The sequence below is a fragment of the Pollicipes pollicipes genome, unplaced genomic scaffold (assembly GCF_011947565.3).
Source record: "Pollicipes pollicipes isolate AB1234 unplaced genomic scaffold, Ppol_2.1 Scaffold_4002;HRSCAF=4701_pilon_pilon_pilon, whole genome shotgun sequence".
NCBI classification, from domain to species: Eukaryota; Metazoa; Arthropoda; class Thecostraca; order Pollicipedomorpha; family Pollicipedidae; genus Pollicipes; species Pollicipes pollicipes.
The window spans coordinates 6,011,255-6,083,010 of record NW_023596420.1 but is presented as its reverse complement, the minus strand read 5'-3'; the positions used below and the strand labels follow the sequence as shown (position 1 = coordinate 6,083,010).

The following is a 71,756-nucleotide window of genomic DNA, read 5'->3' as shown; positions in this document are numbered from 1 at the left end:
CTGAGTCCCAGCTGTGAATGGTGGAAGATGCAATGGTTTCCAACACCAAATGACCTTTGATGGGTCTTGCACATTGTCATAACAAGAAGCTGCAATAAGTATGCAAAAATGTGACACCATATGCACCATACACACAAGAAAGTGCTGCTTTTGCAGCCTGTTCTTTGTAAGATCATCGCTTTGATTTTGTAGGTCACCAGTGTTGTGATATAATGGTATTATTTCCATCCAGGAAAGATGAAGAAGCGAGGCGACGGTCCGTATGTCCATGTTTTGTCCGGATGGCTCCACTACACCAATTGGCATGGACAGAAACATCACTAAAGAGCAGCTGGAAGGTCATCCAAGAAAGTTGCTGGTATGTAGTGTGCATTGCTAGTGAATGATCAGTTTGGAAGGAAGTCAGATCACTATTCTTGTATGATTGAAGAGTTAGTCATAAAAATGAAAATATGGTTTGTGAAAGCATCTGTTAGGTATTTGTGTGGATGTTTATTGATCAGAGATGATGGACATGGGCTTACAGTTGTCAGATGGTGACGGTGGTCTGGCTTGTGGCGTGCCGGCATGAAGGCCATTTCGCTGTTATCTCCTTTTATGGACAACTTTGATGTCAACTCTATGGCGTTTCATGTGAAGCAAAGCGATATAAGATTTGTGTTTGCCACTGCTTGCCTTCACAGCCCTTGCTGTCTTATCCGTTCATTACTGTGTTAAATTTTGCCCACCCTGTTGCTGTCCGGGATAGCGCCGCATGACCTGGCGATGAACGCACTGGGCGAGGATTAGCCTGACGTCAGTGGTTTGGGCCGTCAGCTGACCGCTCGCGTTTGACGGCAGAGTTCAACAAGCTGTCGCGGCGGCGGCCGGAGCCGGCGTCGGAGCGCGAGAACGCGCCGCCTTCGCCCCGCCGCCCCGGCCGCCGGCTGTTTCTCGCGTCCGACGCTAGCCGAGATCGGCGAGGCGGCTGACCGCGCTGCCCCTGGCCACGGCCCGGCCGCCGCTCCGGCCGCTGGCCGAGCGACAGCCGTCGGCCTGTGACGAGGGCGCGCTGCTGAGACGGCCAGAGCTGAAGACAGAGCTGAAGACGCGGCCGGAGGAGTCGGTGGTGGAGGAGGAGCTGGCGTTGTTAGGGCGACGAGGTCCGGCGGCGGACACGACGCGCGGTGCTCCCAAGACGGGGCGGAACGGCTGGGACGAACCGTCGAAGACGACACGGCCGCTAGAGGACGGCGTTGAAAGGCCCACGCCTATGACGAAGGTAGCGCCAGTGGAGCTGACATCTCCCTCATCCCAACCAGAGCCGTCTGTGAATGTGCGACTGACCTCGTGTGGCGGCGGCAGTGACACGCCCTCGCCGGGAGCGAGGAACCGACCACTCTCGTCCGACTCGTTCGAGTCCGCCGCCTCGTCACCAGTCGTCACCAAGGCTCGGCTGACCGTCAGCGTGGCCCGGCCGGCCGTCAGCGAGGCCCGGCCGGCCGTCAGCGAGGCCCGGCCGGCCGTCAGCGAGGCCCGGCCGTTTGGCAGCGAGGCCCGACCGTTTTTCAGCGAGACCCGGCCGGCTGTCAGCGAGGCCCGGCCGACTGTCAGCGAGGCCCGGCCGTTTGGCAGCGAGGCCCGGCCGACTGTCAGCGAGGCCCGGCCGACTGTCAGCGAGGCCCGGCCGACTGTCAGCGAGGCCCGGCCGACTGTCAGCGAGGCCCGGCCGACTGTTGGCGAGGCCCAGCCGGCTGTTAGCGAGGCCCGGCCGGCCGTCAGCGAGGCCCGGCCGACTGTTGGCGAGGCCCAGCCGGCTGTTAGCGAGGCCGCGGCCGACTGTCAGCGTGGCCACGGCCGTTTGCTAGCGAGGTCCGGCCGGCTTGCGGTCCAGCCGGACGCCGCCTCCAGCTCGGGCTCTGAGCAGAGCCTGCCGTACTTCACCCCCAGGCGGCTGGTGCGCCGCCGCCCCGCCGCTGCCGTGCTCGAGAGCCTCGGACGAGAGCGGCGTCGCCGACGGTGGCCGCTCGGCGCCGCTGCTGGTTGCGCGCCCTGCGGCGCCGCCCGCCTCCACGTCCACCCCAGCCGTGGGCGCGCCCACCCCAACCGCCGGACGTAGCCGGCCTGCCGTCGCCCGTGCTGGAGGCCGGGCCGCTCGCCGGCGGTCGGCCGGGCGCGGCCTCTGCTCACGGGAGCTGGAGCGGGCCGAGGGCGAGGCGGCCCGCGGCGGAGGCTGCAGCAGTGGAGCGACGCGAGCCCACGGGGCGCCCGCCGCCGGACGCGTCCGTCGCCACCGACCCGGAGAGCGCCTCGCTCGTCCTTGCGGTTGGCGCGCCCGCCGCCCCGTCGGCGGTCGCTGGAGGTGCGGGGAGGAGACGCCGGCCACCGCCCCTGCTGGGAGTCCGCGTGAGTCGTGGCCAGCTCCGGCGGCCGCGTCCCCACCGGCAGCTCCAGCTCCGCCACCAGCATTGGCCGCGCCCCCCCGCTCCGCCGTCGGCTCTGAACGCACCGCCGGCCGACTGCGCTGACGTGGCGCGCTGGGTGGAGGAGAGCCCGTTCTGACGGTGCCCTCGGACGAGTCGGACGTGGTCGTGATCAACTCGGACTCGGAGTGGGACGACTCGGACCTGCTCAGTGTCTCGGAGCGCGCCGCCGTCGCCGGCGTGCCGCCGTCGACCGGCGAGACGCCGGCTCCGCCGCCGCCGCCGTCGCGCCGGCCAGCGCCGGCCAAGCCGCCACGCGGAGCCGGTCACCAGGAGCGTCCGCAGCCGGAGGGGGTCGGCACGGCGGCGGGTGCGCCGCGGCGCGAGCGGCCGCGTCACAACTCGGGGTCCTCCTCCGGAGATGAGCTGGAGAAAATGTGAGTGGCGGTGGCGTCAGCAGCGCCGCCGTGGAGCGGGGAGGTGGAGTGGTGCTGCTCTCTGTTGACGGAAATACGAGTTAGGTTCAATGGTCGGGCCAGCTCACGGCGGGCCAGCTCACGAAACTAGTTTGTTTTACTAAATAACCGATATTTGCAGCACCCGAATGTATCATATTGTGTGGGTCCAGCGTTCCATCCCTCATCATGTTGATTATGCCCATTCGAAGAGTGCGTATTAGCCAAGCTAAGCGTGCACGCCTCTAAGCTGTGCACCTGATTTTCAGTTAACGCCTGTACGTCACGCCCAGACGGAAAGCCCGCGCACTATCCTCAAACGAGCGAAACGAAGACGACTTCATCAACGACGACTCCACGAGCGAGGACGAGCTCATTACCACCGCGCGGTGGCCGGTGCCGCCCGCGCCGCGCAACCCGCGGTGAGCCGCCGCCGGGCGCCAGGGCCGGGGGGAGGGGGGGGGGGGGGGGCGCCACATGCCGGCCTGGAAGGCGCGCCGTCGGTGGATTCAGCCGCTGTGGGAGAGCGGGGCAGGTTTGAGCGTGGAGCGGAGCGGTGGAGGCGCAGGATGGACGCCGAGTTGTAGGCGGTGCGCTGGAACTGTGGCTTACGAAACGCTCGGGGAAAGCTTCATAGCTGGTTCTCGTTTTCTTTTGAGTCACAGGCGACTCCAATCCCTGACTTTCGGTTTGTCATCTTATTTGTCCGGGTTCGGTCCGGGCCGACCGATCCTATCACCGTTTGACGACTGTCTAGTCGCGGTTGTACGTGCCTGCGCTCGTGCCCCAGCTCTGCGTGCGAAGCCGACCGGTCCGCGGCGGCCATGTTGGGTGTTGAGCTGGTGTCTGACGCTAACACTGAAGTGGTATTTGCTACTGACGCTCGACTGCTGTCCGCTGCTGACACTGAGCTGCTGTCCGCCGCTGACGCTGAGCTGGTGTTTGGCCGTGGACTGGTGTCCGCCGCTGACACAGCTGGTGTCTGCCGCTGACGCTGAGCTGGTGTCTGCCGTTGGCTGGTGTCCGCTGCTGACGCTGAGCTGGTGTCTGCCGCTGACGCTGAGCTGATGTCCGCCGCTAACGCTGAGCTGGTGTCCGCCGCTGACGCTGAGCTGATGTCCGCCGCTAACGCTGAGCTGATGTCCGCCGCTAACGCTGAGCTGGTGTCCGCTGCTGACGCTGGGCTGGTGTCCGCCGCTGACACTGAGCTGGTGTCTGCCGCTGACGCTGGGCTGGTGTCCGCTGCTGACGCTGAGCTGGTGTCTGCCGCTGACGCTGAGCTGACGTCCGCTGCTGACACTGAGCTGGTGTCCGCCGCTGACGCTGAGCCGGTGTCCTCTGCTGACGCTGAGCTGACGTCCGCTGCTGACGCTGAGCTGATGTCCGCTGCCGGCAGGCCGGACCCGCTGATCTGTGCCAGCGACGAGTCGCCCGAGGCGACCGGCGTGTCACCGGACGAGCCCGTCTTCAGACCGCCTCGGCCTCAGGTACTCAGCGCTGAGCTGCTGACGTCCGGCGCATGTTTGGCATGACGTCGGGAAAACCATGCCGTCTCCTCTTAGCCCCTGTAGGTCTTCTGTTAACGTTTGTATTGTCTTTGTATAGAACAACGAAAGGTCCCGGGATTTTTCAATCAAAGTTTGAAACACATGGTCGAAGAAGCTTTAACTGCATGCTTTTATTGTCCGTACATGTTTTTCAGAACAATTTACTTTGCTTAGACCATGTCATCAGCGTGTCAGAACAATGCTTGTGGTAATGCCTTTTATATGCTTGCGCATACAATAGCTCTGCTTTGCTTTTCAAACTCGGTATCCGAAAAATATTGCTCCGCTGTGACACGATTGGTTGACACTTGCAATATTTGACTTTTTACTCGGTCCAGACCTGTGACCCGCTGACCCGTCCACATAGCTTGCATGACCAACCGCTGGGCTTCTCACCACTGTGTGGCAACTGGTAGGCATGGGGGTCGGCCACCCAGTAACGCTGATGACTTAATTGGTGGCCGGTCAGGGGCCTGGCACTGAGCGACTTTGTCATAAACAATACGTTACTCAGCGACTGTATCATAACAATACAATCACTCGTTAAAATATTTCGCAACCAAATCCGTTGGCGTAAGACCGCTGTAATCTAGGGGTCTTGGGGTCCTGGATGCACACTAAAATGGGAGCTGTGCCGCATCCAATGCTGCCAACAAAATTCCAAGGCTTAAAAAGTTGATGTTTGTTACGACTGCTGGACCTAATATGCCGCCTTTCCAAGCATTTTCAGGTAGTTTTAGTTTTCCTTGCATTGCTACATTTCGGTACTGGGCTGCGCAGGAGACGGTCAAGTCCCCTTCCTCTCCGACTCAGGCGTGACTCTTGGCCATGGCGGCCAGACGAACCATCGCCCCCCCCCCCCTGCCGACCCTACCTCTCCCCTAGATCAGTCGGTAGAACTTGGCCGTCGGCACATGCCTCCGCCTGCTCCACCCACCACCTAAGGTTGCCGTACTGGCCCCCCTCCCCACGTGCCGCAAGCCCATTTGGCGCCGGCCGGCTGGGGCGGCGGCCGGGCGGTGCCCGCCGCCGGGGCATCTGCGGCCCGTCCGGCCGGCGGCGCCCGGTCCACACGTTTCTTGCTCGCATTGGCCGGCTGGCCGCGGGCGGCGGCGGCACCGGGGCCGGACCGGGTGACCCGGATTGCGCGCGCCCGCGAACGAGCGGCGCTGCCAGACGGACCCGCGGCGAGCGGCGCTGTCAGGCAGGTCCGACGGCGAGCGGCCCTGCCGCGGCCCCCGCTGAGGTCTGGCCGTACCGCGGCCCCGCCGAGGTCTGGCCGTAACCGCGGCCCCGCCGAGGTCTGGCTGTACCGCGGCCCCGCCGAGGTCCAGCTGTACCGCGGCCCTGTCGAGGTCTGGCCGTGCCGCGGCCCGCCGGATGTCCCCGCGGCCCCGCCGAGGTCTGGCCGTACCGCGGCCCCGCCGAGGTCTGGCCGTACCGCGACCCCGCCGAGGTCTGGCCGTACCGCGGCCCCGCCGAGGTCTGGCCGTACGCGGCCCCGCCGAGGTCTGGCTGTACCGCGGCCCCGCCGAGGTCTGGCCGTACCGCGGCCCCGCCGAGGTCTGGCCGTACCGCGGCCCCACCGAGGTCTGGCTGTACCGCGGCCCCGCCGAGGTCCAGCTGTACCGCGGCCCTGTCGAGGTCTGGCCGTGCCGCGGCCCGCGAGGTCTGGCGTACCGCGGCCCGCCGAGGTCTGGCCGTACCGCGGCCCCGCCGAGGTCTGGCTGTACCGCTGCCCCGCCGAGGTCTGGCTGTACCGCGGCCCCGCCGAGGTCTGGCCGTACCGCGGCCCCGCCGAGGTCTGGCCGTACCGCGGTACCGCCGAGGTCTGGCCGTACCGCGGCCCCGCCGAGGCCTGGCCCTGCCGCGGCCCCGCCGAGGTCTGGGCATGCACGCGGCCCCCCCGCCGAAGTCTGGCCGTACACGCGCGGTACACGCCAGAGGTCTGGCTGTACCGCGGCCCCGCCGAGGTCTGGGCCTGCCGCGGCCCCGCCGAAGTCTGGCCGTACCGCGGCCCCGCCGAGGTCTGCCCTTGCCGCGGCCCCGCCGAGGTCTGGGCCTGCCGCGGCCCCGCCGAGGTCTGGCTGTACCGCGGGTCCCGCCGATGTCCTATCCGTACCGCCGCCCCGCCGATGTCTGGCCGTGTGGCGGAGTGGATATGTGGTGACACTGGTCGTGTCTCAGGCGCGAAAGAGCCGCTGGGCTCGGCGGCGCGAGGCCACGCCCGGGCCGCGCAGCACGCCGCGCCAACTCAGCTTCATGTCATCGCTGGCCACCCACCTGGTGGAGGGCGCCGCCGCTGCCCGCAGGCCGCCGCCTTCGTCACCGGCTTTAAGACGAAGAAGCTGGAGCTGGCGCGACCACCTGCTGCGGCTGATTAATGCGGAGGTCTTCGAGGATAAGGTGGGGCGTTTCGTTAGCGGTGCGAAATCGCGTCCTGTTGGCTGGGTGCTCGTTCAGAGCTTCGGCCGGGCGCCAGTATTTCATGAGCTCAAACCCAGTCGGAGGGACCCTTCACGCTTGTTAGCACCAGTACTGGGGTGGGGCACGCCTGCTCCTCCGAACACCTTAAACTTGCCTTGGATTCGAACTGAAGTCAAGTGATGGCAGAGCAGTATTCTTGCTGGTACTGCCCTGTATGACTTTATTCCCATGGCACGGTCAGTTTGAGTTGCCCAATTACAGGTGCCACGTGTCATCCCCACATTTGTCGCCCTTACTGCCGTTCCGCATACACAGTGATTGTATTTCTGTGCTCCTTTTTACGCAATTTATGTGTCTGTGTCTTCTGCATAACACTGCATCTGTGTTTTCTGCATAGCTTCTGTCTCTGCGCGTTACGTTAACGTGGCTTTCTGTGTGTCTGTTGTTATTTTCGCCTCTACTGGGGTCATTTGCTGTGTTATCCTATTGTTTTGCTGTATGCTTTGTCTGTTTATCTTACCGTCCGTACATTTGTATATTCTCTTTGTCATTCCCTTTTGGAAGCAGAGCGGACGAATGCCAAAAGGCCTGTTAAGTTTCGTCGGGACACTTGTCACCTGGCAAATGACGTACAAATCAAATCGAGAAGATGCGGTGCTACAACTGGCTTGCATGCAGTGACTGGAGTCAGATCTAGGAGTTTGTGGCCCCTGTCCGGTCTCCCCTGCCGGTGTTGGCGCTCCCGTGGCCGCCTGACCCCCCCCCCCCCCCCAATCCGGCTCCCCGCCACAGCTGGCCCCCCGACCTGGAGATCAAGTTCAACAAGCGCATGCTGCGTACGGCCGGCTTCTGCTACAGCAAGCAGACCGCCTGCGGCGGTGCGAACGGTGCGCACGGCGCGCATTGAGCTCTCTGAGAAGGTGGTAGACAGTGCTGAGCGGCTGCGCGACACGCTGGTGCACGAGCTGTGCCACGCCGCCGCCTGGGTTGTGTCGGGCGACCGCGGCGGCCACGGGCCCCGTGTGGCGCGGCTGGGCCGGCCGCGTGCAGCGCCGCTTCCCCGAGCTGCCGCCCCGTCTCGCGCTGCCACAGCTATGAGATCCGCTGCAATACACGTACCGATGTACGCGGTGCGGCTACAGCTTCGGTCGGCACTCCAAGTCGCTGGACACGCAGCGCAAGGTGTGCGGCCGGGTGTCACGGCCGGTTCGAGTGCGTGCTGACGGCGGCGCTGGAGCGGCCGGCCGGCGCCGCGCCGGCCACGCCCCGCACGCCCGCCCCGTTCGCCCTCTTCGTCAAGGACAATTATGGCTCGGTGAAGAAGGATTCGGCCGGACTCAAGCACGCCGAGATAATGCGCGTGCTCGGGCAACAGTTCGCCGCTGCCAAGATTACCAAGGAGGGGGGAGAAGGTACGTGCGACTGAGTGGCAGCGACTTTTAGTTGGTGTTTTACGTTCTGTAGGTGTTGACCGAGCACGATCGCCCCTGTTGACCTCTGACCTTCGAAATGGCGCACGTCGCGGTGACCGAACGATTTCTGTTTAAGAGATACGCCCATGACGTGGGGCCGAGTTCTGCGTGGTGACAGCTGGCCGACGACGTTTTATGCATGTTTGACCTAGCTTCACTTGATTTTGACTATTCATGTTTCTTTTTATTGTGAACTTGCTCAGACTCTGTATGTGAACATGCGTATAAAAAGCTTGCCAAACCCGGGAGCTTTGCTGCCCGATTTACGTGTTGATCGTGCTCTATTTTCTATGTATTTATATCTCACATGATACGGCAATCTTTCGGGTGATGTCCTTTAGATGACATATTAATTCCTCTTATGAGACATATGACTATGTAGCAGAAAATAAAGTCTTCAGTACGTGCCATGTATTTTCTACTCAGCGTCATGGGCTGTCGCTGGCGGCGGGGCGTCTGAGTTCATCACCGGCAGCTTCAGCGCCACTGTTCCGGACGCTGGTACGGACGATGAATGACTTGCATGGCCTCAGGCCATCCTGTCTGGTCGGGAAGCAATGCGGACCTTCGATTCGATGCCCGCAGTTGGGCCACGCGTGTGCAATATGCACGCGCTTTGCGACAAGGTGCCTGCGCTCAGTCGGCTCCGAATTGGTGGAGAGCGTCAAAAATATTTAGTCAGCGGCCATTACGCTGCACTTCACCGCTGCTTGAGGTGCGAATGCCGACTGACGATCCGTTAAGCAAATGGAGCGCAATATCAGCAGCGGCAAGGGAGCGGGGTCAGCACCACACTCCACTGACCGTGTCATGCGCGCTTATTACCGCTCTGCAGGCACGTGACCTGGCACTGCGCCAGCTCGGCGCCAGCAGAAAACGGGAGCGCCGTGGCGCGCAGTGACCTTGTCGTTAGTCAACACTGCAGCTGGAGTGAGTGAGGCGAGGGCCGCCGGGCCGAAGGCCGCCCGCGTACAACTGACCGGCCCGGGTATGCGGCGGGCCACGCTCTACTTTTTGCAGAATCCGACCATCTCCATGCTTGAGTAATCGACCCCACGGTTCTTCTGCGGCCGTGCTGGACATTCTTATTTGATGATGGCGGGCAGGAGGCCACCGCGTCGGGGAGGCGACTCTGACTCACGGTGAAAGGACATAATTGTCGAGAGTGCATCCATCCACTTCAGCTCAGGCGCGCATCCAGAGCCTCGGCAAGGGAGGGGGGGCCGGGCAGAGGGTTGACAAAGGGCTCCCTGATAGCAAAATGCCCCTCTCCAACTATAAAAAAAAAAACGCTGGATATGGCACATTTGTTATTAAAGGCATGTTTTTTATATTTTTTCAGTTTGGCCTTCTATAACTAAAAAAGACGCCAGAAACTACCGCGAGATCAGTTCTGCATGCATTTTCAGTTAATAAATTGAAGAAATAATGCGTTAAGCGACTGCATGAAATAAATCGCCGGACCTCTTCATTTTACACCGATTCGAGGCATTTTTTCCGGACAGATTGAGCTAGGAGGCCTTGTCGGACTTTCTATTTGTGTTTTCAGAATAATGAAGGACCCCGGAATGAAGAATGTGCATTGAAATGGGTCAACAAATTGTGTTAACGTAGCCAAGCCTGTTTGTTTGAAAATGTTCAACATCCAGTCTGATTCGATCAGTGACACGCCTTATGTAACGTAGTTCTGAGCATGTACGATTGCAAATTTAAGCAACAAAAACCTCCACGCCAGGCGTTACAGTCTCCATAGGCCGCGCAGCTTGGCCCTGTCGCTAAGACTATGTCGTGGCCGCCGGGTGGTGGAAGGTGACGCGTCTGAAGAAGTACTTTTGAACGCTTTGCTATCAAATCGCACATTTAGAAGGTACTCCGGGCATATACTTCACTTGTGCGATTTTTTATTAATGATAAGAACGGATTAGGCTTAACAGCACCGTGAAGTGGTTCTGGAATTTGGTAGTGGATCTAGCATAGTAAGGGTAGAATCTCTCATTTTCGTTTGCTGTAGCTGTTTGCTGTAGCTGTTCGTGTTGCTGTATCTGTCCAGAGGACAACCTCAAAGCTTGTAAACATTTGCAACCATCATTTGATGACGGCCGTTCTTGCGCACACGATACCCGCCGCCTGCTACTACTTACAGTGGTCGGCACCGTTCGGCTTTACGGACAGCGCAAACCAGGCCATCGCTGTCCGTGATCCCGAGATGGCGGGCGCACGAACTCAAACCTTTTGATGTAATTTGCCCTACGAGTCGGTTCTGCAAAAGGATGGACGCTCTCAGGCAGACATGGGATGGCGTTTTTCGTTTTATAGCTCATTTCGACCCACTCCATTCAACACTGATGATATCTCCTGTTTCTTTCTGGGAGAGGAGCCCCCTTGAGAGCAATACTAGGGGCATACTAAGGTTCCCAGCCAAAGGCAAAAGTGTCATTCCGTCCCACCGCGAAGTGTCTTCCGGCTGCCACTCTGGCGACACGGGTTGGGAATCCCTAGCCGATTTGGAGACCCTTAGAGTGATACACTTCACCCTGGTCCCCTCCTTGACGCGGAAGGCCTTCTGACCCACTCAGCTGACCCCGGATCGACGCAGAAGCCCTCATTGACGAAACAGCATCCCTGACCGCGGCAGGTGATCCGATAATTGGCGCACAGACTCCAGTTCGGCTTAACGGGCCCATGCCAGAACAGGGAGGGCGGGCGCAGCGTTCGGTACTTGGGATCCTGACTGGAACAGAACCCCTCAATTGCCTCAATATAAACACTCATCATAGAGTCTCATATTTCCGTTATTGTCAGAGGGCCCCGACCAACGCAAGAGACCCTCTGTCATTAGCAGTCCCGTCCCAGTCCCTGTTGAGCAAATCTTCCCCTAACTGATTCCAGGCCCCTCGTCGACACAAAATTCCTTGTTAGAAGCTGTCGGCCCCTGCACGCTACAGCATCCTTGCATTGTTTCAGGGGCCCCGACCAATCTAAATCGTGGACCCGGCCTTGTCCTTGCTTGGGAAATGGGCCCGAGAGTTCAGACCGACATGGAGCCGACTTTTCGGTATTGGTGATCTCTGGCCAAAAAAGAGGAACGTTCTGTCTCAGGGGTCTCCTATCGGTACAGGGCGCCCTCTTACTGACATTGGAGATCACGGCTTTACGGGCGGTAGTCCTTAATGTGACCTTCGGACCCTTCAGCCTTACAATCGGCCCCTTGATCTTCTGTCTCGAGAGACCCCTCGGCTCCTCTTCGGGCTCACTCAGATATCGCTCCTGGCCGACTCGGGGCCACTCGCCGCTACAGGACGCCTGTTAGGCACTGTGACTCCTGACTGACACAGGAGCCCCTCACTGTGTCGGATCCAAACATTGCAAATCGGGGCCATGGCCTTGTTCCTGCTTGGGAAATGGATCTCAAGGGCTCTGACGGACATGGAGCCGACTGTTTGGTTCCCTGTCGAGGCCCTGTACAATAGGGACAGATAACAACCATATAAGAGGGTCCTAAAAGAAGCCCTCCTACTGACATTTCGGGTCAAAGCATGGGTGGGAGACCAGGCCCGAGTCCAGTCAGGCCCTTGATTTTTTGTTCAGAGGACCCCCCCCCCCCCCCTCCTCTTTCGGCCACTCTTCACACCTTCTCAAAGTCCGTGACTGACTAGGGGTCACTAGCCGACACATGGCCCCCTGTTAGGCACTGTGGACGCCTCACCAACACAGCGTCCCTCTCAATTATTTCAGGAACCCAGACCAATGTAAATGGTGGCTATCGGCCTTGCATTCGCTTGAGAAATGAGTCCCCAGGTTACAGCTTCACGGGGAGTCTGGTCGGTGTTCTGGTCGGAGTCTGGTCGGTGTTCGTGGTATCTGGCCGACTTTGACACCCCGCCTTGCCTCAGGGTGGCCTCAAACGACGCAAGAGAGCCTCTGACTGATATTTCAGTTCACGACCCTACGGGCCACGATTCTTTCGTGACCTACAGCCTGTACCTCGTGTTGATATGTCCTTCAACCGGGCCTTTGATCGTCAGTTTCGGTGGACCTCCCAGACCCATCTTCGGGTCTCATCGAGCGCTGCCCTTGGTCGGTTCGGGTCTCCTTGCGAGCACAGGACCCTCTGTTCGACACTGTGGACCCCTGACAGGAACAGGAGCCCCGACCAGTGTGGATCACTAGCCCCGGCTTTGTCACTACTTGAGAAATGGGCCATCAGGCCTGTACCGCCACGACGCATACTGTGCGTTACTGGAGGTGTCTGACCGCCATATGGGCCCCTATTGGCTCAGAAAGGCCCTGATCAGCGCGCAGTGCCCCCTGACCGGCATTGGAGCGCCCGGCCCTGTTGGGCCGGGCCTCCTAATATGACTTACTGCCGGCGTTTTGTGCCCTGCGGGCCCTCAAGTTGGGCCCGTAATCGTAGGTCCCGGGGGACGTGACCTGCTTGCACGTGTCCCCCTGTGTCCCCTGCCTGCGCTTCCGGTTCAGCTGCAAGCAGCGCCTGCAAGCGGTGGTCTAGGCAGTGAACAATGTCTTCTGCAGTAGTGTGCTGCCTGGTCAGCTGAAGTTATCTAATGGCCTTGGTTTGTCTACAAAATTGCGACATAAGAAATTGGTGACCCGATGAAGTTATCATGAGAAACGTGCAGCAGGCCACCTGCAAAATTTGCAGAACCTGGGTCGAGACCCCGTCCCATATTTCAAAGGAAGGGGCCGGCGACACATGGTCGCCTCAGTTGGATTGATAGAAGGAAACCTTATTGGCACCAGATGTGCACTTCATTGATTTACAGCGTGTTCCATGTTGCCGACTTTGTTCTGATCCGTCACCGCTAATAGTCAGTTGCAGGACAGAACTCCTTATGGCATTTACTTAAGCATTGCGCAAAACTTCGTACCGCTTACCCTGGTATACAAATCTTTGTAAACAAAAAACTTTTGACGGACAAAACTTTGCAACCCAAAATTTCTTAAACCTCGCATGCATAAATGTTTGTACCACATTTATCCGTGTACGCCAATATTTGGGAGAAAATTCAAACGCAATTAGTCCCCTTACATTTTCTCGTAGGCGCAATTCTTGCACTCCGCTTCTTCGTTTCCGAATTTGTTCACAGCGTATTTCTTTGCATATCAACTTTGTCGCACCTCATGCATTCGTAAACGCAATCATTCGTGCCGCGCGCTTTCTTACAGCCAACTCTTCCCACCGCTCTTATTCGAGCTAGTAATTCCTGAAGTGGAAGACCCGTCGACTTCAGCACACAGGGACACTCCAGGAAGGGTCCCTATGTGCTTTAAGGCAGACAGTGCGCGGGTTCGAGCATAAGTCGTGTGTGATCCTCCAATTTACATAGGCACATTCACGCACATTGCGCTGCACGGCACATGCCCTTGGAGTTCAAGGCAGCATTGCTGGAGCCATACAGAGATGCCGGAAGACCCGAACGAAAATTTGGTTCAGCTGGCTGGCGACCTAACTAAGACGGCGGTTACCGGAAAGGAGGAACAGAAGACCAGATGCACCACCCGTGGCGCCATAGCGCCGGCACCGATGCGGGAGGGAGGACTATCGGAGGGCGGCTCTGGGCTCCTCATGCCCGGTGTCGTGAGTCAGCGGCGGAACCCTGACACAAATCATGCATTCCTGCCGCGAACTTGTTCGCGGGTAGCTCATCCAGGCGGTGATCTGGCAAGGCGAAGCAGGGCGACGCATCTCCTGCGATTTTGACATCAGACCTCGTGAAGAACTGTATGCACGGAGGCACTAGCGACGTAGTAGTTCCAGTGCGCGTCAGGAAAACCAGAGGTGTGGGCTTCATTTCCCGCGGTGCCTGCCCATGTTACCGCAGAACTGCCCGTCCGCGGTGTCGGTGCTTGCTGCGGGGACTGCAAGTGATGCCATAGAGTGTCAGCTGCTGAATGCGTTGTAGCATCCCAGTGACAAGATGTGTCCTGCACTAGCGAAAGCGACAGCTGGAGTGAGCAGGAAATTGCACTTTGGTTGATCTGTTTGACTTTCAGAGACCAATAAGGTATACCTGAAATAACAAGAAAGAGCTCCAGCTACTGATTTTTCGGCACGACGAATTTAAAGTTATTATGCTGGGCTATCAACTTTCAGTAGACCATGCGGTACTGGTCAAAAATGACATGATAGAACAAACGTTGGTTATTCTGACAATATTCAACATTTAAAACTGCATTCACGGTCATGAGCGCAAAGGCCGAGCCCGATTAAGCGAAAACTACACTTGCAAATCACGACTCGTGAATCGAGAAAATGCTCCAAATTTAAGCGCAATTTGAAACAGAAATATGTCAAAAGTAGCAAATGATCCGAGCTCCCACATCTTAACACCCAATACACAGCTTTACGGTAAGGCCTGCACCAAACGCAAGCGACTATGATGATTCATATCGAGCATAAGATCATACAATTAGTCACCACAAGCATCAAACACCACGAACATTATCCGAATCTCACGAAAATTCTGCGAATTCAGGTTGTCACGTCAGAGTAGCCAATGCACGGTAAGACAGAAATAAAAAGATACACGATAATATGGTAACACAACCCGAAATACAGGCGGCGAAACCGAAAGGTTTCGATGACCCACGCTGAGTGTTCATATAGAAAGAAATTGGCAAGCGGGTGTCGGTGTTCATAACAGCGAATATAGTGCTATTTCCTAGCATGCTGCTTAAGCCAGGTCCCTTGAAAACGCTTGTATGTTTGGCATCGGGCGAGGATTACAAATGTGCAATGATTGTAGATCTTGAGGCTCGCATTGTCTTTAGCTGCCGCTTAAATTTACGTTTTAAGGTTGGCATCTGTTGCGCTATGCTCCATTGCTGCATGACGGTCTACCATGTGTTCTAGTGTTGTGTTTGCTCTCGGCAAGCATGCGTCTTGGCAAGCATCGGTCTACCATGTGTTCTAGTGTTGTGTTCGCTCTCGGCAAGCATGCGTCTTCAATATGTTTATCAGCCCGTCGCGAATGCTACGCTTTATTCCTCCCACATAACGTAACCTTGAGCAGAGGTTTCAAGGTCATGGTCTGGCAGGATCTTGAAAGTGTCAGCAGAGAGATCAATTCCATGCTATGCTTTCTGCGCGCTTCGTCTTTTCAGCTCATTAACACGTGTATGGCGAATCCTACTCCCAGTTGGATAAGTATCTTCCTCTTTCTCCAGAGCTGATCGTGCTAGTATGGACTTACAAGTACCACTGGAACGGAATCGGCAGGTTGTGTGCGATGTGTTTCGTAGTGAAAGAATTACCGAGATGCTGCCCGATTTTGCAAAGAGATCTGGCAGAGAGCCTCAACCCATTGGCCAGACGCCGGAAATTCAGTTGATTTAGCCTTAAAGTCGTTTTGATCTCAGACCACATTTAGCTGGCAAAGATGACTCATGTGAGCGCATAAAGGCTATCGCTAGAAGTGGTGCACAGCGACTGCTATGGCCTCACCTCTCGTTATACACCGAGACCCCGAAGTTCATTATGTTCGATGAGTTGTAAATTGTTGGTAGTAGCTAATAGTAAACGCCGAGTGCTGTCAATGTAATGAACTTTTTCTCGATAACGTTGTTTAAGCATTACGTTATGGTATGTTCAAGACTGATAACTCGGTATAAGCACCCTGAACTCATAATGCTAAGCTATGCATAGAGTTGCAGCCGTTGTGAAAAGTGCTGCGAGGTTTGCAAAAGCGTAACTAACAGCGGGAGCACCAGAGTGGTGTGTTCGATCTTTGCAGACTGTACTTAAGAATGATGTGAAAGGAGGATTTTGGTTGGTACCCAGACGGGCTCATTTTTTAAACGTTTATTTGAAGTGAATACGGATGATTACGATCACGCAAATAGGGAAGTCATGCGTTCATTATAATTTTAATGATGGTGATAATTTTAATGTGTGTTCATGAAGGTGTGCTCTGTACCGTGCACACATACCAATGGCTTTGTTCTTCCTCACACCACTTTTGTAACAGTTGTGGCACACCGGTGATCCGGGGATTGTGTGCTTTCCTATGGCAGGCTCAACTGTTGCTTCATCATTCACTTTCGGTGAATCGTGCCTCATGCTGCCATAATTTCTGACCAAGCAGTTGCGAACTCCAGGGCCATTCTGTGATGTTAAGCTGGATTGCCACGAAAGCCTGTGTGCTAGGTCAAGTTTGTTGATGACCGCAGTATCTTCGGCTCTTGCTCATTTGGCTGAAATCTTACCGTTCTGGCAAGCCGAGGGATGTGTTTTTCGCACCCCATGTTCAGGGGGGGGGGGGGGGGGGTTAAGCGGCTTGAGTGGGTGAGCGGAAGGAATTGGGAAAACCTGCCCAAAAATTGGATTCATCCAGGGACGTAACCCACCTTTTCAAAGTTGGGGGCGGGTGACGCTGGACCTCCCGACCAAATAAGAACCCCCGGGCAGGCTTCAAGTTGTTAATACAGGAGCTCACTTTTCAAACCTTCAGCACATATCTGCAGTTTACCCCAAATGCTCATTACCTTTACCTTTTTGAATGCTTCCATATGCGCCTCACATCCACGCGCCAATGCAGACTTGACACATGAATATTCACAACACGTGAATACAGACTTTCCCTCCATGACAACCTTGCCACTGGAACGAGGTGGCACCGACTGAGCCTTCCCCTTTAACGGATAAAAAACTGCTCAGAAGACCCTCACTAATACACCTAAAAGCTTATCGCCCAACAGACACGAAAACACCTGACAGCCAATCCCTCCCTCCCGCCCAACAGACACTAATACACCTGACAGCCAATCCCTCCCCTCCCGCCCAACAGACAGTAATACACCTGACAGCCAATCCCTCCCCTCCCGCCCAACAGACCCTAATACGCCTGACAGCTAATCTCCTCCCCTCACGCCCAACAGACACTAATACACCTGACAAGCAATCCCTCCACTCCCGCCCAACAGACACTTTACACCTGACAGCCAATCTCCTCCCCTCACGCCCAACAGACACAAATACACCTGGCAGCCAATCCCTCCCCTCCCGCCCAACAGACATTAATACACCTGACAGCCAATCCCTCTCCTCCCGCCCAACAGACACTAATACACTTGACAGCCAATCTCCTCCCCTCCCGCCCAACAGACACTAATACACCTGACAGCCAATCTCCTCCCCTCCCGCCCAACAGACACTAATACGCCTGACAGCTAATCTCCTCCCCTCACGCCCAACAGACACTAGTACACCTGACAGCCAATCCCTCCCCTCCCGCCCAACAGACACTAATACACCTGACAGCCAATCTCCTCCCCCCACGCCCAACAGACACTAATACACCTGACAGCCAATCCCTTCCCTCCCGCCCAACAGACACCAATACATCTGACAGCCAATCTCCTCCCCCCCACGCCCAACAGACACTAATACACCTGACAGCCAATCCCTTCCCTCCCGCCCAACAGACACCAATACATCTGACAGCCAATCCCTCCCCTCCCGCCCAACAGACACGAATACATCTGACAGCCAATATCCTCCCCTCACGCCCAAGAGACAAGACATTCCAGTTAATAGCAGCCCTAAACACTGCGTTCTGACCCATTCGGCTGACCTTCACTTTCACGACCGTGTTAATACCGTCATTAAAACTGGCGGCACACTCCTTGGGCCGATTTGCCCTGTAGCCAAGGCGCTACGTAGGCGCGTGCTAATTAATCAGCGCAAGAGCGCACTTTGGCTATTGCGGCGCAACATACGATGTGAGCCCAACTGTCGTGGACACGAACGGGCTACAGACGTTACAGAGCCGTGTACTGTCGTGGACACAAACGGGCTACAGACGTTACAGAGCCGTGTACTGTCGTGGACACGAACGGGCTACAGACGTTACAGGGCCGTGTACTGTCGTGGACACGAACGGGCTACAGACGTTACAGAGCCGTGAACTGTCGTGGACACGAACGGGCTACAAACGTTACAGAGTTGTGTACTGTCGTGGACACGAACGGGCTACAGACGTTACAGAGCCGTGTACTGTCGTGGACACAAACGGGCTTCAGACGTTACAGAGCCGTGTACTGTCGTGGACACGAACGGGCTTCAGACGTTACAGAGCCGTGTACTGTCGTGGACACGAACAGGCTACAGACGTTACAGAGCCGTGTACTGTCGTGGACACGAACGGGCCTCAGACGTTACAGAGCCGTGTATTGTGGTGGACACGAACGGGCCTCAGACGTTACAGAGCCGTGTATTGTGGTGGACACGAACGGGCTACAGACGTTACAGAGCCGTGTACTGTCGTGGACACGAACGGGCCTCAGACGTTACAGAGCCGTGTACTGTCGTGGACACGAACGGGCTACAGACGTTACAGAGCCGTGTACTGTCGTGGACACGAACGGGCTACAGACGTTACAGAGCCGTGTACTGTGGTGGACACGAACGGGCCTCAGACGTTACAGAGCCGTGTACTGTCGTGGACACGAACGGGCTTCAGACGTTACAGAGCCATGTACTGTCGTGGACACGAACGGGCTACAAACGTTACAGAGCCGTGTACTGTCGTGGACACGAACGGGCTACAGACGTTACAGAGCCGTGTGCTGTCGTGGACACGAACGGGCTACAGACGTTACAGAGCCGTGTACCCAGACTGGAGATACGCACACTGCCCCGGACGCCGACAGGCGATGTACTCAATGACTTGGCCGCGAATGCCTAAAACACAACGGCCTGTTCGAAAGCTTCTCCTTTTCCGCGGAACGTGTTACAGCATCTCAAGCCTGCCCGGCTACAGCACTGACGTGTTGGCTGAAGCACGCATGACGCGAAAGGACTCAGGCTTCGTAAGACATGTACACTCCATGCATCCCGTCGCCATGCACACTCCCTGCATCCCGTCGCCATGCATCTGCCTAGAAATCATACATGCTGAATACGATCAGACTGCGAAAGTTATGAAACCTGCCTACCTGAATCCTGCGGCCGGCAATGCGATCCCCATTCCTCGCTTCCGGTGCGGTTTGCAACGGCCGAATCATCGAACCCACCCAGCAGCCACTGCCAGCTCGAAGTTATGATGCGTGCTTCACACTCGACGACGCCTGGCAATGTTCGCATACACGTCCAGCGAATACTCATGCAGCATCCTGAAAGCTTGAGACCCCTTGTCCATGCAGGTATTTCTGGAGACATACGGAGCAACGAAACACCGGCATCCCAGGAGTAATTTATTCCTTTTTTCCCCTAGATGGAAGCCTTCTGTGGTGACACGAATAAATTTCCATTTTTCCGACTCCCGGACTGACTGATTGAAATCAAACATTTTTTTCGGCACCAATGTTGGAAACATCGGCAGCCTTGATGCGGCTCAGGCCGTCCAGCGACTCACGCCGCCCACCCCTGTTTCTTGAGCAATTAGCATCTTCTAGCGGCCCAGCGGCGGCGCACTGCGCTCTGCGTGCAGTCGGCGGGTTTTCGCGTCCTCCCTTTCAGGCGTTCGCCTACCTCCCCTCGCAGCACACTTTGCCTTAGTGAAGCGCTCTGATCAAAGTGTTGACTTTTCGCGAATCGTCTGTTTCACTGCCTTTGTCATGACCAGTCTTGTGTTGAAATAAATGGCATGCGGGAATGAACGGTGCACGCGCGTCTCTGCCAACTCGAGAGCCTTCCGCGACTCGCGCGCTGTCTCAGCACTGTATGACTTACGGCGCACGTGGCTCTCTTCACCCTTATTATCTCATGTCTTCGCTTGAGCGATTGTTCTTATAGCGTTGTCCTTGTACCGAATTAACGACATAACTTTTATCAGTTTGCACGCAGGGTCAAAGCTTTGCGATCTGCATGAAAATTTAATATCACGCGGCAAATAAAATTTGTATCTACCAGTTTGTTTCAGCAGAAATGAATGATGCAACGCGAAAAAAGATGCAAGGAGGTTTAACGTAGTCCAGCCAGCCGCCCCAAGTTTCCAGCTCATAAAAACATGTCATCAGCGTTCCTTTGTCCTTGTGCACCTGCATGGTGGGTAAACACCGTTTGTGGCTCTTGCTCGGACAGCTACATGGTAGCAAATTGGCTTTGTGGGCATAACAAAAAACAAAACAAAAAGAACATCGGTGTGAGGAGCCAGGAGCCATCCCTCATGTGTATGTCTGACTTGACCCCATCGTTGATGACTGCTGTTGCCCTTTCACAAGTCCGGAAGCCAAGAGCGGTGCCTGGGGCGTGTGATCCGCCCAAGCACAGAGAAGGCCGCTCCCCGCGGAGCGCAGAGAGACGGGAAAGGCTAGTCGCGAAACGACGCGTACTTCCTTTAAGTGCAAGGTAGGACGTGAGCATCACTGGATGTAAAGCAGTAGAATTATGACGGTAGAAAGTGCAGATGTGTGAAGAAACCGAACGACGCCAAATGACTACCAGCCGGATTTATTACGTTCAGGACTATGGTCTCGACCAATGGCATCCTTTCCGGAGCTGTATGCTAGGCCCTAAGATCAGGAATAGTTGTCTATAGATAATGAGAGATGTAGCAGCCGGATCCGTGAAAATCGTCGGTTCTGGAATGCAAAGTAAAATGTTTGTGATCGACTCACCGCTTTTCCATCATTTCATCAAGTCGATTGCGGGTTTAGACGAGACATGTTGCCAGTTATCAGTCACCAGTTCCATGGAGATTTGGATGAAGGCAACTAATCGCGATATGCCCGATGAGGGATGCTGAGCGGCCTCAAGAATGTATGTGTATGAATGTATGAAGTATGGTTGTAAGCAACGAACAGCAATAAGGAGGGATAATATGGAACAAACAATACAGCAATGGGGAAGACGAACAATATCAACGTTTCTGCTTCTCACGATCAGACATTTCATGTCGACGAGCCCGATGCTGAAAAAGATGCGATGCGAGCAATTATTTGCGTATTCTAAGATGCGCCGTGCCAAGAAATGCGATAGAAAGAATGGCGTACCAAAAAATCCTTGCGCAAAGAAAAATTACCGAGAATATTGGAATATCTGGGAACATGGGAGGCACCGAGAAAATAAGAAGAAATGGGATATGAAGACATGCTAATAAGGATTAGAAAAAATGCAACACAAGGATAACTGCTTACGCTAACTTTGGGGTTTGTAGAGTGAGGAGAATAAATTTTGCAGACACCACTAGTTGGATGAGAGGACTTGAATGCGCCAATTATGGGCACAACGTCTAAGATGTTTTAACTGCGATAAAAAGATACCCAAATAATTTTGCCCAATTTTGGAAGGATACGATGCCAATGTCTTAAGTGAGTATTTTTGCTCAAGTCATGCAGGTGCCTACCAAATTATTTTCTAATTCAGCAGTGATTAATATAATTCAGTCCACAACCCACCTGCGCACCTTGCCGTTTCCAGTCCGTTGGTAATTTTGACCATGACTACGAGCAAATTTCTTTCGTCTTTTGCTCATGATTATCAGCGTGACTGTCTATTGTGTTCAGTGGCGGGCCTGCTGGTCATTTGTCTTGCTCTTGTTGGGAGTCGACACGGTCGTGCGGGCACCACCTTATCGCCCGCCGTAAAGTGGTTCATAGGATTTGGCTCAATCACGCAACGCTCGAGGCGGAGCAAGTCGAATGTTGTGTAGGCTCCTGCTACTGCAGAGATTGTGTGAGATGATGTACAGCTTTGCATGTGTTGCCATGTGCTGGGAATCCTATGCCGGCGCCCCTGGTCTGTAACATGAGGCCTATGAATGACAAGGAAGACATGCATCTGTGACAGTTTAGGGGTCTACGTGATGGCGAAAGCCGGATGAGACATGACGAACGATTAAAGCCTCTTACAGGGCGAAGCAGCAGTAAGTTGTCCTGTTACAACATGACGAAACATTACAGACCATTACAGGGCGAAGTAGCATTTAAGTTGTCCTGTTACGTAAAACGAACTGGACCAATGGAGCACTTTGGATCAGTGGCTACCGTTCGTAAGATCATGCTCGGCCCTTCTCTTCATACTGTTTTTAAGCCAAAAGCTTGCAAGGGGAGAGTCGAGGTCATGTCTTTAAAAACAATATTAGGCACTTTGCGGCGGCCAATTTTAAGGCCTGGCTTTGGTTTTTTCAATTTATTCAGCGAGCCTAGCTGTTGACTGAGTTTTTTATATATCTTGTGCAGTTTGAGAATTACCTATCTGAACAGATCAGAAGTAAAATACAGCCACACGTACAACTGATACCGCACATTTAGTTAAACATGACGTACAAATGCTCAGAAGCGTTCAAGTAAAGCATTCCTGCCGTCACCGCAGCATCCCCTTCAGCTTTGGCAAGGCTATCCACTCGCATTGGCAAGGCTATCCATACTGACACTCAGCTCTAGTCTCAGGCTAGCGCTCAGTCCTAACAGAACATTAACACCTGTCCCAAATCTTGATAGCCCCCCCCCCTCCCCCAGCACTAAGCCTAGCTCTCCTGGTTAAGCCGCGAAAACATCCACGCTTCGAACGCTGCCGAACACCGCTACATATCCATCACATCGCAATTGTTTTGATTTCGCCCAAGCCCACTGTAACTGACTCAGGCTTCCGCATCCTGAATATCAGGATTGTGAGTAGGTTTTCAGACGGGATCGCGCTATATAGTACGTGGATGTGACATTTACCACCATCAGTGTGCCGGCATTAGTGTTTGTGATCTGCACTGTAGTTCACTAAGCTCGGCTGTCTGCCGCGCTACCACCGCATCCCACGACACCCTAATCATAAGCGTCTGTCTCGAAATGGCCCTGGCAGTTGGTGAGACGTAAAGCCCCAATCATTGTTGTTGAACTGTACTGCAGGTGCTGATATTCGGTGGTGGCGATGCCGTAAAATACAAATGAAATATTTAATATCGTCTGACATCAAGGTGCAAAGTACACTGCTAAGGTCCAGCGTTAAAGAAGTCAACAACATTCAGACGTGGATCAGTGCCTATCAGGAATCGAGACAAATTGACTTGAAGCGTCGTTTCGATTACAATTCAGATTGCATTCGTCGTGCAGTGATAGCTGCCAACTTCAGCGGCCGTAACCCGTCACTAGGAGTGTTAGGACCATCGTTAGGGATTGTAAAGCTAACTAGGCATGTCGTTTAAAGTCATCTAATGAAATAATGCCGCATTCACGTCAAAGGCGCAGCGCTCCCTGAAATATTTAACGTTCGTGGCGCCGTAGCTGCTAACCTATTCGGAATATGAATCAGGGAGTTACACGGGTGAAAACCGCGACTGGCATTAACCATGGAGACTGCAATGGGATTTAATAAAGCGTGCGATGCCACTAGTTTTTGTTTCGTGGCCGTCATCGTCTGCCCTCCAGCCACATTGTGCCTGTGGAGATTGCAACACTGGCCGTCGCGTATTTGCGCCTCAATTGCGAAACATATTCTATGCATGCCCATCCATCCATTCATCCATCCATCCATCCATCCAAATATATATATATATATATATATATATATATATATATATACATATATATATACATAGTGCGTGCGTATGTGTGTGTGTGCGTGCGTGCGTGCGTGCGTGCGTGCGTGCGTGGGTGCGTGCGTGCGCGTGCGCGTGCGCGCGTGTGTGTGTGGGTGTGTGGGTGTGGGTGTGGGGTGTGGGTGTGTGTGTGTGTGTGTGTGTGGGTGTGGGTGTGGGTGTGGGTGTGGGTGTGGGTGGGTGTGTGGGTGTGGGTGTGTGGGTGGGTGTGGGTGGGTGTGGGTGTGGGTGTGGGTGGGTGTGGGTGTGGGTGTGGGTGTGGGTGTGGGTGTGGGTGTGGGTGTGGGTGTGGGTGTGGGTGTGGGTGTGGGTGTGGGTGTGGGTGTGGGTGTGGGTGTGGGTGTGGGTGTGGGTGTGGGTGTGGGTGTGGGTGTGGGTGTGGGTGTGGGTGTGGGTGTGGGTGTGGGTGTGGGTGTGGGTGTGGGTGTGGGTGTGTGGGTGTTGGTGTGGGTGTGGGTGTGCGTTTGTGTGGGCGGGTGTTTGTATGTGGGCGTGGGTGGGTGTGCGTGTGTGTGTGGGTGTGTTTGCGTGTGTGTGCGTGTGTTTATATCGAAGTCTTTATCATTTTTTACGGAGCCGTACTTAACTAATATCCGTAATTCCTAGCTTTGCCTTATGCATGGCCCGTGACAAAATATAAAACAACCCTCTGGGCTACATAACCCCGCTTGTGTGAGGTCCCTTGTAAAACACATACGAGCGGTGCGTCTGACCCAGAGTCTGAAGGCCTTTTTAACCAGTTCAGCGGTGCGTCGTTGGCATCGACTCCATCTGAGGATAGAGGGTCAGGCCATGCTGTGCACCGTGCTCTGCGTGCATCTCACTAGTGCAGTGATCCGATGTTCCGCAATCATTAGATGTATGCACGTGCCGGAGCGCCATTGGCAGTGACTGCACGTGCGAGGGGCTCACCCAGGGAGGAGGCCCTACGTGCAGGCAGGCACTACCGGTGCGCCTGACGGGCATTTACGAGAACAACATCCTCGCTCCATGCATTGCTTAACCCACTTGTTGGCGGCGACTGCGATGCCTGGAGCTGGCTCGGCGCCGGCTTTTTAGCCCCTGTTTTTAAGCTGGGGCAACCTTCATGACGATCGGTGCATCTGCCTTTAGCCAACTGTACCTTAATATCAGTGTATTTCATCGTACAACAGGTGTATGCACCTGCTCCCGTCACGCATCTCAAAATGGATGAGGTTTGGCGGAGCTCATCGGACGAGTTTAGGCCGCTTTAAGTAAAGGCAAACTTCATTGGCCAAATCCCACTGATCGCACTGACTCGCTCAATATCTGTTGGCGAACAAAATGAGCACTGCGAATGTCACGTGACACTACTGACGGAAGATTGGCGCACATTGCAAACAGCCAAAGGAGCTCTAACCATTGACATAAATGTGCGCTGACTTCCCTCAAACTCTCTCCCTCTCTCCTTCTACACACAGCTAGCACAGCACAGTTATATGACGCTTAAGCGGCGTGGTCCATATTTGTATGGGGTTTTGAACTGAAATAGCCATCTTGAAGATAATTCAGCGCAGGTTGCATCCCCGCCTTCTTAAGACCTAAAATCCTCTACTTTTTGAGCTAAACGCCCGCAAAAAAGTGTAAACTATTTTTTGCAGACTATTTCAAGGCTACTAAGGCATGCATAGCGCCACAGCGACTTCTTTAAAATCCTGGCACCCCATTAGCCCTGCGGCGTTCAAGGCCAAGAAAAATATAATCGTCGAGCCGTTCAGATCTGGCGTCTGTGAGTTCAATGAGTTCAATTTTCGGATATAACCACCGTCAACTGGCTTTCGCAAGTCGTACAAAGTACGATAACGTCATCAAGCAATGATGCATTGTTTGATGACGTCAAATGACAATGACGATGCACAGTAAAATGACGCATTGAGAGGCATGTTTACTACACGGAGAAACTGTGCTGTCGAGAACAAAGCAGTTGAAGATGTTGAAGCAAGCATCAAATATGATGAAACAAGCTTGCTTATAACTGTTGGTGTTCTTCTGAGTAGAACAAGCTATTGCCAACGACAGCATTTTTCTGTTAAGTAAATATGCTGCTCAATACTTCACTGTCTAATTATGTCATCGTACTGTGTACAACATTGAGAGCCAGCTGTCGTCCGTTATATCTGGAAATCGTGCCCACGAACACCAGATATGACCAGCTCGACGGTAATTTTTTGCTTGGCCTTGATCACCCCACGGCTAATGAATTATCAGGACTTCAATGACATTATTATGGCGTTATGTATGCATGAGTGACCTTGAAAGAGTCCTTAAGCGGTTTGGACATCTTCGCGGATGTGTAGTTCGGAAACTAGAGGGGTTTAGGTCCTATGAACAGCAGTGCTGTTAACTGCACTGCATGATCTTCAAGACGGCTCTTTCAGCTCCAAACCCCACACAAATATAGAGCACTCCCTTTAACATGCGCCCGGGTGGCCGGCTAGGTACCCTTCGCTCGGGTGGAGGGTCAATTTGACCCACTGAGATCTCGGGAACTAAGAAAGCTAGACACCAAATTTACAGGGTGTGTTGACCTGCACGTGAACTCACCTCATTAATCATGTTTATGACTTCTTATTGTTGAAAGCCTGCGTTTTTTAATTGAAATTTCCTGTTAACTCTTTGAAAAGATCCTCCTTGGTGGACCCCCATCTATGCAGCCATTATGCGTATTAGCATGATTGGCTGGCGAAACGAAAAAAACGTGATCCGCTTCGGGATAAGTGGTTTTGTGATAATATTTTTCCTGTTCAACAGCTGGCTGTAAAGCATGATGGGTCGACACCTGAAGGCGTTGAAGTTTTAATGATTGCCCTCTTGGCCAGCATATAAGCCGCCTATCGTGACACGTTTCCGCACCACGTTGGCGTCGCGCGGCGGACGCGCACCTGGGTGCCCATCGAACTTCAGCTGTTTTGACGCTCCTCGACGATATATTTGAGTAGAACATTAAATCGACAAGAGCTTATGAATGTATACCGTTTCATCAATTTTGGATAGCAATGACGTATATCGTCATAAAAATCATGGATTGCCAAAGAATTGGTAATTTTCCTGCAGCATAGCCATCCGCATGAAGATACAGAAGATCTGATTCTTCTTCTTCTTCTGATCTGAAGATCTGAAGAAGATCTGACATAAATCGTGCGATAAAAAATGGCCACGACTTGGAAACTAAAAATGTTAGTGTAATGGGCGTTGTACTAATAAATGCGAATCGATCGGAGTTTTGTCAAGGGTTGAGCGTTCTGTTATAAACAAGCACAACACAAGTAAGGAAAAAATGTTGTAATGCTCGAAATCTGACTTCTGATTTTTGGATCAGTTGCACTGCTGACTAGCTGCTCTCATTGGTATCAGACCTCGAATTTTTGACGAACAAGGATTGCAATGCGCCTTTTGCCAGGACCATTCCCTTTCTCCCACAACCACTGCGAGGTTTTTCGTCGCCAGTTTGGGCAGGGTCTCCCACTCGTCTGTGCAGTCTTAGATTGTGTCAAACGCTGGATCGGATGGCATCGGTAAAAGGAGGGGAAGCTAACGGACCGGCGTACTGAGGAGTTCGGGCAAATTGGGGAGGCATATCAGCGAAGCCCAACTGAATGCGCCGGGATAATTGATAGTACTATATCTACTCATAGTATATTCATAGTACAAAATACCTAAGCCAAGAACGTGGCATGTATTGCCCATGCCTGTACGATATCCCGAAAAGAAATGAAGTTGAGGTCATATAAAACTACGATGACAAACGCCCCAAAGCAAGCAGCAAAGTGCTGAGAAAAGTGTTTGTCGATGCGATGATGTTAGAGTTAAACTGAACACTGACCGGCGGTTCCTTAAGCAGGTGACGTTCCTAGGTGAATCCATCTGTCACGTGACCGGCACGGCGAACAGGCATCACCTGAGTGGTACGGTGAACGAGCATCACGTGACCGGCACGGTGAACAGGCATCACGTGACCGGCACGGTGAACAGGTATTACGTGACCGGCACGGTGAACAGGTATTACGTGACCGGCACGGTGAACAGGCATCACGTGACCGGCACGGTAAACAGGCATCATGTGACCGGCACGGTGAATAGGCATCACGTGACCGGCACGGTGAACAGGCATAAATGTCGACTCTGGTGCCAGGAGCGTCCCACCGGTAAGCCCTTTAGGACCACGGGGTTTAGGTTTAGGGCTTAGGTTAGGCTTAGCTCCGCACCTCAATGTTTGGTGTTCTCAACACCCGAGTCGAGTGATTCTCCTTCTTCCATGGCAGATTTTTTCAGAAGAAACTTACCTGAACACGCTGCAATTTTTGTTGCGGAGGTCAGGGTGCCTCGAGAACATTTATTCCATGGTGGAGTGCTATCCCACTTTGAGAAAACAGCAAACAAAAAAAAAATTGGTTCGGACGTTTTCCAGGGAGTGGATTGAAAGAGGGGGACCGATAGCGGCGACAACGAGGTCTCCAAAGCAGATCCCGTTTGATTTTTTCCTGCGGGATCAAGTTTCAGGCCCGATATACCAAAGAAGGGTGAAATATCTGGAGGACCTCTAGGAACGCATCATCATCGCATGAGGATTTGCGGCAGAAGACGTGTCAGGGAAAACCTGATGACTCAGCGAAATACCTGATGGTGATGGCTCGTCCGACGACTTTGTGTGTGCCGCGCTGTCCTAAGGTGCACATGGAAATACACGAAGCGTAATAACCCTTTCGTGTCTTTCTTACATTTTAATTAAAGGTGGATATTTATGCCTGCGTTAATTGGCACTTGTCATTCTGTATGGTATGGTTTCTACCCACCCTGTATATCAGTCATTTTATGATTAAACACTTCTAAATAAATTTCTAACTGTTTTAAATGTGTTAGTATTTGTAGAAAAGCATGGTTTTAGTGCGTTTGAAGCACCTGATTACAAAAAAGGGACTGAATCAAACTGTTTGGAGTAAGGCATCTTACGCAGACCTCGAGTTTTAGATTTTGTTGTACAAAGGCGAAACACCTTCAGGCGACGTGTTATGTGCCGTGTTAGTTTCTGAATTTGGAGCTTATCCCAAAAAGAGTCCAATATAAACACATTTATAAATCAACATCTTTCTCTATTGCTTCGTTGCACCCTCCAACAAACTCGATATGAACAGAAAGCGAGAACACTCCCACCCGCGAGAACGGGTCATTGGCTGCACGAATTGAAGTCAATGGGTTGTCAACGACACCTGTAACAGCATAGGCCATTCGGTGCCAGTTATTCCACGCTCGTGTGACCCGTGACATGGCGCCGACTCACGGGCGTTCCCGAGCTCCCCGCACGTCACGATCTGGGCCGCCGGTGACTGCGGTCGGCGGGCTGGCAGCTGGGGGGGGGGGGGGGGCGTGAGGCCACTGCCCAGTGACTGTCCCTCGCGTCCGAGGTGGCACCCCACTCCGCGGGCGACGCCGGCGGCTGTCGGGTCGCGTGCAGAACCGGTGACCGTGCTGCGTCCCGCGCGCGCCCCGCGCGCCGCCGGGGCCGGGCTCGCCACCGTTGCGCAGGTTCGCCTGGGTAACGGAATGCAGTGGAATGTTGCAGGTGTTGCAGCGGAGCCGTCACCAGGGCGGGGCAGCACGAGGTCAGCCTGAGACGAGGGCCACCAAGACAGTCGCGGCGCGGCGGAGCACCTTCGTCCGCACGGCCTGCTGGGGCCGTACGTGGCCACTGCTCGCCACGTAGCTTTTTATGAAGTCATTCAAGCGCGCGCCAAGTGTTGACGCTAGTATGAAGCGGCGAGGGTGTTTCTTGCGTCAAATTCAACTCGGCCGCTTACTGTCGTAGACGAGAGGAGTATTGAGGGTTCCAGTTATCCGTACGAACCGTTTTGATATCCCACTTTTGTCATATGAAGCATAATTTTCTTGATCAGAGGAAAGGGGCTAATTTTTTTCACCGGGCTGAAAAAAGTAACTCATTCATGGAGGCTGAAAGAAGCACTTTATATTTACTCTAAACTACAGCGCGTCTTTCCGACCAGTTTCCGAGAAAACAACCAGCAATGGCGTATTCTGCATCTCGTGCATCATCTGACTGCGCTGTCGACCGGATACGATGCACATTAATCCGAGATGCAGACCTTATCGGTGCACTGGTGGCGTGTCGTACCGATCAATCGTCTCGGGGGCGTGCGGATCTGACCTCACGACCCGGACGTCAGCACCTTCCCCCGGGCCGGCCGTGTTATCGGACCGTTGGGCCGCGATGCGCCACCAGACTCTGGCACGTGCTGCGCTAAGCACCTTATATAGGACCACATAACGGCGTCACGTTGCGTCACGTTTTGGTGGCCAGCGGGTTGCATCAGCCATGGCTAGTGCAAAGAGCGCCAGCGGTATAAAGATTACACTGCAGTATGTACATAGCCGAGTAATGTTCATGGCATAGTTCTCCCAAAAGACTGTCTTGCCTTTATGTACATCTGGTACAAACCTGGCTGTTTTGCTGTTTTATTCACATTTCTGTGATCTGAACATGTTATGCATTTTAGCGCATTTGTTATCACAGGAGCCATGGTGTGTCACATCGGCAGCGTGCTCCACGACGCTCACTTATCAAAGGCTATGGTGACGCAGAGTGACCAGACCGCGTGTGGACCAACTGATAAACAGGTTTGATAGGCAGGTTTGTTCAGGATTGGTACCGCACATCGACTCAGTGTGCTATTGGCAATAGGGCTAACGGCCCATTGGTTTGTGGGGTTTTGTGTCACATGCTTCTGCGGAATATGGAATAGTTTGTGCAGCTTTACCTAGCTCTGAATGCTGGCTGTTCCACTTACAAAAAGCAGTTCGATGGAGAAAACATATGAATAAGGACTAAAAAAGCACTACCACTACATTTCAGTCCAAAAAAGGTCAGCACCTCATCCTGTTACCTCAGAGCATCCCTAAGGATTCGTTTTGAAAAAGTTCTGAATGGTTGTGGACAAAGTGTCGATATGTTTTTGCTCAGTTTCTGCTTTAATGGGAAGCTTCCGATCTTGTCAGTTTTTAATCCATGACTTGTTTTTCTATGTCAGGCGGCCCCCGTTGTGCTATAAATTACAAATAATGCTTGTTTACACTCCGAGGAGGTTTTTAGCTTACTCTTTTCAGCTTTATCACTTCAAAATGCATAACGATTGTTTGGCTGGTTTTGCAAGGTCAGGCTAACCAAGTTGTGCCTTCCTTGTGCATCAAAACTTGGCCTTTGTGATCATATTTGGACTTATGTGCGTCATGCCGTTTAAATATTATCTACAGACATCTTACAAATTTGGGATGATTTCTAGCACTGTTTTCCCCATTGATGTAGTACTTGATATAGCTGGGCGGGCCAATGTAACAATCGCATCAGTTCATCCGACCTGGCATGACATCAGAGGCCACATGTGCTGATATCCACTAGTGCCTACCGGACAGAGTTTAAAAACTGTTCGGTAGGCACTAATGAACAGAGAGCACTTCAAGACAGAAAGAGAGAGCTTGTTTAGGAGAGCTCGTTGCATAGCTCTATTCAACGCCGTTGCCGGAACGTCGTAGCGTGCTTAGTTCTTCAGATAACAAGAGGGGTCTGTGTAATTTGGCCGTCGTTACCTGATTTGACCTGTCAATGTTCGCATCCGCCAGCACTTAGTTACACACATCAGAAACAGTTCGCCGAGTGCTTTCCATTGCCCTTTTCTCTGTGAGATCTTCGGGAGTATCTGACGATAATCATTTACGTAAAGCTGCCCACATGCAACGATCAAGCTATCTGTTTGTGACGTTTGTGGTCCGTTGATTCCTGTCCAAGTGGAGCGTAGTGCCATCTACAGCCGGCGTTTTCACGGCAGGCAGGCATGCACACAGGTGCAGATTCAGCTGCAACTAGGCCACGGTGGTGATGACTCGGCCCCTTGATTGGTGAGCGAATGGCACGAGCGGGAAAGCACACATTTGACTGTGTGCAGCAACCAAGCCACCACGACAGATAAATTGCAAGAGTTAACAGCAAACACAGGACCTCATCGGAAAAAACTTAAAGTATATGTGGACCGAGAAAAAACTTCCTCTTTGCCACCAACATTGTCATCTTGTGATAATCATATCATTTTAGAACGACTTATTCAATGGCTCTCTTATATGGAACACAAAATATTTACCAGATGAGGTAAAAGTCGTCAGCAAAAGACTGTGTAACAAAAGCATGACAAAGGAGTTGTTTGCATAACCTGGTAAGACAAAATCGGTAGAGACGTAAGTAAAGATGTAAGCCAGGCCGCGTTATCCAGTGTAAATAGCAGCTGCATGAATTATGATAATTGATTTTCTGCGATGGTTAAATATCGCCCGTTGCAATGCAATCACCATTTTTGCGACACATAATGCATCACATTTAACACGCGCCCGGGTGGCCGCCTGAATACCCTTTGCTCGGATGGGGGGTCGATTTGGCCACCCTGAGATCTCAGGAACTAAGACAGCTAGCGACACCACGTTCACAGCGTGTGTTTGCCTTTACGTAAATTCAGTTAGGTCAAATTTTGAGGTTCCTAGGTCATGACGCTCTGGTCAAATGAGATCAAACGAGGTCAAACTCCAGGTTGGTCTCCAGGGTCCCCAGAACCTAGATAACTGTTTGTAAGCAAAAGGCCACATGCTCATTTAAAGTACTTAAAGCAAGTGACCTTGTTTGATCTTATGAAGGTCATGGTGAGCAAAATCATACAAAACTGCTCTGAGTTTTTCATTTGAATAAGCAACAAAGATCACTCCAGACAATATGTTTCTAAAAAAAAAAAAATGTTGACCCGGGTCATTTCAGGTTAATGACCTATTCTGACCTCTAAGAAGTCCATAGAAAATGCATAATGCGGTTCCTGCTATCAACAAGTTGGAAATGAGCACCAGGGACTATCCCATGCAACGCGCCCCAGAGTAATAAAACAGGTTAGTTATGAGCTTGGCTGACCTTCATACCTGACCTAAGGCCGATTTAATTTGCTCATTCAGTTGGTGTGTTGCCTAACAAAGCATCTCAGATATATAGCTTCGTCTAACACTCCGATGCTGCATCAGATTGAACGGTTCCCTAGAAATGGACTTCGCTGAAACCATGGTCTGGTTTTGGCCTGCCGTAGGTCAGTGACCTTGCAAGCTGCATCTAAATTTTTGATGTCGAACGGTTTGCTATTCAACTGTCTACAGCTATGAACAATTTGGCTGTTCGTAAATTGCTTCGGACAAACCTATGGGGGGATTCAATTTAACTCCCTCTTACCCGAGAGCGTGTTAAACAGGATATGATCCTTTTCATGTTGTTTCCGATGCATTTTGTTGACTACTCAGTTTGAAAGCATAACATCAAATACAGTCCCATACTTTTTTGCAGTAAAAGGCCGGTTTCACTATGCCGGGATATCCCCTTTGCATTAGCTCGTGCGTATGGTACTACAAATACCACACGGGCCGGTAAAATAGCTTCCCAGGACCGACGTCGCTGTTTACATTTTTGCCCTACGCCAAAAGACGAGGGCAGTAATTTCAGGACACAGTCCTGGAAAATTTTCCCCGGCCCGAGTGAGGTATACCCTTTACCAAATGCTGGAGCGTAACGCAACATGTATATATACTTGAAGCCATCCCTCCAACCATATTTGGGTTATGACATCGGAGAATAGGACCATGAAGAAACAATTACAGACTTGATTCTATCTAGCCGTAGTCGAGCCACCATCTGTGACCACCGCTTTTATCAACACCAAGAGTTATCGGAAATGCATCCTTCCGCCAACAATGCCGGTTATAACCAAATGACCTTGAGCGGTCGCAAAGCTTCCACAACATCGGCAGTCCGAAACAATTTCTTTAAATCACAGCCGCATTTTCTCCCAATGACGGTCTGCTCATGAACCGATCAAATATCTCGGTCCGTCTTCAAAAAATTTTCCCCGGGTCAAAACGCGCCGAGGGGAAATGCTATACACCACGCAAGAGGGAAAGTAAAAGCCATATCACAGCTTTTGGTAAAAATTGCGCCTCAGCTCATTTTTATCTGAAAAGACGCTTTTGAACGCGGTCCAAAATATCTTGCTATTTCAAACGCAAACAGACATTCGGACCAACAGACGACTGAAATTTGTAGAAACTGTGTTCGACTACAGTTGCTGCTCTGGATGATTCACAATATTTCAAAGTAGCGTTTGGTAATAAATTGCATTTGTGATAAAACGGTGTTTTTGGGACATATTTTGATGTCGATGACGGCTCCTTACTACGGCTTTATCAAAAACACCCTGGAATTGTTTCCTCGTAATCCTTTAATCCGATGTCAGAACCGCAGTTTGGTGGGAGGGATGACCTTAAATTGATTTTCATGTCCTGTCATACAACGGGACTTGGTAAAACCTATACCACACTTGGGCTGGAATCGCTTTCAGGGGCATTGGTCACTGTGGTATCTCTACCCTCGACCTTTAGTATCGGACAGCGATGTCAACAGCAGCCTCGGTCCCGGAGATGTTTTTTTCCCAGCATCGTGTGGAATTATGTGATACCGTGCCACAAAAGGTTGAATACACGGAAAAGATCATGCATCACTGCATAGCTGCTTAACGAAATGACAGTGTAGGGAGAAAACCGGCGAAAGGATGGCCTTAAAATTGGAGAGAACCGATAACAAAATGCGGTAGGGATAGAAATACAGCCATTGGCAACTAGTTGAAAAGTCAAAATGGGCACCCAGTTGTATTTCGGCCATTCGCGGTGGTTGTGCTTGACCAAAATAATCAACCATATAACTGTGTCTAGACATTCCTTTTGAGTCGAACACTATATACAGTGTGCATTTGGGAACACCGTAGTGCGGGATTGGATTTCAAGAGGTGATCCTCAACGGGGTGGAGAGATATTCCACTAATCATGTAGCACTTTCTGACATGCCGCCCTTGATATCATTAGGGATGCCAGATGGAGTGTGACGTCACTGATGACGCGCTCTCAGCATCTGCCTTTGCCCTGTGCAACGCCCTATCAAATCCACACTGGAAATATCTACCAGTCCCCCCGAACACAAATGGAAAAAAGACGTGCTAAAAATTAAGCATATGGATGCCCGACAACTTGATCTAACTTTTGTTAGCTCTCGCGGCTGTTCTCGGATGCCGGGTCGATGACGGTTGTGCTGCTTTCATCTGCTCCGTTCTTTCCCCTTTTCACTGCGACACAGCCCTCTATAACCCTGCAGACGAACTCCAGCTGACGCCAAATGACATCATTTGCTTTGCTTGCTTTTTTGCTATTTTTAACTGTTTTACTTTTTCCGTTATTTACAAATGACATCATTCAATCACAGAGGATAGCGTTATGCCACCGGAGGTCAGTGCTCAATCTCTCATTATTCTGACTTAGGGCGGGCGTTCATCCTATGCTTCATTTTGGATCATGTTATGGTCTAAGTGTAAAGGTTGTCTTGCTTTGGAAGATATCTAAGGTTTGGTCTTTAGCGAACCTGACCGGTCATGACATTTAAATCATCATCAACCGTGTCGATCACTTAAATCACGATATAAATGCCTTTTGGATGAACTCAGCGCAAAGTACTAGCAACTTTCCTGACGATGCAAGGTCGAATGCAAGTTTCCCAGACCAGGAAAATCGGTTTAGCGACCCCGTGTGGCACTATCTAATACTGCGTTTTGAAAACGTGAAGATACTTAAAAAGTTTAGAAAGCGTTTTGTTTACGTTTAGGACGTCTTGGACAACGCGTAGACCGCTTCGGAAAGTGCTTTGTAAGATCTGGGGTGCTGTAAAGCGATGTTTTAGGGTCCTTGTTGTTCCTTGCCTGCATAAATCACATCGTGGAATGATAAAATTGCGATGTACGTTTATTTCCTGATGGCGTGGTTACATGTGCACACCTTGGCTGTACTGGCCTTATGAACGCAGTTTTGCGGGAAAGTTGATGCTCAATAGTAGACTGGTGTGACAAATGGCTGGTGGACTGAAATGTTTTCAAATTCGCCTTTATGCGAATAAAGAGAGATAGATCTCCAACGGCCCCGCTCCAGGTTTTGAATGAACGTGTGGTAAAAGTGTGAATGAATGTGAGTACACTCGCGTGTGAATATCAGATAGGTTTAACTGGAAAACACCAAAAACATAGATGAGAAAGATGACCAGACTCTCAGGTTTGCCAAGAAAGTATCTAGCGAATGCCCAAGACATATAAAAATAAATGCCAATGGTTAATTTGTCACGCCCATGGCAAGATATGCGCGCTGTGTATATAATGTCACGCACTTAGTTCATAGCATAGAAATGGTCAAGGGGAGGGCAACCAAATTTGTTTTAGTGCAAGCACCACGCCCAAGAGAGTGTAGACAATGTGTTTGCAGTACTGCGTTTAAGGCCGCCAGAATTTTGACCAGAGGCTTTGGCTTTGTCGGCTGTCTAAATTGCGTAATGGACACATCAATGTTACGTTGAAAACGTCATTGTTAGACGAAACCATGTCGGATAAAGGATCATTAAATAAATATTTGCTTACTATTATTGTGTCGGGTACTAGGTTATCGAAGTATGATGTCGGGTATTAGGTGTTTAGCGCATTCTCGTCTTCTTTGTTATCACACCTCATTTTTTTCTTCTTAAAACGACCCGAGATTGGAACCGGGTTGATCCAGCTGTAATATCCAAGTACGAACATGTTGGAAAAATTATGAAAATATTGATGAGATTATCTTTATTGGTGTAACTGTACTGTAACTGTCACTGTTGAGTGCGCCTGGTGTGTAGTTTCTAGCTATCGTCATATGGTTAACGTTGCAAATGCTGTGTGACGTTTTTAGCGCGCAGAATTCTCAAGCATAGCGCTCATATACTTTTAAATATCTAGTTCTCTGTGCGGTATATGTATAGTATGCCGTGTTTTTTGGGTAAAAGTCGCATACCTAATGTTGAATACTGTCACGACCTTAACGAAAAACAGCCTTAACAAGAGACTACAGGTATCAGTGGTGCTCAGCATGCACCCATTTTCCCCGCTCTTGCATGCTGGATAGAAAGAGCTGCTGCACAAGGATTGAAGGAAGCATCGCGAGGCGCTGAAAGTCCTCATTTGGCCGCGCATACTTCTGAGAACGAGATCATGGATCTGTCATTTGACAGGGCATGACTTAAACGTACGCTCCGATTAAAAAGCTCGGGATCAAATGAGGTCAGGTTAAAAGATTCTCACTCAGGTTGTCAATGCCCAAGTCGTCAACACTCAGGCTGCCAACACGCCATTATGTTTCACTGACCAGTCGGAGCGATACCTTTGAAAAGCGCACGGGCTGTACTGCCTTGGCCTGAAAACGATCAAAATAAGATACCATGCTTCACCACATTTCATTAACCTAAGCGACTGTATGCAGTATGCAGAGCTTTGTTGAAGCGTGTTTTAGCCATACGTCATTTACAGGCACTTTTTAAGAGTACCAACAGCCTAAGCCCTGTTCTGCAGCAAATGCTCTGTGCTGGAAGGCAACAATTTATCCCAGCTTCCGTCTTGCCTCATGTCAGAGTACCTTACGCAGAGCATGGCGTTGCAACATTGCTTTTGGTGCTTAAATGGCTCCACAACACTTGATATTTAACTCGCTGTTCCAAGAGAATTTAACTTGATATTTAACTCGCTGTTCCAAGAGTCTTCCACCGATAGATATAGACGGGGCAGCCTGGCAGACACAGACCCCCTAGCCCTAACGCATTCACCATATTACGTTTAAACAATCTCTGACCACTGGAAAAGACTATTTTGCTAATTAGCCCTCGCCCTAATGCGGGCCTCGGGGCTGTTAAGCCTCCTCAAAATAAGTCGGGAACGGTTTTGCACATGATGCCGAAAGTTGGGTTAGCTGTGCTCTTATTGTTTGCGCACATCCTCCAAAATGTTAGGTTTCTAAGGTCAACGGTTCGCAGCCGGTAGCCTCTTTTCGAGGTGATGTTGGAGAAATTGTGCTCAGAGCGGCGAATAACTTTCTTTCGTAGGAGGTGCTGTCCAAAGAGGTTTCCGAGGCTGCATGTCTTAACGTGCATCACTGTGAACTGCATTAATATCGCTCTGACTGCCCATGCATGGCTGCGCAATCCGATGTCGAGCTCGGCCAAACTTAGACCTTGATGGTCAGATATGGGTTGCTATCTATGATATAGACCACATCATCTTATTGTGTAAATCATGGCCTTTGAACAAACATAAGATAGATCTTGCGACGACGAAAGACATCTGCAACGCCGTCCTCTTCTCTGACGTGGTTTGTTAGTTCTCGCTGTGGTCGAACGGGCTGATTCAAATTCCACAATGGTCTTCAACCCTTTCGCCAGGCATAACATGTCACAGTAACACCTGTCAATATCCTCTGGTGTTTACCTGATACAGTTGTTTTCAAGGGCTGTGTAACAGATCCAGCAACAAGATCCAGGAGACTTTCGCTCAACCAATGGTCCGCCCCATACAAAATAACTAAGGCCACGCAATACTGCGTCTCAAAATTCACATCGGTTCAACTTTTCTTTGGCAACACGACTAAGATGACCAAGAATTCCATCTGTGCGGTCTGGTGATCACACCGCATCACCCTCGTACCTCTCGACACTCACACGTCCAGGCCATCACATCTGCCGACCACTACACCTCCTGGACCGCAGCCCGCTGCCGCTCACACATGCCGCTCACACAGCTTGGTCCCTCGACCATCCAGACCATCACACCTCCCGCCCACCAGACGTTCAGGACCCCAGCCCGCTGCCCGTCGCACATCCTGACCTTCACACCGCCTGCCCCTGACACGTGGCAGTGCGGCGCCGCTCGACTACCGCATCGCAGGCGCTGCCGAGCGGGCGACCTTTCACCGGGCCCGCCGGCGCCCCAGCGGCCTTCGAACGCCGGCGTCGGGTCACACGGCCGGCCGGTCATATATAACCGGGCGTCGACACGACGTCGTCACACTGCTGCCTGCAGTCCGCTCCTGCATCATGCGACTGAGACAGGTGGGCAGGCGGCGGTGGCCTGACTCGGGCGGGTGTGGGCGCAGGGAGCAGGGTTTGGGGCGCGCCCAGCTATCGTCAAAGGTGCAGCAGATGGATGGCTGGAGTTTACTAAACGATCCGATTTCAGACATATGACACCCATCCAGCGGGCAAACGCCCTACCTCACATAGATGTGACAGCTTGATTGAAGAGAGCTAAAGATTCGCTTCGCTTGCATATCGTCCCACGTCTCGCCTTACTCCTGTTTGAGAGAGCTTTTCCCACAACTGTCCAGCAATGTTTCGTAGATCAAGATCGTGACGCCTGCCCAGCCCGACCGCACAAGTCCAGGGGCCACCTAGCACTGACGTCGCTTTGTTCGTACTCTTGACAGGTTCTGTCGTTGTCCCTTGTGGTCGCCACCTGTCTCGGCGACGGTCGAGGCAGCGGTGGTGGCGGGCGGCATCATCGGGGACCCCAGGGTCTAGGCGGAGAGGTCATTGGCCTCGGCCTGCCGCGTGGAGGTGGTAGTGGAGGATATGGCGCTCCTGCGTCTGGCTACAGCGGCCCTAGCGTGTCTTCCGGCTACGGTGGCCCCAGCGTGTCTTCCGGCTACGGTGCGGCTCTCGGCGGCGGCGGCGGCGGATACGGCTCGGGTGGCGGCGGCGGCGGCGGCGGCGGCGGATACGGCTCGGGCGGCGGCGGCGGCGGCGGCGGCGGATACGGCTCGGGCGGCGGCGGCGGCGGCGGCGGCGGCGGATACGGCTCAGGCGGCGGCGGCGGATACGGCTCGGGCGGCGGCGGCGGCGGCGGCGGCGGCGGCGGCGGATACGGCTCGGGCGGCGGCGGAGGCAAGGGTGGCGAGTACGGGCCCGCCCGGAGCTACAGCGTTGTGTACCACCCGGCGCCGCGACGGAACTACGTCAGCGGAGCTCAGCTCTTCCGGGGTCGGCACTTCAACGGCGGCTACATCCCCACCAGGACCTTCTCCGCGCCACGTATCGTGAAGGGAGCATCCAGGCCCTCCGTAAGCTATGGAGGTGCTCCCTCGGGGGGCTACAGCGCCCCGTCTAGCGGATACGGTGCTCCCTCGGGAGGCTACAGCGCCCCGTCCAGCGGATACGGTGCTCCCTCGGGAGGTAGCAGCGCCCCGTCCAGCGGATATGGTGCTCCCTCGGGAGGCTACAGCGCCCCGTCCAGCGGATACGGTGCTCCCTCGGGAGGCTACAGCGCCCCGTCCAGCGGATATGGTGCTCCCTCTGGAGGCTACAGCGCTCCGTCCAGCGGATACGGTTCTCCCTCGGGAGGTAGCAGCGCCCCTTCCAGCGGATATGGTGCTCCCTCGGGAGGCTACAGCGCCCCGTCCAGCGGATATGGTGCACCCTCGGGAGGCTACAGCGCCCCGTCCAGCGGATATGGTGCTCCCTCGGTTAAATATTGATAGTCTCTTGTTCGTGTCGTCACCGTGGTAATTCTCGCAAACTTTGTGATGACACCAGATGCATGTTGAATGCTTTGCCGAAACAGAATCATTTTTGGAAGGTATTCTGCCCAGGCACTGTGGCTAACGAAGATGCTCAGAAGTGACTTACTGCCCAGAGATGTTGCAGGTAAATGCAATAAAGCTGGAACAAAACGCGTCGCTGGTCGGAGTTGGTATGCGCACGGACGGAATGGAGTGTGAGTGAGCGCACGGAGTAGGCGTACCTGTGTTCAGAACGTTCGGCCTGGCTTGTCCATGGTTGACACGCTGTTTAGACACTGCGACGGCTCTGCACTCAGACTGGGTGGCCCTATCAGGTGTCGTGATTGTCCCCCAGAGGCCGCAGCAAAGCGAGTGACTCGCTGGCACTTGCGGAGATGCGATGCAAATTCGGGACCGAATACGACAACGAGCCGTTGAAGTTAGGATGGGCTCAGATGCAATACCATGGTCTGTTTGCTGTGGTGTATTTTGGCACGGATGTAAAATAGTATCTTGTGTGCGACAATTTGCGTGTGCTATTTATTCATTCACAGGCAACATGCATTGAAGCACGTACCAGAAGCACAATAAGTAATAGAGGATATTTGAGCATATGAAAAATAGAGAACATTAGGGTGCTTTGTGCAATGTCACCGACGTCAAAGTAATCCAAAACAATCAGAAGCATTAACAACGTAAAAAAGGCACCCGATGGGAAACATTTATGTTATCATCGTGAGAAAACGGACAAAGAATACAACCGAATATTTGTTTCAAAAACACAAGCCTGAAGTCCGACTTCACTCCGCATTATAGTATTCCTATGATATTTTTACTGGGCCAAATGCAAGTCGCTGAAATGTTGCCCGTAGAAATTACAGCGCAACGAGCGGTGAGATGTGCATGGGAGTTGCAACATCCTGTTTTCATACTGCCTCGAAAGGTACTCAGTTGTATGATGAGTTACAAATTTAACCTGGACGCGCCGTTGAGACCGCCTTAACGGGCTCAAAGCTCAAAGTTTGCACATCTTCTGACAGCTGGGACTAACGGACGAACCTCAGGTATATGGTATTTACGGCGTTACGTAACCTTTTCCCACTGCATACTTAAGCTCCAAAAGACATAGATTGTAACAACATTCGTTGCAGAACTTCTGCGATGTCTACCAGCTGTTCCAACCTCCAACTTGTTGATTACGTGTAATGGTTATATCGACTGCATTATGTTGTCCACCTTGTGTCTGAGATTGAGAGGCGCTATAGTGTATAGGCTTGAGGATAACCAACACACTGTTAAGTAGCGTCCTCCAAGTTGTTGCAATAGATATTTCGATCGACCTAGCTATGACGGCGCGTAACACACTCTCCCTTCGCTTCCGGAACAATTGGGCAAAATTTATGCTCGCCGCCCGGGTCATCAAGGAGCGGGGCCGTTCGCCACACTTGACCCACGGCCGCGTGTGACCTGTGTAGGGGAATGTGCTCCAACGTTTTTGACGCTACGCAGGGTGTCACTGTATCCTAACGCCTGCTGCGAATTCGGAGGCCAAACCAAACATGTGATTGGTCGAAGACAGCGGTGCTGCCACAGTTCTAAACCAAAGGTTACTCGATCTATTACACTTCATGAAACCCCGGTTCCTATGGTGATTAGCCCCGAGACATCCCGAAAACGTGATGCTGGACGATGTTCTTGTTGCGGGTGGTAGTGCGTAAGATAACAGCGTTATAAGAGATATATGATTGATTTAAAACGTAATATTGCTGAGAGCCTCAGATCTGTTATCGACACGAATCATAAGCACTTGGATGTTGCTCTCCAAAAATTACGCTTATTTAGTCGACTTGTCTCGTCTTTTATATTGCTGGATAATCTGGCGCAGTGGCGAGAGGCCGTGTCCTTAACACGTTTTAAGCAAATTGAAATTACAAAGGAAAGCCTTGGGACGGAGCACGAGTGTGGGCGTCAGCACCGAGAATATGCCAACATATGTTACAAGTGCTAACCCGAATATAATTTCAACCAAGGTATGATGTTTGAATGTTCTTGAATAAAATATTTTAGGAATTGTTACCGCGTCAATGACTTGGGGCTGTCTGGTATCAAATAACATTTCGGTATGGTGTTGAATATCATTGAATGCCGTATAGAATCAAAAGGACTGAACACAAATTTACCCATCATTTATATATATATATATATATATATATATATATATATATATATAATAACCAGTTAAAGGTGCCCCGGTTGCCATCCCGGCTGCGCCATGGCCCCTGAGCGCTAGTATGCCCGATTCAGTCGCTGGCGCTCCATGATAAAGATGTGACGCCTTGTGTGGTGTTCTTTTTTAGATATACACGCTGGCCGCCGGCACCCTCAGGCCACGCAGTCGTCGGGCCAGTGGCCAGTGGCCAACTGAGCTGAGTGTAGTGTGCTAATCGCGAAGACGCCGCCGGCACACAGGCTGGGATCGTTGGCAAAGATGGGCGCAGCAAAGGTTCCGGGGTAGCCTTGGAGTGCGGCCTGTTTTACGGGTCGCCGATCCGCAAAGGAATGCGCTTGTCGGGTCACTGAAGCTTGCATTCTGGTTGTGACCAGGACGGTAGACTAAAAACTATGGCATGCCAACACAGTGGAAGTGCAATTCTGTGAACAGGGCGTACTGATCAATGGTGCTGAATCATTTGGTAATATCTATAAACAGAGCAGCGGACTGACCATGGTGCAAAGTAGATCGAACCCGGTAAGGGATATCTACTAATGAGTGCGGCTTCCGTGGAGTGATGGGCCAGGGAAACGGTGCGGCGTGGGAGCAAGCAGATGGCTTTGGAATAGAGATGGAGACGCCCCTGGACCGCATTCGTCACTATCTTGGCAACAGATGGGATTGAAATAGGTTGAAAATTCAATACTTTTATTATTGCCAGAGGTCGAAGAGGAATGGATCAGTGCATCTTCCTAAGGCAAACAATTCCGATTTGGTGTCAAACAAGACTTGGTGCGTAAAGTGCAAATGTGCGGAATGACACCGCGGGTTGCTTTTAACAACTCATTTCCAACTCTCATGATAAAGAATGAGAAGAAGAATAGAACTCTTTTTATTTTCGGTTAAGACCGTCATAAGAGGCTCATTTTAAATATAATTCAAAGTTCTTATGCAGTCAAGCGGACACGTTCGCTGTGTCAATCATATTTCAAAAAATGGCCGCCATAATTGGCGGAGGAAAATGGTTGGGCCGTTAATACATGTGCTCCAACGGAATGCAGTTGGGCAGACAGCTCCGGGAAGCTACCGCTCCCCGCCACCACGGCTGGTGCCCATACCAAAGGTTGCTAAAAGTCGTCCTTGACATCGCTGACCGACGGCAAGGTCACGTCTCGCGTTAGTTTTCTTCCAATAGTGATTCGGCGCATACTACGTCACATCAAACCGATCGGAACGGAATGGAACGGAACAGGGTTCGTGCACGGCAACGCACTTGTACCGTCCCTAGTATCGTTTACGTACAACAGAGCCCCCAAGGCGGTCGGCGGCGCAGTATTTCACGCACCGGTACCCATGATGACACGGCCTTGGCTCTCCGAGCGATCAGATCCAATCTGGAAGTGGGCATGGGAGCGTTTTTCATTCGGAGGCTTATTATTCCTAAAGGGTGTATGGTGATCAAGGACGTACCGAAAAAAAGAAATATATCACCGAATGTGTGCCGCTTATCGGTGGCGATGGCAGATCGAATCACAGCCGCCCAGTCGTGGTGCGACATCCGCTCAGTCATGGCACGACATCCGCGCAGTCATGGCACGACACCCGTTCAGTCACGGCACAACACGTTGAGCGGCGCAGTGACCTATTTCCTTCAATAGCTGACGGTTAACGTCGTCCAGCAATGTCACGCAGCATTTAAACAGAGGTGCAGAGGAACAGGCCTGTGCCTTGTAGGAACGCGTTTTGATAAAAATGCAATTCGCAATGAGCGCGTTCAAGATGTGACGAATGCATTAGTCTGTTGACTTGGTGGCAGTTTGGATGGAGAATATACAAGAAATCAGAAAGTCCTCTTCAGTAATAATAACACACCCCGGGGGGCTTGCAATGTCGTGTACGACTTAATTAGAAAGGAGAGAGAGAGAGGGAGAGATAGAGCTCTGCTGCTCTTGCCTGGCCTGTAGGTATCATTCATACGTGCCGCTCTCGGTTGGATTCGGCAGGCAGCTTTTCTCGGAGAATTATCCAGACATTTGGCGAACTATCTTGCTAACAGGGCACTGTTAACACGAAGACTTAACGCAATCAATTCCCCGTGTCGGGATATAACAACGGATATTTTTTCAGAGCATGGTCAGAGCAGCTTTTTGTTTTCCCCTGGTAAGTCTACATCATGACCAGTAGGTATTTGCCATCTAGACGCCGTGTTTTTTCGCCATGTCTAACCATGATATTTGAATCTTGCTTGATGATCATCGTGGATACAATTATTTTGTATGACAACTTTCCCTCTGCCGACGTACCCCTTATAGCAAACACCCAAGGCAAAAACAAAATCATCTGGACGGGCAGATATTATTATTGAGGAAGGTTTAACATCATTATGTTTTACCTGAGCGCTATCATGCCCTCTAGATTTCGCCACGCAGATGCAGTTTTTTGCCGCAAATAATTATTGATATGAGTCAAAAGCTGAATGAGGCTATAAGCAGTGTGATGATATAATAACAGATAAGTCGCAATAGGTGCGTGTGATCAGTTTAAGGAGTAATCTCAGTGGTCCTCAGCCTTTCAATGCCACGGCTCAATTCCATACACGGAAGCAATTGACGGTCCCCTTTGTGTTTTACATGCTGTGTATGCGTCTTTGGAAAGATGACCACGTCAGTGACTTTCCCAAATGTTTCTGAATTCAAATTGAGTGTTAAAGCCTATGATCTATCGGAATGCAATAAATGGCTGCCCTGAAAGTGAGGGATAAATTGAGCAAAACATGTGCTGCAACTCTTCGCGACTAGCGTAGCTGAGCGAGGTATCATATACATATACGGAATTGGGAAACCATGCAAAATATTTTATGACATACATGTGCTTTTTATGTCAGTGACAGATGCAAGAATCTTTCGTGAAGAGTGTAACTTACTCATCTTGTAAAGGCTTGATTTGTTTTGCTTATCTTGTGCACTGATCATTACGAGTATTACACCCGTATGGAAACATAAATGCATGCTAAATATACGGTTTCGAAATTTCAATGGTGACGGCGTCATTTTCATGAGGTAGATTTACAAATAACTTCTGCCTAAAATTCGAATGCAAATAAAGGCAACCTCAAAACCTTGCTCATAAAACCGTGAACCGTGTGCAGGGAGACCCGGGCATTCACATCTGCCAGTGGCAGATGAAAGGAGCGGGACTTTTTTGAGGTGGCAGATTTGTCGAAAAGGTGAAAGACACACATCGAAAGAACATAAAGGCTGCGCGTGCACATGGCTTGGAAGCACAACAATACACTAAAACGCTCATCTGGTGAAATCTTCAGTCTCGAAGCGTGAGTGCCGATGGGGGGGGGGGGGAGGGGAGGGGGCAATAGGTGCCATTTTTGCAAGTGTGGGTTTCAAAGACTTCGCATGCAAACCATGACAACGGTCACAGTTACACAAATGAACATGACCGCTTGCGCATAAACAGAACATGTTGAAAAATATAAGAAGCCACGCGACGAATATCGCTTTGAGTCGGTATAAAAGAGGCAACCTTATAATTTGCCAAGCATATGCAAAGCTCATGATATCTAAAGGCGGCTTTTGTTCGTGAATTTGAACTAATTCCAAAATTCCAACATCGAGAGAATTGCTGCAACCTCATCATACGGAAAAGCTTTCAATGTTGTAGTGAAACGTTAGGACATTAGGACATAACGCATTAGGACGTTGCAGCAATTTTCTCGATCTTAGGATTTTCGAACCAATTCATCTTCACCAACAATAGCCGCCATTGAATATAATGGGGTTTGCATGTTCTTTGCAGCTTATCAGGTTACATTTTTCTACGGAGTCAAAACAATGTTTTGTTGCGCGTTTTTTTGCGATTTTAATCTGTCCAGTTTATGTGCAGAGAAGTCGCATTCATATGTGTCACTGTGACCATTGGTATGTCGAGCGATGTCGGTTGAATGTTCCAATATTTCATTATCTATACACACACACACACACACACACACACACACACACACACACACACACACACACACACACACACACACACACACACACACACACACACACACACACACACACACACACACACACACACACATATATATATATATATATATATATATATATATATATATATATATATATATATATATACAAGTATATGTGTCATGTGTAAGTGATGCGCAATGCATGATGCCTGTTAACTTGAAATCGCTTGCATGTATAAATGATGCGTGATGCGTGATACTTGTTTACTTAAATTTAAACGTATTTTCCGCGCATTTAAATTCCCAGTTGGATATACACAGTACAGCAGTGATAGCTGGCAACTGCTCCCTGTTTAGTCCCCTGAATGCTGGTCACCTGTAAGAACTGCGTATCGCTGTAAAAAAACTTAAAAATCGAACAGGATCGGGAAACAATATCGCGTTCACCGCTCATATTCATGTCGATCACGGTTAATGGATCTTCTTACTGGATCATGGTTACTGGCTATGGATCTGATTTCGATAAATGCATGTAGCCGAAATATCAATGCATCTATATCTCTCTTCTCCGGGTTATTCTACGAGGAATAGAGGCATTAACACTGTCTTAGTTATATGGCAAATTTGAAAAATAAAGACACCATTTTCATGGCAGCTTTTTGTGTAACAATGCAATATCATTATCATTTGTGAAATTTTGTATCTTTACCAGCACGCACGGTTCGTTATTGCAGACATTTATAGCGCCTGCTAGTGATATGCCATGGTATCTTCAAGTCGTACAGCATATGGCTAATGTGAACAGCTATGTAAGCCAGTTCCCTCCAGTATTGATTCTGGACCCACATTAGGCCGTTCACAAACATGACATACCACCCGCCATTGGTCATACTTGATACATTGTACTATGTTTTAACCCATTTTAGTTAGAATTCGGTCGGATATATACAAAGTACTGTGGAGTACACGCTCGTTACGAACAGCGCTAGATTTGTCATGATTCGCCGTAGCATCATTCCTAAAACCATGCCTGGAGTCACCGCAGAATTATGCAGGTTTCTGAACACCTAAAGGGTTACACAAATTGATTTTTAGCGCAAGTCAACGAGATTCAGATCACCGATAACATCTGCAGTGCAGCTGCAAGAGATTTGGCAATCTACGCAGGTGTTGCGGACACGCTGTAAAGCTGCAATATGAAAATGCAATCATGAGTTACAATGTTTTATGGTAGCTACGAAGAGAGCAACGTGAGTTACGGGTGGCTTTGTTCTCTGGAGTCGTGCAACTAGCAAAAGCCAGCATAAAGAAGTTGCCATTTGTGTGCGAGTGGGTGGATGATGCCACATAATTCTAACCACATTTTTTCAGGGTTTCGAAAGAAACTAAACACGATTCACGCAAAAAGGTAAGCTGAACCTGTCGTCGATTTCAGCTAACTCGGAGCCACACGCTACGTCTTCCGATAAGGCATCTACCTGCCGTGGTGTCGAGGACCCTGGCCCTACGTCCTCGTGTACACAGGCTGACGTTTCAACTGACGCACAGCTTTGTCGCTTCTCTCCAGCTACAGGCGACGTACCTGTAGCCTGACGTCACACGATTTCCGCCGGGGGTGTGTGACCTCACGGCCGGACGTCTGACGTGTAGCGTGATAACACGCGCTTCACAGCTTGACGTTTCGAGGGCCGGCCGTTGCCAGCCTCATAACCGCACTGGCCCGACCGCGCGATCCTGCGTTATTGCGTGATAACTCGACCGTGTCCTGGTGCTAGCCACACTTCTCTTCTCACAGAACACTGGGTGCCGACGAAAGACTGGTGTCTGCCCGACTTCCAAACGACCCCATCGTGCGGCACTAGATGTGCTTCTTCCCTTAGGAAGAAGCACATCCAGTCTGCACTCTAAGCACTCTGCCCTCCCGGCCCCTCCGTTGTCTGCACCACTGCTGCATTCTGCCACCCTAGTGCATTAGGTGCATCGTCATCCTAGGGATTAGGAGGATATAGGCAGGTTCACATATCATTCTGACGACACTGTCATATCGGATAAGCCACATCATCGTGTGAGTCTAGATGGAGCTGCAGTAAGTGGCGGTGAAAACCTCACGCCCCCCATTATCTAAGAGGCGTCCGCTGCCACCTGAGCAGTGGATGGGTAGGCTTTCCCGGCCGGAGACGGGTCTGACCTGTCGCTGACCTCCGATCCGCTGGGTGATAGTTGGCAATCGGCAGACACTGTCGCTACCCGACCACGACACTGTCCGACAGGCGGCAGCACTGTCCACCCGCCCGCCCTCATCGGGCTATCGTGTACGGTACACGTAGAGGCAATGCTCAGACACTAAACACGATCACTTCCACCGTTCTGTCGTGTAATCCTCTGCGCTTGGCCCAGGGACCTGGGCTTGCCCCGGATGCCATAGCGAATGTGCTGAACCCAACGCATCACACCTTATGCACCGGCAACCGAGATCAGCGTGGAAGACCTACTGCATGGAGTACCTGAGCTAAGCAAAAACACCCCCTCGACACCCACGGTCGGCAACCCACGCTTAAAAGAACCATGCTCGGATTATGCGCACGCTGAAGACCTGCGCCTAGAGGACCAAATCCCGGAATGCCTACGTCCGGAAGACTTACACCGAAAGGCCTACTGTCCTGCTGTTGTGTATCCCAACGTTCGGAAGAACTATCGATGTGAACATTTCCGGTCGGAAGACCTGCGCTCGGAAAACCTGCTGCTGTGAATACCTTCAGCCGGAACTGGAAGACCTGCGTTCGGAAGACCCACTCCCGAAAACATATGTTTCGAGCACCTACGCTCGAAACATCTACGTCCGGATAGCCTGGAATACTTAAGCTCGGAAAGCCTGTTGTTAGAAGACCTATACCGCGAATGCCTTCTCGCAACTTCCGTTTATCAATGCAGAATATTCAAGCAGCGAGGAGTGACGCGACACAATGAATCGGCACAGTGGACTAGGGCTGGCTGGGGTGGGATGAAGGCTGAATTATTCACTTGCTCTGCGGTGGTAGCGATTGAAAGAAAACAGCGGTGAGCTATCTGCGCATGGACATTCGGGGTGTAGCTCTTTTGAGCGTAGGTCTTCTGAGCGTAGGCTTACCGATTGTGGGCATTCTGGGAGCAGGTCTTCCGGATATAGCTCGTCCGAGCGAGGGTCTCATTCCGACTAGGTCTTCCGAAAGTGGGCATTCCATCCCTCGTCCCCGGCGTGTAGCCAAACAGGCTGGCGATGGAGCGCCGCTCCTCTGACGGCAGTCTCGGCAAGAACCGGCACCTCCGGGGGAAGGGAGTCCCCGGCCGAGCTGGAGTGCCGCGCCTCTAACAGCAGTCTCGGCGAGAACCGGCACCTCCGGGGGAAGGGAGTCCCCGGCCGAGCTGGAGCGCCGCTCCTCTAACGGCAATCCCGATGAGAACCGGCACCTCCGGGGGAAGGGAGTCCCCCGGCCGAGCTGGAGTGCCGCGCCTCTAACAGCAGTCTCGGCGAGAACCGGCACCTCCGCGGGAAGGGAGTCCCCGGCCGAGCTGGAGCGCCGCTCCTCTAACGGCAGTCTCGGCGGGAACCGACACCTCCGGGGGAAGGGAGTCCCCGGCCGAGCTGGAGTGCCGCGCTTCTAACGGCAGTCTCGGCGAGAACCGGCACCTCCGGGGAAAGGGAGTCCCCGGCCGAGCTGGAGCGCCGCTCCTCTAACGGCAGTCTCGGCGGGAACCGACACCTCCGGGGGAAGGGAGTCCCCGGCCGAGCTGGAGTGCCGCGCTTCTAACGGCAGTCTCGGCGAGAACCGGCACCTCCGGGGAAAGGGAGTCCCCGGCCGAGCTGGAGCGCCGCTCCTCTAACGGCAATCCCGGCGAGAACCGGCACCTCCGGGGGAAGGGAGTCCCCCGGCCGAGCTGGAGCGCCGCTCCTCTGACGGCAGTCTCGGCGAGAACCGACACCTCCGGGGAAAGGGAGTCCCCGGCCGAGCTGGAGCGCCGCTCCTCTAACGGCAATCCCGGCGAGAACCGGCACCTCCGGGGGAAGGGAGTCTCCCGGCCGAGCTGGAGCGCCGCTCCTCTGAAGGCAATCCCGGCGAAAACCGGCACCTCCGGGGAAAGGGAGTCCCCCGGCCGAGCATGTGCTCAGCCTTGGCGCCGGGTCCCTGCGTCGGAGAGCCTGGGTAAGGAGTGCCGGGTAAATCAGGACCGATACGTTGTTGCCTCGCTTTTCGCCGCCTTCAGGAGCTCTTTCTATCAAAATCAACTAAGAAATGGTCACTTAAGACGGAAGCTAGAAAACGCTTTAGGCTGCAAAAAAACAACAACAAAAAAACAGTGGTGTGCTGCCAAAGGCCTACTTTGTGTCTCATTGTTTTAAGGATGCCTAACAACTGACAAATCATCAGACATTTACACACACGATGCGTACGATGTGCATGGTATGGCATATCGACCAATCCATTTGCTGGTCTCACTGTCTGTCCGTTCGTCGGCGTCAAAACTGGGCAACCATGGCGTGTTAATCACGCTACGAGCAAACGGGAGTTAGTGCTGACCAAAAAATGGTACTCTACTGACCAAAAAATGGTATTTCTACCGCTCTACCGCTCTAATGGTGGCGGTTCACGCATATTTTATGTTTCCATGCGCCGGGCCTCGTGTACAACACCGATGCCTTCTTCCACCGCTTCAATCGACAGCTGGTAGAGAAGGCAAACACCGAGCTTAGGCGCGATGCTGGGCGCGTCAAGTATTCTCCGCAAAGCCTGATCGCTCAACACGTACGAATCCTGCTACGCACAAATGTACATGCAGCACAGTAGATGAATGTTTTTTATCAGTATCTTGGAGCCGATAAGAGTGAGGGTAATGGACTCTCAAAGGTGATATGGCTTCGGAAGGCGATTTATGTCGCCAAGTTTTCTTTGCCATTCAACTGGTGTCACCATCGCTGAAATAAAAGCTGGCATAAAAGCAACTTGTAATACAAGGAAGATATTGTCTGTGCGTTTGCACGGAGAATGTGTGCTGGGAAACTGACCGCATCGTTCGCTAACGAGCTGGCACGTAATAGAAACTTAAGGTCAAATTACCAGCACGCTAAAATAAAATCTGACTTGAACACCAATGCAAGCGAAGGCAATGCATGCTCATTGCATTATCTGTATGCCGAGAACATACATACCAACAAACTGCATTTACCTTTAAGCCTTGGAGATATGGACGCTTGATTTGCTCTAACAAAACGCTTGAATAAACACCGACATAAATAGCAGCGCAAGTGACACAAGAAACATATGCATGCTAAACCCAAAATATGTAAAGATTAAGCTTAGTCAGTGGGGCAGCATTTGAATGACTTATAATAGGTCGCCAAATGAATGATCCGTTAAGTTAGGCACCCGGCAGGCAGCGACATATTGCAATGCATTCATAGTAAAAAGGCGAGCACAATTCTGAACAGAATGCAATGTATCTTAGCAATGTGCCTCCGGGTATCAGTTTTGAAGATCTAGGGTGCATATTTGATAGCTCAGATACTTTTCGGTACATCGAATGAAATATGTGGCGGGGCCCCGCTCAGATGGCGCTTCCGAGGATTTACCCGCGAAACTACCGGAACACGCCGGCTATCGCTTAAAGCAGGCAGGTACAGTTTCAAGGCTAGAGCCAAGACGGCAGCACAGTTGAATTCCAAAATGTGTTTTATCTCTCATTCTAGGGAACATTTTTGATGATGCTTATAGGTCTTGTACAATCAGCTGAAATCTGAAATGAGCGGCTCACATCCTTATGGCAGCTGACGCTCCCGGCCGGCCAACGGCCTGTCGCTAACGCGGTGTTTGACACACTATGTTTAAATTATGGCACAATTGAAATTAACGCATATGCAAGAGGTTCATCTAGGAGATCAGATGGAAGCGATCGGAACATTTGCCGATAAATTGGGGACGTGACGCGCCCCGGATCTTGGCACATGTGGCCAGATGACTTAGTCGAAGACGGACTATGTCCCGTCTGTGACCGATTATAGTCAGATAGTGTGAGAAGTGGTCACGTTGTGTTGACAGCTAAAGAGCAGACGAGTATTCTTGGATACGGGATGATCGCTGGGCGATGGTTACGTGACGTTCGCAGATTTCCGGGATGTGCTCACGTGACGCTCGCAGATCTCTGGGCTGTGGCCACGTGACACTCGCAGATCTCTGGGCTGTGGCCACGTGACGCGCGCGGATCTCCGGGCTATGGTCGCGTGACGCGCGCAGAAAAGTGATTCAGTCACTGGTGGTTTGGCTCGAGTGGTGTGGGTGTGGCAGGATTCTTTGTTTTTTGGTTTTGTCAGTTGGACGATTTTCTTTGAGTTCGACTCACCAAGTGCACCCTCAAACCACGGATTTGGCTCAAACTTGTTGCATCGGGTTATCCTGGGCGCTGCGGTCGACTGTGAGGATATCATAATAATCAGGTCAAGGAACCAAAGGTAAGAGCCTAAGGCAGGTTGCAGATGATTTGCGGCAAATATTGTTGCAAGTGCGCTTGCATCTGCCATCAAAAGTGATAGGCCTATCAAATCGTGTATTTCTGACTCCTATCAAAAATCAAATACGAATCCGAAGCTTTTGGGACCTTGTTTCGCCAATGCAAAGGTGGCTCGCTGACCTTAGACCAACAGTCTCTCGATGAACTCTAACGGCTCCGCAAGTGATAGTTTGTATTACTTAAAGCAAATCTCACTGGGTTTTTTATGCTCAAGGCATGAAAGCAGTGTTTTTTAAGCTCAATTCATGCAAGCGGTGCATTTTGTCTCCTTATGCCTCAAAGTAGACATACCATGTCATGTCTGGGTTAAACTTGACCAGTCATAGCACTTTTGGCTGTAGTCCGCTGCAGTGACAACCTCAGTGGGAAATGATGGTACACACGCTCTACTTAGAATACATTAATATTTTCCATAGATGTGTCATCTAATCAAGCTTTGAATGCCCTCGGGGAGATAGGGATAGTCTGCGGTATTAAACATAGCATACTGACCTACTGACGCACTTAAGACCCCTGAGATGTGCTGAGCTGGAAAAGGTAGCATTCTGCTACTACGTAAGCAGTGAAATGAATTGCTTATCTTTTGTTACCAACGCATGTGGTTACGTATATGCATAGCAATTAGAGAGACTGTTCTTGGATAAATCTTGTTTTGTGTTCACCACAAAGGCGGGCGCGATGTTCGCTTACGATCACGAGTTGCGTTTGATTATTTTTAACACAAGAACTTTTTCATATCCATTAGCCTAGCTTATTGATTAGCACTAAAACTTAATGACAGAACGTTCTTAATAAAGCTTGCGAACATAACATTATAACTGGCGCTTAATAAATCACACCATTATCAATACAACTCATTGGGTAGGTTATGGCATTACTGGTGTAGCTAATTAATAGATTTCAACACCGCCGGCCGGAATAACCAGTAAAGCTCTGCGCAAAATGTGATTAGTATTACATTGAAACAGATGCTCTTTTATTTCGGCTTAAAACAATGGTGTCAAAACTGAAACATGAGTTTCAGATTACGTCCAATTTTGGCGGAGGTTGTCCATTATCGCACTTTCTCCAGTCTCCAATCGTGAACCCGGCGCGTGCTTCGGAAGTCCTGCCTATGTGGTAAACAAAGTAATGCCAACAACACTCGAATAAACCCATGGCATGCTCGCTTCTGCGGCTTCCATGACTGAAGGAACAGTGATCGCTGAGGTGGCTACTCTGTGCGTACGCCTCTGTTTTCTGGTGATCAACCAGTCAGACAACTGGAGCGCCGTCCTACTCAGAAGCTCCACGCCCCTGTTGGCTGGTGATCAACTAGTCAGACAACTGGAGCACCGTCCTACTCAGAAGCTCCACGCCTCTGTTGACTGGTGATCAACTATTCAGACAATTGGAGAGCCGCCCTATTCAAAAGCTCCACGCCTCTGTTGACTGGTAATCAACTAGTCAGACAACTGGTGCACCGTCCTACTCAGAAGCTCCACGCCTCTGTTGGCTGGTGATCAACTAGTCAGACAACTGGTGCACCGTCCTACTCAGAAGCTCTACGCCTCTGTTGGCTGGTGATCAACTAGTCGGACAATTGGAGAGCCGCCCTATTCAAAAGCTCCACGCCTCTGTTGACTAGTAATCAACTAGTCAGACAACTGGAGCACTGTCCTACTCAGAAGCTCCACGCCTCTGTTGACTGGTGATCAATCAGTTAGACAACTGGAGCGCCGCCCTACTCAGAAGCTCCACCGGCGCTTTCCAGAAATGAACTTAGGAGTGACCTTAGACTCACCGAATGAATAATGCTAAACTTCGCAGTAGCAAAGCGGCGAGCTGCGTCTCGATTCTTGATCACATTGAGTAAGCTTATGGGTGTCCATATGCAATGGTTGACGGGTTGGGTTGGGCACATGTTGTGGGAAAATACGGGCATGGGTAGACTTTGTATGAAGTATCGGGTAGATGTTTAAAATGATAGTACACAATGCTACTGGTTGGGTTTCTTTTGGTCATACCTAGGCTTATCCACGCAGTGCTTTTGCAACTATACGCATAAGTGTAAGGTGGGATGTAAATGCTTCTGAGGCTTTCTGATATTCTATAACTGATTTGGTGAAAACAATGCAAACGGATGAGTAACAGGTGGTTACAGCTGGTTGCAAATGGGCAGCGGATGGTAAGGATGCAGCACCATGAGTAGCGGATGAATTGGGTAAGGGAAATCTTCCTTGTGAAGGCCACTGGCGCTGAGAAGACGGCAAGCGGCCTATGCACGCAAGGTCAAGTCGCGCCACGTCATTGATACACTACAAGTCACCCACGCACCCATCAGGGACTGGCGGTGTATGGTTTAAGCACGAAAGGTTTGCGGTGCACCTTTCCACCGCCCTAGCACAGGCCTGCCATTAGCCGCTTCCCCGGCAAACATCAGGGTAACGGTCAGTCGGCAGCGGTAACAATCGTCTGAGCGGCGAGCATATTGCTTGTTTGCTGGTCAATGGCTTATGGCAAGGATTGAAGGCGGGTGTGAGATTTATGAGTTGTAAGTGCCTAGCACTCGCATGGAAAGCCCCATGGGAAACATTTAAGGTGATGTGGTACCTGAGTGAAGCATGCCATTGTCACGTGAAATGAGCCAAACAATAGATGCACCTGATATTTTTGCTACCGGCTTTCAAATATGTAAATCACATGATTTTCACTACCCATGCCATCTGGCCCGTAGTGAGATCTCCTTGCGGCCTACAGGGCTTCAGACAAGCGCTATGTGTCGAGAAGTGACAACCACGCGGCGTCCTTACATACACGTGGAGACATGTATCAATCATTTTAGCATCAGACATCACGAAACACTGGCATGCATATGACGTCGTTAAACACCATCAAGCCGAAAGCTCTTGTAAGATCTGGCCAGCGGGTGCGAACATCGTCGGAAATAAAACATTGATGAGTGCTGCTGAGGTCTACGGGATATCACTTCCAACATGTGAATTGTTCTCCTTGGACTGTGCATCAGTTCCTTAATTACCATAGGCTTACAAGAATAGACCTGTATCGTTGGGAAAATGGCGTATGCAAAGCACCGCCTGTGGAAGCTCCAAAGCACCATCCTAACCACCTGCTTCTATACCAGAGAAATGGCGCAGGTGACTGGTGCCTGGTGCACTTATTGCTCTGTTCGACTTCACCTGCTTGCTCGGTTGCAGCGGATCATTAGAGCGCTTCAGGCATTAGCATTGCTAGCTGCAGAAACTATTGCTAACAACACTCCAACGCCAAGCAACATCGCAATGCAGCTAATGCATTTCCTTTTCCTGCTTCCCTTCATGCGATGAGGGCCGCGATCACGTCAGTGGTGCTATCTTGGTCAAATAGCCCGATAAGATAGCCGGTCTGGCGCCGGCAATATTTCGGCGTGTCCAGCACGATACAGCTCATAGCGCGCGCTGCCCGCACCGCCGGCCGCCCTGCTCCCTGTCCGCCCTCCACCGCTCCCCTCCCCCTCCCACCACCGCCGCCATGGACGGCTGCGGCAACTGCATGAAGTATTCCTTCGGCTTCATAACCTTGCTGATCTTTATCGGGGGCGGGGCGTTGCTGGGGATCGGCATCAGCTCGCTCGTCCAGGACGGCTCGCAGGTGGAGCACCTCATCTCCATCGAGCTGTACCAGGGCACGGCCATTCTCATCATCGTGGCCGGCAGTCTGATCGTGCTGGTCAGCTTCCTCGGATGCTGCGGCGCCTTCCAGGTGAGAGGGCTGCGGGGAGCGGTCTCCGGTCACCCGCCTGCACTGCTGTCGTCTGACATCTGACGGCAGGCTGACCCTCCGGACATGTGCCACTGCATGTGTCGCTTGAACAGACGGCACGGACGCTAAAATTCGTGTCGATTTGGCAGACCACCACTTCAATGATGCTTACAGCCAACTGGAATAAACCATTTCATTTCTGTGGATCAGACGGTAATACGGCACAAGCATGGACCGTAAGAGACCCTTTTCGTCGCTGCCCAGCTTAGGATTGCCCCATCAAGCTTTTGTCGAATGACAAAACGAAATCGACACCTTCATATTGCGTCGCAATCTCTTATTGGGGCACTTTTCATTTGTGATGCCAGCTGTTTGTTGCCGTGTTTGCCATTTTTCATTCGCCAATGGTTTCCAATCATGGCTGTCTTAAAACCACTGCGCCAAACATCGTAGAGCAAACGGTAAGCGTATGCCGATTGGAAGCCTTTACGTGGCGCATGTCAGTGAAAGAACCGTGGGTTGAGGCTGGTGCAGCCAATTTCAGTTTCACGTTATCAACGACGGCGTCAACGCCTTCTCATCTAGCCATTGATTTCGGCTGCCTGCCTTCAAAGGCAAACATTATTGTGCACCTTGGAAAGCAACCCAATATTAAGAGTACCCAAAGGGAACGACTATCCGGTGGCGCAGACATCCCGCCCTGGCGGTGCGGACAACCACCGAGAGCAGTGCCGAATGTGAACAGTGTTCAGTAAAGAGAACAGTGTTCTCTTTACATGCGCGGTGCTGTTGCACTCATGCACGGCGAGGCCTTAGGCGCCCGTGTTTGAGCTCCTATCTTGCCAGCCAGTTTGTTTTTTCGCAGTGATAGCGTCGATACCTGAACCCCGCGTGCTGGCGGCACTATCTCAAACTGCGCAGCGATCGCAGAACCCGTGCAGAGCTGAAGCAAATGCTGCGACGTGCCAAAGAGTCACAAGCGAACCCCGAGTGGTGTCGTTGGAGTGTTTGGGATCATCTGATGTAGCACCTGAATTTATATGTCGGTCCCAGCTTGTTTTAATGACCTGGCGCTGACGTGGAATATTGCATGCCAGGCAGAGTGAAAGGCGCATGTTGTTGCAAGGTGGGTACTGCTGCCTGAGCGCGTGCCGTTGCGATGCATCACTGTGTGCGTGAAGGTACTGTTGTTACTGTGTTATTCAAACCGTTGTGAAGTACAAGTGTGATGCAGTGCTGGGTTTTCAGTTTCCTCATGGAGTTCGCATTGCTATGAGCATCTGATCTGTTAAGAATGTAGAACTTACTATGCATGCCGTCTCTAACAATGTTCTCCCTTGTCTTTGCCTTTGACAAAGTCGATCACGCTTCTCCGCCTTTTCAGGAGAGCAAATGCCTGCTAGGCACGTTCTTCTGTCTGGTGTTCATCATGTTCGTGTTGACTGGTGCCGCTATCGTCACTGGCTTCGTGGTGGGCTCCGACAGCATTCTTGACAGTGTCGAAACAGAGTTGAGAGAGAGCATTCAATACTACAAATCGAAGGAAGCGGTAAAGGACGCGTGGGACGCCTTGCAGAAAGCCGTAAGTGACTCGGGTCGTTGGTCTTCAATCAAATTGGCTATCACGGTATCGTATTTTCTGTTTGTTATCTGATATCAGTGTCAAACCGAAAGAGCAGTTCCCGTACATTGTCGTCCAATAGATGATCCTTTTTCTGCTAAGCTCGTATGCAGGAACACGTCCCTGTTTGTTCCCTTCGTAACGTCTTTATTGAACTGCGATTCGAGTTAGCGATGAAGCAGACAATGAAGAGCCTTAAGAACTGTCAACGATTTGGTGGTTGTTTTATATCAAGCTTCACATAGCCTGTAAATGCACACGCAGAGTCTACGGTACAGCCATGCAACGTGGTATTGTCTGAAGATATTGCGGGTGGGGGAGGAAGCATTAGGAGTTTCTGTCAGTTTATTTTCCTTCAGGTCTGTCAGGTTTCTGTCAGCCCATTTCGTTTTCACAGCGCCCAGTTCGAAAACAAAGTGTCACTGATGATGTGCAGACCGATGACACCTATTACCCAAATGCATAGCTGTCTGAAAAAGAGAATAGTCTTCATGCAAGCGCATGGTGCAAAGACGTGCTCTACACCCCTACATGGTTCCTGTTCGGATGCACACGCCGGCAGGACTGTAAACAGGATTTCTTAATTGGATGGCGCAAGAGCAAGCCACAACAAAAAACTACCGCGAACCAAGTTTTTCCACCGCAGCACCATCAAGCTTATATCGTATCGTAAATTATATTTTTGATCTCGATCTTTTTAGTTTTGTGTGTCCAACTGGCATTTGTTGATGTCGACGTTTGGCCACATGCATATTAATAGAAGATCATCGACTTCTTGGGGGGATAACCACCGTTCTCGGCCACCACCATGTCCGTGCATCCATGAGAGCTGGTCTAATTTGACTTAAGCACTTGGCATGTGCTGTATTGGGCGAGCTATCATGTGGAACCGAACTGAATAATTGGCAGCGGACGCTCTGTTTGCATGTTGTGCTCCCGTGATCCACCCGTTGAAACTGTAGCAGAGCGTGGGTACGGGATGAACACTCGAGCAGAGTGGCGAAGAGAACCAACAGTGAGAGATTCAGATAGGCGATTCGGTTGGAATGTGAGTGCGAGCGGGCTTGTGTCACGTCCTGAGCCGTCTTAACACGCGCCCGGGTGGCCGGCTGGATACCCTTCGCGCGAGTGCGGGGTCAATTTGACCCCTTGAAATCGCACGAACTAAGAGAGCTAGAGACACAACATTCACAGAGTGTGTTGACCTGTACATGAACTTACTTAGATCAAAGTTTGAGGTTCTTACGTCATGACCTTTGGGTCAAATAAGGTTTAACAAGTTCAACTTCCAGGTTGGTCTCTGAAGAGCCCCTGGAACCTAGATAACTGTTCTAAGCAAGAGCTCCCATGCTCATCTCTAAGGCCAGTGGCCTCGTTGGATGTTTTGAAGGTCATGGTGACCAAATCACACAAAACCGCTTTGAGTTTTGTATTTGCATAAGCGGCAGAAATTACGTTAGGCAATATGTTCCTCAAAACAAAATGTTGATCAGAGTTAAACTAGGTCAGTGACCTATTCCGACCTTTAAGTAGCCTATGGAAGGTGCATAATGCGGTTTCTGTTATCAATAAATTCGAAATGAGCACCAGGGACTATTTCATACAGCAAGCCCTAGAGTTGATTAAATGGAAGTTGAAGCTAGAGTTTTTAAAGTTGAATAGGTGCATATACAGTTGCAGGTCTTTCAGCTAGAGTTGAATACAACATACTGATTTTCGCCTGGGTCTGGCCTTCATAATTGACCTTAGGCCAATGTAGCTTGTTCATTAATTTTTTGTGGTCTGAAAGAAGGTATCTCAGAGATGTTCGGCTTCATCTAACGCTCCGTTGTTGGATCAGTTGGGACGACTCCCTAGAAATTGCTTTCGCTGAGACCATGGCGTGATTTGGACCTGCCATAGTTCAGCGACCTTGCAAGGTACATCTAAATTTTTATGCCAGACGATTCACTATTCAGTTGTTTACAGCCATGCAAAATTCGGCGCAGGTATACCGCCCCGTTTGGAAACCATTCCGGAAAACTTTTGGGGAGGGACAGATTGACTCCCACTCGAGCACGTGTTAAATGTCGTCAGACGACGGATATGGTACAGCACTTTCCTGTGTGTATTCCATCACGAATTTCGCCCTCGACCACGAAGCATAAGATTGAGTTCTTAATGGTGGTCGGGGTGCGTTAGGGCGAAACGCTGTCAGCCGCCTTCCCGCAGATTTTAGTTATGATGGAGGGGGAATTAGTCTGAGAACGGGTTTTAGTTTTGGTGACTACAGAGCCGTTCGCTGGGGTTTCAATGTCGAGATCGGATGCGCCACAAATAGCCCGAATTGTTTTGTTCCGTCAGAAAACGTTCGCTTTCCGGAATGAAACAGTCTCGTCTGTTGGTTTCACAACCAGAAATGACCTGTGGCGATCCAGAAAAGACTCCTAGTCCTGTTTTGGCAAGGCACCGTGCTAAGACGAGCCATGGTCGGAGCCATATCGGGTCGAACGGCTAAGAGGGCCAGGGGCCTTTGCCTTAGTTAAGTGAGTGTCGGCAGCAATTGGTGGCAAATCTTCAGCAGGGCAGATCCAAAGTACAGATCCAAGGTACAGATTCAGAGGGCAGATCCAGAGGCGATTGCAGTGTGCATGCGACGTTCAGCAGCGGGAGGAACAACCCCGGCGCCGCGCTGGAGCCTTCCTGTGCTCATGAACCACCCGAGGCCTTTCGAGTGTTAGTTGCCAGCTCCTTCTTCACTTCGGTTCCCCATAGTAGAGGGGTGTGGACAAATCTAAGTGATGAGGGTTGTGTTTAGACTGCCACTGCTTTTGAGAGTCATCCAACGCTGTGAAATGGCTGCTGCTTGCCCGACCTGCCATCTGTCGGCTAAACACCAACTGGCCGTCCCCGACAAGTCCTACACGCGCACTAGAACTGTTGGTGCGGACCGGCAACCCCTTTTGCATCCTGTGCTGTGTCGTGAAATATCTCGAAATGTTTTGCGGGACCTCATTCAACACCTCTTTTGCGGCGCGAGTGATACGGCCTCTGGGCGCGGCCAGGGCCCGGTTCAAGGGCCGTCCAAAAAGGTCCGTTGGCCGATGCCCTCTGGTTGGCAACTCCAGGGGACACAACGAAGCATTGAAAATATCTGCTAGTGGGAGCCGAGTACTAACCCGCTGATGACTGTTTCAGTTCGAATGCTGTGGCGTAGACGGTCCCGAGGATTGGCCAGATGTTCCGGACTCCTGCTACAAGGAGGGAAGCAAGAAGCCCTTCGATAAAGGATGTCTCCACGATGTGAGGGATTTCATCGATAGCAATGGCAAGCTGATGGGGGGAATCGGGATCGGCGTGCTGGTGCTGTTGCTGCTGTCGATGATCTTCTCGTGTGCCATCATGAAGTCGATCCATTGAGTGGCAGTGGATCGGGAAATATATCTTGATGCGACACTGGCTGAATTCCTTTCACAGCTCAGCTACTTATTCGGCGATATTGACGGCATGCATGCAAATGCATGCAACGGATGGTTTGGCCACTTGCTGCTCCCAAGATGGGAATTTCTCTCACCTTTCCCAGGCGACGGGACCTCACGGACCTGCCTTTTGCATCCAACAAATCATACATGTCTTGCCAATTGTGTCATGCAGCGTGAGGCAATTCCCAGGGGTATAGACACATCCAGTTGTTCATGTGGGCACTAACAGCCTGGTTGAGGAAGTGCAAGGGATCACTGTCGGTAAGCGGTAGTGTACGCGACCGTTTAAGTTCAAATTACGCCAGTGTATTGCCCGCGGTCGCTACGGCATGGCGTTATACTATGCTCAGAACGAACAGGAATGCGCGCGTGCTGTTCATGGGGTCCGCGCAAAAATGCAGCACCTTTAAGGCTATCAATCACGGGATGTCGTTTTGTACTATATTGGGTTCACTGATACATGCCACGATATTCGACTGGGTCCCCAAAGCCCATCTGCCCCCTCCCCCAATGTTGAAATACAAGTGCATGCAAAATCCTACAAATGTGAATTAACTGGATTGAAGTTTACAATATAGCCAATAATAAATACTTCCCAGAAAACAGGAACCACAAGCACGTAACTGCACATTGAACACATGCTTTTTGCAGGCGAAAGAAATGCACCTACACAATTTCTACTACATCACCTTTTCATTCAGAACAGTGTCTCTAGGTTGCTAGTTATTCACCTCAGATTCCAGGTGGGGATTTCCAGCCATTTGCGTAGGAATCCGTTGTGAAAGATTTACTTTAACGGGCTTATCCTGTCCTGCGTAAGGCTAGGAAGATACACTTAAGGAAATCACACATACGCACGATCGTGCATTTCAACAGCAAACAGGCAGTTACTGCTGTAAAGTAAATGGATGTGTAAGTGGACCCAGTGAAGTAAGTGGATGTGTGGTCAGTGTTCATCGCTGCCACAGGGGTCCTTAGTACAACCGCAGCAGGGAATCCCCTGGCACAGCTGAAACAGGGCCTTGGCCTCAGCGGATCGGCGGCGAGCAGAAGTATTGGACGTAGTCTTTTAATTAAACGGGGAGACAGAACATGCACTTTTTACTGTTCAACATGTTCGTTCCAAAAGTGTCTGAGCCTATTTTGGCGTGGAGTTGCATTCATATTACAGGGTAGAGGTGGAACCCCCGTCCTTTAATGTAAGTCCAATTGGACTTGGCTTATGGGCATCATGATATCATGGAAAAGTCGTGAATAACAATTAAAACAAGTGTTTTCTTATTCTACTCAAGGGGATAAGTGACCTCACGTTTTTGCCGAATGGTATGGCTTGTCAAAGCTCCAATGTTTATACGACGTTACATAATCATGCATTGTGTACAACTTCGAAGTATAGCGAGATGAGTTCATAATGCGGTTCAGCAAGAAGTGTTTTTGGAGAAGTGGTACAGCAATGCGTTAATGAACAGATGATAAGAGACTGACAAGATTGACGATGGAGTGGGCAATCAAGAGAAAAAAATGTGAAAACGTGTGTTGTTGGCTTAGGGCTATGTCCGCTTTTTATGACATCGTATACATATATCTAATATTTCAGAGATGTATATAGAGTATGTCCTAGGCGTTTGTGTACGTTGTGCCGGGAAAAAGGTTTTGACCTGAGAATTTGGGTATGTACTCTGTGAAATGCATTTTGTGGCTGAATGTCTTGAATGTCGTTTTAGAAGGGTTCGATCTAGTGGTTCACTGTCTATAGTGTTGGTCAATAGCGTTTATGTTGCGTCTAAACAGTCCTGTACCATATCAATATCGTGTTGTAACCACAACCTATGATCCTCGTTGAAGAAAGGGCTTTTCACACCCTAACCCTTTGTATTCTGTTCGTCAAGCATGATTTCAGCCAGAATAGAACAGTGTCGGATAAATCGGAGTCGTTTTTTCGCTTGTCAAGAAATGCATCATGACAAGTTTCGGACAAATGCTAAGGAATATCGAGGAACACAGCTGTTACGTCGCGTCCTGAAGCTAGAATTCTATAGAAGTCGTAAGTGAGACGCATCATACAACACATCGGTTTTATAGACAGGCTTTCACGATACTTCATCTATGTTTGCAGATAATTTCTAAATTGCAGATAATTCGTCACAGAGCTGAACAGAAGGCATGGCGGACCCAGCGGGTGGTGTGTGACATGCAAGCACGCTTTAGACAGAACCGGAGCTCGGTGTTGCAATCGAACACGAGTGTCTCACTAACGTATCGAACGTAATACCAGATGAGTGAGAGCACTCGTAAAATGTATTGCTTGCTCTTGTGAATGTAGCATTGTTCCTATAGATTTGGCATATTTATGCATAGCGTTTTGAATTTTGTGTCAGCAATGCATCTAAGATGTGGTCTTCCTCCGTTCGGAAATGTATGTTCGCTGCACTGGTGCAAGCTCCATCGGTGCAACGAAACCGGTCAGCTTCATAGCCTAGCCCACGTTCATCCATGACAATTGCGCTGACGCTCATCGGTGAACTCGTCTTAATATCCCACGAAAACTCTACGTCAGGAGTCACGATTAACGCACGAAGCCGGTCGAATGTGTTTAAATGTTTTTTGTCCTACTGATAAGATCTTGTGATATCAACATGGTGGTAACGTTCATCTCTGCTCCCATCTGGTGTTTTCTGGGTCACTCAGGGCCCCTTCCTGTAAGACGGTGTTAAAGATATAAACTCTTGTAATTTTTTCCTTCTTCATAGGTACCATGAAAGGCACGAGAGAGACGTTGCCACGATGTATTTGTATTCGAACCGGTGTGCTTTCAGAAGGTGGTCGAGATATTTCAGTTTGTCATTGCCTTGGTTTGCTAGAAAAGCGAATTTATCTAGTCATGAACAATAAGTGCATCAACCCATTATCATGCCGCAATTGTGCATGTGCAGGCACTGGAACAGTAACATTGTCGCACGCAAAGGTTTTTGGTCGGTCGGTCGTCGGATGCTGCGCCGTCTGTGGTAAGCAGTTGGCGTTGTCGTCCAGGGGACTGGAGCCGGAGTCTAGCCGCGATTCCCGTTCTTGCGGTTCTTCCTTCTGTTCCTGCGTCCACCGCCGCCGCCGCCGGCGGGGCGCTGACCCGACTCCATGAGGGCCAATTTGTGCGCCTTGGCCGAGGTGCAAGCGTAGGCGGAGGACTCGGTGTAGCAAGTTTGGAAGCCGTTCATGCTGGTGTCCCCTTGGCTGGCACACTCGTCGATGATGGCCCGACCAGCCTGCTTCATCCACTCAGGCGCATCCAAGCCCTCCATGTTGACGCGCATAGCGTCGAAGTTGGCTTCGCCGCCGTCGGCCATGCCGACCGCTTCCATGCTGCACGTGACCGTCTCCTTCAGCAGGTCCATCTGCGTGCCCATGTCGGCCACCTGTTCGGCTGACGGCGGCTCCACACTGTTGTTGCCGCTCTGGACGGCCGACAGGTAGGCGGCAACGTACTTGAAGCCATCCTTCAGTTTGCCGAAGTCCAGATCAGTCCCCTCCATACAGGTCCTAAACGCCAGCTTTTCATCCTCGCTCCTCAGGTTTTTAGGCAGAGGCTCTCGGCCATATACACGAGCGCCTGGCCCACATCGCCGCCGTTCTCGGCGTCCACGGACGCACCGAGCTCCTCCATCTTCGTCCGCTTGCACTCGAGAACGCTGAGGCTGTGCCAGCAGGACAAGAAGTAGACGCCCTGCTGTGCCACCGTTAGGTTGGGGCTCATCATCTCCTCGCACAGCTGAAGATGCTGGCGCTGCGCCTCCTGCCACTGGCTGTCGGACGAGACCGAGGCCAGCAGCTCGTCCTGGGCGCTTTCGTTCAGGCCCTGGTCGTCCACAAGGTTAAGGCTGAAGCGAGAGAAAACAGCTTTCAGACAGGAGCGAGGTGATCAGGAGGCAAATATATAGGCGGCTCAATGCTCAGGATGTATATCAGACAGCCAGACAGGCTACAAATCAGACACCACCCCCACTTCATTCAAAACCCCTTTCACCTCCCCTTTCAGCGCATGCATGTGGCAGGTGCGCAGTCAGGTTGCCTTAAAGGGGCTGGAGAGGGAGCTTGTCTTAAACGTACTCCACACTTACGTGCGGCTTAAACTGAAATAGCCCTTTTGAGGTTATTCCCTGCAGCTTTCGATCATACCCTTTCAAGGTCTCAAATGCTCTTGTTTCTGAACTAGGCGCACACAAACTTGAACCTACTAATTTGTGCTTCCTACTTGGAAGTTACCCACAGACGCGTGGCGTCATAGAAACGTAACATGAATTGCGCCTTCTCGATGCCTATATTCTGTGCGAGGTCAAGACAAATTTGACCATTACTTTATTCGTATCTTGAGGACGCCAGCGTTAACGTAAATCGTTGCATAAAACAAAGCAGCTGGCTTTTAACTAGCTCAACGCGATAAATATAAGTCTCAGTCAAAAACAGCGTTTTGTGTTACGCAATACAGGCATTTAGGCAATTTTAGTAGCATGACCGGCATGGGCCTGGGAATTGAATTACTTACAACAGGCACTGTAGACAAGAATGCAAATGCATGTTAAAAACATGCGATACTGAAACAAAACTACGATGCCACGAGAAAGGGCCAAAACAAGTGCACCTAACACGCGCTCGGGTGGGGTCAACTTGACCCCGAAGGTTTTTCCAGAATGGTTTCCGAACGGCGCGGTGTAGTCGCATCAAATTTTGCATACATGTAGCAAATTTAATAGCGGATCGCTTGACGTCGCAAAACTTAGGTGTACCTTGTAAGGTCACTGATCTATGGCAGGTCAAAGTCAGGCCATTATTTCAGCGAAGACAATTCTAGGGAACCGTCCAATCTGATACAACAACGGAGTGCTTGACGAGGCCATACATCTCTGAGATGCTTTCACAGGCATCACAAATATTGAATGAGCAAATAACGTTAACCTAAGGTCAGGTATGAAGGTCACACCAAGGTCACAACCGACCTGATCTATTACTCAAGGGCTTGCTGTATGGGATAGTTTGTGGCGCTCATTTCGAATTTATTGACAGCAGGAGCCGCATTATACATCTTCCATTGACTTCTTTGAGGTCAGAAAACGTCACTGATCTAAGATGACCCGGGTCGACGTTTTGTTTTCAGGAGCATATTGTCTACCGTATTCTTTGTCGCTTGTTCAAATGCAAAACTCAGAGCAGACTTGTATGATTTTGGTCACCTTGACCTTCAAAAGGTCAAACGAGGTCAATGACCTCAAATGGGTTTTTGAACTTTTGTTTAGAAACAGTTGCCTAAGTTCTGGGGGCACTTTGGAGACCAACCTGGAATCTGACATTTTTGGACCTTATTTGACCCGAAAGTCATGACCTAGGAAGCTCAAAATTTGACTTAGGTGAGATCACGTACAGGTCAAGACACCCTGTAAATTTGGTGCTTCTGGCTTTCTTAGTTCCCGAGATCTCAGGGGGGTCAAATTGACCCCCACCCGAGCGGGGTATCTAGCCGGCCACCCGGGCGCGTGTTAACGATTGTCGGCTTATTGCACACGCATGAATCAACAAGCCACCAGGCGGCAAGTTGCAGCATTACAAAACCAGTTCAGTACGGTGGCAATTCTGACACGGTCAGCCTGGCAGCAACTCTGACGTCATGAAAAAGTCCTTGATGCAATCAAACGATGACGTTTTCAAGAATATAATTGATAAGTAGTGAACTAGTGTTATATAGAGCAGTCTTTCGCATCTATGAGCATGCCAATAGTTGCGAGTAAGATTTTCCCACCATATCTGATGCTTGCCTCAGTATCTTCAAAGGTGGAACATACCGTTACATATGCGCCCGGTGGCCGTCTAAATACCCTTTGGTTGAGTGGGGGCCGTAAATTTTACCCCTGAGATCTCAAAGACCATGCTATATGGAGACACAAAATTCACAGGACCGGTCAGGCTTTAAGTGACCTCAATTTTGGTAATATTTGAGATTTCTAGGTCATCCCCTTGGGTCGAATAAAGTCCAATAGGTAAACATCCAGATTGGTGTCATAAGTGCCCCAGCCCTCCTCATGCAGTTGCCTTGAGCCTAGGCATTTAATTCACAGTATAGATTTGCCTACGTGTGAACTCACTTATATCCAAAATTTTAGGTTTTTGAGTCATGAACTTCATGTAGAATAAGGTCAAACAAGGGGTCAAATTCGGGACTAGGGTCCAAAGTGCACCCACACATCCCATGGAACCACCTTGAGCCTATTTATCTGTTGTAAGATAAAGATTACTGCTGTTCCTGTTAGGTTACGGACCTAGTTTGACCTTGAGAAAGCTATGGTGATCCAAAACCTACTAGATTGTTTGATTTAGAAATTTCAATAAGCGTCAGCCTTACGCTAGGTGACATGCTCCCACAAAGAAAATATCTATTCGCATAATTTTAGCAAGTGACCTACTCTGATTTTAAGGGGTCCATGGAAGATTTTTGCTGCGGTCCTTGTCATTAACAAGTCGAAGTAAGCATCAGAAACTGCACCATAAGGTGGACTCTCCACCAAAAAATCAGGTTGTTTTTGAGCACGGTCTGACCTTCCCACCAAGTCCAAGGTCATTGAAATTTGTGGTAATTCTTCATTCGGTTTAATTGCCGTAAAAAGTATTTCAGAGATGTATAGCTTCGTCTAATTCTCCGTTTTTGCATGGTATCAAACAGCTGCCCAGAAATTGCCTTCGCTGACAACCACGGCCTGACCTTGATCTACCACAGGTCAGTTATATTACAAGGTAGGACAGTAGTATTAGCTTTATTCCTCGGGAAAACAGGAGAACTAAGAGAACTAAGGCCACTACTACTGTCTTATCTATGTGACTAATGTTCCTCACTAATGCACTGAACAACTGACATCACAAGGTACATTTATATCTTGTAAAGGAAAAGATCCGCCATTCAATTAACCACAGCTGTGCTACTTTCAGAAAATATTTTGAAAATCTTCAGTAGGGGTGACAGTAAACTCCCATCGGAAAGCCCTTGATTGTGAATAAGCTTGTTTGTGACGATTCAACGTGTGCATTCAACCATACGCAACGCATGCATTTGTATGCATTTCAACGCACTCAATCCCTTCATCTTACCTAAATTTGTGATTGCCTATGTAACTATCGCAATTCACCCTAAGCCTTTCATAAAACAAATGTATCTCCTGTTGCTACTTTACCAGGGTAGAGCGTAAGTACTGACATCGTATTAGGCACTGCGTAGTTCGCCCTCACCTCTCAGCCATTGCACTGCAGCAGTCCCTCACCTCTCAGCCATGCACCGCAGCAGACCCTCACTTCTCGGCCATGCACTGCAGCAGACCCTCACTTTTCAATCATGCACTGCAGCAGACCCTCATTTCTCAGCCATGCACTGCAACAGGCCCTCATCTCTCAGTCATGCACTGCAGCAGGCCCTCACCTCTCAGCCATGCACTCCAGCAGACCCTTCATGCCGGTGCCGGCGGCCTGCGCCGTCGCGTTTGCAGGCACTCATATCGGGCTCGTTGAAGTTTTCGGGGAGACAGCCGGCCGCCTGCAGGTCGAAATCCTCGGCCATGTCAGGGTGCGGGCCGTTCCTGCCACCTCCACCTCCGCCGCGCCCGCGACGTGCGCTGCCCCCGCCCTTCCCCCTTCCTGTCGGTACAAACGACGGCTGGAGAGCTGTCCGGAGACCCCACCCCCACCTAGAGAGCAGTGGGCGAAGTCAGGCACACTGGGGATTGCTGGATATGGCTGGATACCCAGCACAGCAGTGGGTACCATTCGGCGCCGATGGTGCCCGGTGTCGCGGCCAGGGTTCTGCTCAGCAGGAAGCCAAATCGGGTGATAGTGGGCCGTGTCAGTCAAGGGGTCAGGCCTACTTTTGGGGGGAGGGTGTTTTTGGAGCTTGGTATCCTGTTTTTGTTTTGGGAGTCCTATGGGCACCTATGGACACTCCAAAATGACCGGGCCTTCGATTCCAGAGAAACCTCCGCCATTTCCAGGAGGAAGACAGCTTTTCCAAAAGCTCTCAAAAAATCAAAAAGCTCCCAAAAGTTCGGTGACTCAGACGCCTCCAGAGGTTAAATTTCCCTTACATGATATATGCGCACCAATGAGGCTGTATCTAAATCCACCCGCTAACCATGCATGTTTAGGTCTTCGTTATGCCATGTTTGCAGGAGGTTCTCATCCAATTTTGCCCTTTCTGGCTCAAAATGGCAAAAGTAGTAAAAATTAAGGAATCTGTGGCTTAAAGAAGCACGAAAACCGTTGTTCAGTGTTCAGTAAACTTCAAACCCATCGTTTCATGAAGGCCTTACCCTACTTGCAGCCCGTGATATAGAGTAGATCGGTACCCATCCCATCCCGTCACTCATTCCACATGGGTACAAACAGGTTACCCAACAGCTGAACTCCGTAGTGGTGACGCTGGTCATCATAAGGCGATGTTAGAGCCGGTATACCGAGTACGTTGTAGGCGGCTTGTATTTAGCCGACAGTTTCCGCCGCCGGAAGCTCAATGTTGACGTCAGATAAGGCGCCATAAGCTCACCTTATGTGCTCGACTTGATCGGTTGCCGATGGGAGGGAGACTGCTGGCATTTTAGATCACCGAAGTGCAATGAACAGACGTACGCCGATCCTTCAAAACCGTACGACGGCTTCAGCTGACTCTGCCGCAGGCCACCTCTATAACCAACATCAGCCGCCGCCTGTCCCATTCAGAGGCAAATAGCGAGCTCGTAAGCCGACTCGAACCCACCTTGCGAGGGGCCCGATTCACCCGCTGTTGGTGGGACAGGTTAAGGGGCGTCAGATTCACCTGCTGGTGACGGGGCAGGTTAAGGGGCGTCAGATTCACCCGCTGGTGGCGGGGCAGATTAAGGGGCGTCATATTCATCCTCTGGTAGCGGGGCAGGTTACGGGGCGTCAGACTCATCCGCTGGTGGCGGGGCAGGTTACGGGGCATCAGACTCACCCGCTGGTGGCGGGGCAGATTAAGGGGCGTCAGACTCATCCTCTGGTGGCGGGCAGGTTACGGGGCGTCAGATTCACCCGCTGGTGGCGGGCAGATTAAGGGGCGTCAGATTCATCCTCTGGTGGCGGGGCAGAGGTTATGGGGCGTCCGATTCACCGCTGGTGGCGGGGCAGAATTAGGGCGTCAGATTCACCCGCTGGTGGCGGGGCAGGTCTGAGTCGCTTTAGGCGCCTGCAGCGCCTGGGATAGCCTAAGGCCCAGCGCATTGGTCACACAAAAATTAGGTGACGTCAGAGGGCGAGATGGACTTGCCGAGCATTACGGCAAAGCTCACGTCTCTATCCATTCAGGCAAAATGCGTGGGCCAAATCCCCTAGACACATATAGCCTCCGGGCCACGTGTACCTATCCCTATCAAAATAAGACGTGATTAATACGCGTGCAAATAAAAGTTGACACCTGAGCTTACAAGCAGACACGTACAGTTCAATACACAGAGAGCAAAAAAGATGTTTTGTTACATCATGGAAGAAATTACACGAAATTGCGCCGCGCTACACTGAGCTTTCCGCAAAAAAACCCATGTTCCTCACCGCCTCCCTTGTCAGATCCTGCGGGCGCCCCTGACTAACTCTGTAGAGATTAGCACCACACAAACGAGCCAAGACCAGCAGCAGGTGGTAGACCAGCCGTAGACCAGGCTGGTGGACCGGCCCGACCAGGCGGTAGACCGGCCCGAGCTGCTGCACAGCGAGAGGCCGGACACGGCGCCGCTTACGGGCGGCCTCGGAGAGTGCGGTGAGCGCGAGCAGCAGCACGGCGAGGCGGACGAGGGACGCCATGGCGCAGCAGTGACGCTGGTGGGGCGGAGGTGGCCCGTTTTATGACACGAGCGGCATCCAGTCATCACCGGATGGCCGGG

At 51.1% G+C, this 71,756-nt stretch overlaps 3 protein-coding genes across 3 annotated transcripts; 2 read left to right on the top strand and 1 right to left on the bottom strand.

Moving 5' to 3' along the window:
* Positions 1–39,466: 39,466 nt before the first annotated feature.
* On the top strand, positions 39,467–40,384 carry LOC119093461 (pro-resilin-like; the record flags this gene model as incomplete). Its single annotated transcript, XM_037216415.1, has 2 exons — positions 39,467–39,517; positions 39,671–40,384. Coding segments are annotated over 2 exons (636 nt in total), but the record flags the coding sequence as incomplete, so codon positions are not given.
* Positions 40,385–56,462: 16,078 nt separating this feature from the next.
* LOC119093315 (tetraspanin-9) lies at positions 56,463–63,767 on the top strand. The gene is made up of 3 exons (XM_037216261.1): positions 56,463–56,760; positions 58,145–58,342; positions 61,559–63,767. The coding sequence occupies exons 1-3, from the start codon at positions 56,530–56,532 to the stop codon at positions 61,778–61,780; spliced, it is 651 nt and encodes a 216-aa protein (XP_037072156.1). The 5' UTR covers positions 56,463–56,529; the 3' UTR covers positions 61,781–63,767.
* A 1,637-nt stretch (positions 63,768–65,404) lies between these two features.
* LOC119093460 (uncharacterized) lies at positions 65,405–69,347 on the bottom strand. The gene is made up of 2 exons (XM_037216414.1): positions 69,293–69,347; positions 65,405–65,714 (listed from the first exon to the last, which is right to left on the bottom strand). The coding sequence occupies exons 1-2, from the start codon at positions 69,322–69,324 to the stop codon at positions 65,405–65,407; spliced, it is 342 nt and encodes a 113-aa protein (XP_037072309.1). The 5' UTR covers positions 69,325–69,347.
* Between the last annotated feature and the right edge of the window lie 2,409 nt (positions 69,348–71,756).

Bases quoted from the DNA above. Each gene is read 5' to 3' on its own strand.
- LOC119093315 (XM_037216261.1), top strand. From the start codon at position 56,530: ATGGACGGCTGCGGCAACTGCATGAAGTATTCCTTCGGCTTCATAACC. The intron at 56,761-58,144 runs GTGAGAGGGCTG...CCGCCTTTTCAG, and splicing joins GATGCTGCGGCGCCTTCCAG to GAGAGCAAATGCCTGCTAGG. The intron at 58,343-61,558 runs GTAAGTGACTCG...TGACTGTTTCAG, and splicing joins GGGACGCCTTGCAGAAAGCC to TTCGAATGCTGTGGCGTAGA.
- LOC119093460 (XM_037216414.1), bottom strand. From the start codon at position 69,324: ATGAAGGGTCTGCTGGAGTGCATGGCTGAGAG. The intron at 65,715-69,292 runs GTGAGGGCCTGC...CTCTCGCTTCAG, and splicing joins CTGGAGTGCATGGCTGAGAG to CCTTAACCTTGTGGACGACC.